This window comes from Gorilla gorilla, chromosome 10 (assembly GCF_029281585.2).
Source record: "Gorilla gorilla gorilla isolate KB3781 chromosome 10, NHGRI_mGorGor1-v2.1_pri, whole genome shotgun sequence".
Taxonomy (NCBI): Eukaryota; Metazoa; Chordata; class Mammalia; order Primates; family Hominidae; genus Gorilla; species Gorilla gorilla.
Genome location: NC_073234.2, coordinates 70,140,478 through 70,210,780, shown reverse-complemented (window position 1 = coordinate 70,210,780; position 70,303 = coordinate 70,140,478). Strand labels below are relative to the sequence as shown.

The following is a 70,303-nucleotide window of genomic DNA, read 5'->3' as shown; positions in this document are numbered from 1 at the left end:
ATGGCTATGACAGACCCTCGCCGGTCTCCTGAAGCTTTCTTTCCTACTGACTTGCCCCTTGCCAGTCCCAGCTCCCAGCAACCTTGCCCTCTGCTTCAAGGAAGATGAAAAGTTTCTTATGTGGGAGGAATGTTTGCACTTTCTAGACTCCCTCTGCAGAGCACCTCTCCCCGGCAGCCTCTCCTTCTACAGCCGTGGGAGAGAGCCTTGCTTTTGAGTAAAGCTAATGCCTCGTCACAGCACTGAGTCACCTCTCGTCCCTATTTCTCAGGGAGCTTATTCCATTTCTAGTCCTCTCATATTTTAAATATGAAGCCAGAATACAGCCATGGAACTGCTTCTCCCTCAGAGCCTCCAGTAGAAAGTCACCCCACCAACACCTTGACTTTGCACTTCTAGCCTTCTCAACTGAGAGAACAAATGTCTGTTGTTTTAAGCCAGGGAGCCCTAGGAACCGAATACGCCAACTTTCAAGGGTGTCATCCCACTGACCTCCAAGCAGGCCTGGATCTGTCTGTGTGTTGTCTCAGTTCTGAAAGCTCCCATGAGCCTGCAGACAAACTGTAGGGTCTTCCTGAATTGTGCCTGAGGAGAAGACAGAGACTCAGAGGATTGCCCAGATATCGCCCCTCACTCCTTCTAAACTCTGCTGGGCTCTCCCACTCCCCCCAGGAAGTCTTCCCTGCAAAATCCTGCCCTGCAACTTGTCCCCTACCTTTTCAAGTGCCACCTGCCCCTGTGAACTTGCATGGATTGCTCTGTTCTTTGCACAAGAGCAGAAACGTCTGCCTGAGGTGCAGCTGAGTGCTGCTGCTCCTAGTGGCTGGGATTTCTCTGACACACAGCTCCCCCTATCTGCCAGGGAGCGGTCTCACTGACATCTGGGCAAGCAACTGGAAGAAGCTTCAGCCCCAGTTCCAAAGGTTCACAGTGACTGGCAGCTGGTGTTGAGACAGACCCACCTTCTGCAGGTGAACTGTGGTGCTGGCCTCGATTGTCCTTTTATAGACATTACCTATTGTGAGGGGCGTGACTTTCACCCTCCTGCCCCACCAGTGTGGCAGTGCATTTTTTATTCTTTATATTTTATTGATTTTATGTATTGGTGAATTGAAGATATGATTCTTCCTGCCCAGCCAGTTTAGCGGTGAGTTATTTAGCCTTTGAAGCTATTTGTTTCTCTGTGTTTCATGAAATGAAATGCAGATGGAATTAAACATATGCTTCTTTGGGGGAGTGGGTTTAGCACCAAAGGCTCTCCAGAAGGAGCTGCTCAGGCCAAGGAGGGCTCCCCTGCTGAAGAGGGGAAGGAGGAGTCCCCAGAAGCAGCCGCCCTACCTATAAAATTCACTGCAGCCGTCCTCAGGGAGACCTGTGGGCTGTTTAGGAAGACAAAGCTCTGTGAAGTAACTGCCCCGCAAGCTAAGTTTGGCCTGTGTGGACCTGTGAAGCCAAAGAGGGGCGGTGCTGACCAGGAGAGGAGCCACTGGGAGTCCTGCTGAAGGCCTCCTGGCAGCCACGGCCTCCCCACTGTCCCCAGCAGCAGCAGTGCATCTTCAGGCAGCTCTGACTGCTGGACCCTGCAGACTCAGACCCCCACCCCTCTGCAGCAGGAAGTTTACTGCTTCTGGGAACCCACAGGATGTGAGAGAAAACAACTCCATGGGGCTGGGAGCCTTGGGTTTGAAAGTTGGACCTGGCACCCACTGGCTTCACTTTCTTGAGAGTAGAGTGGAAGGCAAACCCACCCAACCTCCCACACACCATGACAAGCGCCCGTGGGTAATAAATGGAAAAGTGCTTTGTAAAATGCTCCCGCTATGTGAAGGATTTATGCTATAAGTCCTTAGAATGACTCATCTGAGCTCTTAACCTACTTTCTTAGCCCTTAAATGTTTGCTTTTCAACAGGGATTCCTGAGCCCTGGCTTGTTCTTGAATTTGCAGGAGCCACAGACCCTTCACCCCATGCCAACTGACCAGAGGCCTGATGCTCCTGCCCTCTTCTCTCCCTGCCACTCCAACCAGAAGACCTCTGGCCAGTTGCCATCCAGGGACCTGGCATGACCTCCCCAGCCTTCGAGGCAGTGATCTGGATGCCCAGAGAGTCAAACACAGAGAACCAGGGACTGGCACCCCAGCTGTGGGTTCTCAGAGTGGGCTCATGTGAAGGAGTGAGAAACAAGGAGCACAGGAACCTCTCTCTGGCAGCCCACCCCTCTGTGCCCACGGAACCCGCTGCTGAGGGCCCAGCATGAGGACTGTGCGCAGCCTCCCCTGAGACCCTCACTCACCAGGTACTTGCAGATTTCCCCCAGGACCTACATGCATGTGGTCGCTGAGTGTGGCATGCTGCAATGGCTGGATGAGTGAGGACCAGCCAATCATGTCAGCCCACACTGCCAGAGCCTCTCCCCAGGCCTATGGGATGGAGAGAAGGGAGGCCTCAACCTCACTCCTGTGACTCTCCAGCCAAGGGGCTGAGTGGAAGCCCTTCTGTCATAAAGAGAGGGCAGATATGTTCAGAGCCACCCAGAGAACAATGTCAAAGAGGTGAATGTAGAGCCTACAGGCAAGGCAGGGCTCATGGAAATGGCCACAGGGAAGGGGCCCTGCTCTCAAGGAAAGGGGACACATATCAGGCCTGGCAGTGGCCAGACAAGTGACAGCCAGTGTCCCTGGAGCACTTCCATGTTATTTTCCTGAATGCTGAGCACCAATGGTATCAGAAGTGTGAAAAAAATTTGGGGGTGATGCCTCCAGGCTTATATTTTTTTAGTTGCTGCAGCATGTGGCCCACAGCAGAGGTGGCTGAGATCCTCACCTTCTCCTGCTCCTGCCAGGAAGCGCAAAGTGGAGATGAGAGGCAGTGGCTTCCCTGGCCTTGCCTGGCCTGGCTTCCCTCCTTCCACGTCTTGGTCTCCGTGTGCAAGGGGCCCCAGCTGTACTGTGCTTAGCTGATGCATAGACAACATGATGTGTGTATGTGAGGGGTTCTCACATACACACAAGAGACCAAGAGACCAAGAGCTAAGAAGCCTGTTGATGAAGGCACAGTGCTAGGAAATAAGGTCATCATTTCAGTTCTACCGTGGGCTATACCTGCAGCTTGTGACATTGTTTCCAAAGTGTTCAAGCAATTCTCCTGGCTCAGCCTCCTGAGTAGCTGGGATTATAGGCACCTGCCACCACACCTGGCTAATCTTTGTATTTTTAGTGGAGACAGGGTTTCGCCATGTTGGTCAGGCTGGTCTCGAACCCCTGACCTCAAGTGATCTGCCTCCCAAAGTGTTCGGATTACAGGTATGAGCCACAGCGCCCAGCCCTGCACACCTTTAGACCAAGTATTCATGTCATCTACCTGCCTGTCCATCCACACACTTGTGTACTTACCTTCCTGACACTGGCTTAATCTGCTATTTTATTTTCTTGGCTACCTACTACCTATGAGTAGGTTTCCTTGCCTTCCCTTGGCATGCATGTCTTCTGACCTAGACCTCTGAGGTACCAGGGAATTTCCAAAGTTGCTTCCACAACTTCTTCCCACCTTCCTGATGGTTTACTCACAGCTTCAGAAGAAGCTCTGTGCTCCAGAAACTGGTCCCCATCCTCACCCTGACACATAAGCCAGAGACTTCACAGACTAAGAACAGGTCCCTTCCTCTTGTCCTCTTGCACCCTCTAGAGAGCTCTTTCCCTCCATCACTGGGAAGGTGTATGTTGGACGGGGTGGGAGGTTGAGGTAAGTGAGTCCCTGCCCTCCTGATAGGAGAGAATCACTTAATGACCAAAGCTCATTCGCAGATGCCTGGGGACTTTTCTTGGGGATGAACCTTGGAACCTTCTCTTTCCAAAAGCCACAAGAACTGGAGGAGATGTGTACCTTGGTCCTAATGACTGTGAGGTACAACAACCCAGAAAGGGTCATCAGGATGCTGTGGGTTAAATCACGTCGCTACAAACTGCCTCCAAGGAGCTTCCAGGTGGCAGTGGAGAAACATATCACCTGCCAGGGTACAGATGCCTGAGATGGAAGCATTAGTTTGATCAGAGAACAAGGGCAGCAGTGGGTGGGAGTGCTCTATGGATTCTTCATTCTCCTAATTCTTCTCACTGGACAGCACCACTTATGGGCCTGGTGAGGTGGCTCATGCCTGTAATCATAACACTTTGGGAGGCTGAGGTGGGAGGATCACTTGAGCCAGGGAGGTCTATGCTACAGTGAGCCATGATTACGCCACTGCACTGCAGCCTGGGGGACAGAGTGAGACCCTGTCTCAGAAATAAAAAGGAGATTATGCAGAGGGTCTGAAACTAAAAAGTTTAGCTCTAGATGTAGACAATAGAGCATGGCAATTGGAAGACTGAATGTGCTGAGCCACCCTGTACACAAGTCCCTATAAAAATCAGAAGATGTCATGGCAGGTGTGCCCAAGGACATGTAGTTTTCTCCTCACAAAAAGAATGTCTTAAGTACGGTAAAGAGGTCAGTGCAGGGGTGAACACCACCAATTTAAGCATTGACATGTGTTGGGGTTTCTGATGGCTGCGAGAGATGCATCCATGACTGAAATTCCTCACTATTCCCAGAAAGCTAGTGTATAGAAGGAGAGAGATACAGCTGAGATTTGGATTGACATGTGGTAGGGAGAAGGTGGATGTATGCACGGGTACAGGAGGTCAGTGGGGAGGGGCTTGGGTTAGAGGTGAGGCAAGGGACAAGGGAGGCTTCTTGAGAAAGGGATGTCTGCACTGCATTTTGAAGAATGAGTGGGAATTTGGAGACTGAGTGTGAGAGGCACTGCAGGCAGTGAAGAACCTGCATAACATCCTCTGCCATATGCAGGGCAGAGACATCAAGCCACTCTTCTGCAGTATTGCCAGGCAGCTGCATCCACTGATTAATGATGTATGTGCCCAGGTCTCTAGGATCAGTTGGACACAATATGGGCTTAGCTTAGGATACTGGGTTAGGGCAAGGCACCATGGTGCGAGGCCTAGGTCACCAAGGGACAGAAGAAAGGAGACTTGGCTACTTGAAGCTGAGCATAGGACATGTCCCAAATGCATTACTTACTCCATGCAATGGACCACACACTCCTCCACTGACTCACCAGAATTTTCTGGAGGAGCCACTGGTACCCAAATAAGAAGCCAACTGACTGATATGAAGATAGTTCTGACTCGAAGGATCTTATTCTGCAGACTCCACTCGTGGAGTGAAGCGGGGAGAGAACAAGTGGCTCTACCCCCTTCCCAAACCATACAGAAGCCTTAGGATCCCAGGGTCCTCATAGCGAGAGAAACGTAAGACTCAGAAAGTTGAACTGACCAGACCTGTCCCACTCCTTCTCACATCTCGTCTTCCTTGCAGGTGACACAAGTTTAGAGCTGGGAAGGATCTGACATCCCTGAGACACAGGTTTATGGGACTCCAGCTCTGGCATCTATAACTCTCTCAACTTGCGAGCCTTGGATTTCAACTGTTTTTGTATTGGTCTCATCTCCTCTATGACTTTGGACACCTGCTGGTGGCAAGGCCAATGTCAGACTCACCTATCTTTCTGTTATGTTTAAAATTTACCATGTGTACTGTACTTGACTTAACTAAGTCTGAAGATAATATCTTTTTCCTTCCTCCAAACGATATAATCCATGGATCTTAGAATGCTTGAATTCTGATCACAGCCTCCCACATGATATACTAATGTTGCCCAGTATTTTAGCTCCACCTTTGTATTTAATCTGTAAATTTGCTCTTTATGTCATCATCTTCATGACTGTCATGATTTTGTACAGTTAATACTGGTTTAGATCTACCCATATGCTTACAAATTTCTTGGCTTATTTTTCTTTCTTCCAGCTCTTTCCTCCCTTTTAAATTTATTTTGTTTTTCCTTCCTTTGTGGTTCCTTCAGTGAGGGTCTCTTAGTAGTAAACATTTTTAGTCTTTGAAAATGTCTATTTGGCCTTATATATGTCTCTGCTTTCAGCAGTCTGTGATGTTTCTAGGCATACATTTCCTTGGTTTTAGTCTGTTTGAGGTTCACTGAGCAACTTTAATCTCTAAATTGATACCTTTCACCAAACTTGGAAAGTTTTTACTACTATTTCTAGAATTGTTGTTCAGCCCCACCATGCTCTTTCTCTTCTTTTAGGACTCTGATGACACAAATGTTACACCTTTTGTTATGGCCTCAGGTCACAAGATACTTTTGGTTTTGAATCATTTTTCTCTCTGTTCAGAGTGGATAATTTTTATTGATCTGTCTTCAAGTTCACTGATTCTTTCCTCTGGCATCTGCATTTTACTATAGAGCCTACCCAAGCTTATATTTTTCAGTTCTAAAGCTTTCCACGGTTTTTCTGTATGTCTTCTATTTCTTTGCTGAGACTATTTCTGTTATTTCAAGAGTGTTCACCGTGGCTTTTTGGAACACTTTGCACAGTAACCGCTTTAAAGTTTTTATTACATAATTCCAATCTCTTTCCCCTTGACTTCAGGGCATGTTCATCTTCTTCCCATGTGAGTTGAAATGTTCCTGGTCCTTTGCATGCTGAGTGATTATGGATTGAATCATAGACATTATGAATATGATATTATGTGACTGTGGGTCTTCCAAGAGTGTCCTGGTAATTTTAGCAGGCAATTCACCTATTTACCTTCAGGCTGCCAATCCTGTCAGCCGTCCGTGGGTTGTGATTCCAATGCCAGTTCTTGGTTCGAAGCCTCTGCTATTGTGCATTTGGGCCACCAGCCAGCCTGGGACCTGGATAGTAGTCCATCCTGTAGTTCAGTTCTCATTGTCTATGACGTGGTGGTCAGGGTCAGACCTGGGTATGTAATGAGCTCGGGAGTTCATAAACACCTTTATAGGATCACTTTCCTCCTCTCTGCAACCTCCCTGGTACTTTACAGTTCCTTGGGGCTCCCCTTCTTCAGTGGCCAGAAAGCTGGGGCTTCTGTTACTCCACAGTGCCAGGCACTTCTGTGACTGTCCCCACATCTGGTGCTAAGTGGCAGGCAGCAGAGAAGAAATAAAGCAATGGGAATTTTCCTCATCCTCTTGGGCCCACAGTGACTGCAAATGGAGAGGAAGGCTTCCCTCCCTCAGTTTTGTTTTCTACAGGTTCCCATGGGGCCTGCTTGGAGGCTGAGGCTTGAGAGACCGAGAGAAAAAGAAACGAGGGATTTCTTCACTTCCTTTGAGCATTGTGAAGTGTTTCCTGGCTCCTTGGGTGTTACCTAGAGGGATTCTCTCAGAGCTCTCTCTGTATCCCGGTGCATACACCTCAGTTTCTGGTTGTGTGGCTTGCAGGCTGTGGATCCCAGGAGATATTACAACCCATGCCCTGGAGGGTTATTGGGACCAGTGATGCCCTCCAACCCCTAGTAGGCGGAGTGTCAGCAAACTTTTTGTTTTTGGTCCCTAGAGATTTCTCTTACTCTCCTGCAAGCTCAGCTATGCATATATATAATATTTTATCTAGTATATCAAGGTGTTTAGAGTAAGAAGGTTGTTATCTTCCATATTGCTGAATTTGGAAGTCAGGAGCTATAGTCCAACTGAGAAGTACTAAGTGGCCATCACCTACACAGAGGCCACCTGGGGAAATGGTAAGAGCTGTACCACAGGGCCCCTCAGATGTGGGTGCTGGGTGCTGCTTTGCCATTCACCCAGTCATGTGGAGGGAGGCAGGGCACTGAGGCAAAGCTTACTGGTCTCATCATCTGTGAAACTTTCTTCTACTATTTTGGTTCACATGCCCTCTTTTCTGTCTGTTCCATTTTTGGAATTTACTTGGATTTATTCTCTATGTTTCTTAATTTCTCTTTCATATTTCCCATTTCTTTGTCTACTTTGGAAGAATTTCTGGGCTGATTCACTTTTAACAAATTCACCCTTTAGTTGTGGTTATTCTGCTATTCAACCCACCTATTGAATTTTCATTTAACTTTTTGTTTTTCTAATGCAGAAGGTACTCTATATTTTTCTCTTCTGGATGATGTTGTGGTATCTTGATAGTTATTTCATTATTCTGTGGCGATATTGCCTGACCAGTGCCTGTATTGATTTATTTATTGATTTATATATAACTTCAAATTTTGAATTTCTAAGCACTTTAGGAACTGAACTCAATATATTTTAAGAAAAAGTTTCTGGGGATTCAATAGTACTTTCTCTAAAGTTTTGTTCAGATTTTATTATTAACTCCATCCTTGGATGGTGGGTTTTCTTTTGGTTTTGCTTGCTTGAAACAGGGTCTGGATCTGTCACCCAGGCTGGACTGCAGTGGCAGGATCATGACTCACGGCGGCCTTAACCTCCCAGGCTTGTGATCCTCCCACCTCAGCCTCCCAGCTGGTACTACAGGCACATGTCACCATGCCTGGCTAATTTTGCATTTTTTTGTAGAGATGGGGATCACCATGTTGCACAGTCTGGTCTTGAACTCCTGGGCTCAAGCAATCCTGTGCCTCTGCCTCCAAAAGTGCTGGGATAATAGGTGTGAGCCACTGTGCCCGGCTGGATGCTGGGTGTTTTGTTTCTTGAATGTTTCCTTTCCTCTGTAGTGCTGGTTTTCCTAAATGTATATCGATCCTTGGTAGTGACTTCTGGCATTTTTATACTAGAATTTCTTGGCTGGCCCTGTGTGAAAGCAACACCCATGACTGCAGATGAATCTTTAGGATTCACAGTCAAATGGGTGAACATCTACCAGATCCACGATGAGGATATGCAGCTGATATGGGATGGTGAGTCTGGGCCTTGCACCTGGGTTCTGGGTGACACTAGGGGGTGGGGTGAGAGAGAATGGGGGATGAAGACATTTCTTAAGAACATGGTTCATCATTTTATTTTTACCATTATCAATGTCATATAGAAAAGTAGAAAATGGAGAAAAGTATTTGGAACGAATAAATTATACATTGTCCCACTAGTGAGATAAAAAGACTGCTAATATTTTGGGGATCTCTCCTTCCAGTCCATGCACATTTATAATGTGCTATAGGTGCTTACAGTGCAATGGTGTTCAAGACAGACACATCCCTGCTCTTCATAAACTTGCAGTTTTTTGTTTTTTATTGCACTGAACTCTTCTAACATTAATTTATATTTACAGAAGAAAATGCACAAATACAGTGTCTTTACAAAAAAGTAGAAATGTGACCAACAAGGGTAAAGTTGCACTCACCCCACTCCACCTCACTCCTCTGCCCTCCTCCCCTGCCTGTTTGCTGTAGAGTCCTGTGTTCTTTGTCTTTATATACATTCTATAAATACACATATACACATATAATTTTTATTTATTATTAGTATTTCAATAGTTTTGGGGGGAACAGGCTGTTTGGTTAGATGGATACATTCTTTAGTGGTGATTTCTGAGATTTTGGTGCACTCATCACCCAAGCAGTGTACACTGCATTGAATGTATAGTCTTTTATCCCTCACCACCCTCCCACCCCTTCCCAAGTCTCCAGAGTTCAGTGTATCTTTCTTATGCCTTTGCATCCTCATAGCTTAGCTCCCACTTATAAGTGAGAACATATGATGTTTGGTTTTCCATTCCTGAGTTACTTCACTTAGAATAATGGTCTCCAACTGCATCCAGGTTGCTGCAAATGCCATTATTTTGTTACTTTTTTATGGCTGAGTAGTATTTTATGTTGTGTGTGTGTGTATATATATATACACCACAATTCCTTTACTCACTCGTTGGTTGATGGACATTTAGGCTGGTTCCATATTTTTGCAATTGTGAATTGTGATGCTATAAACACATGTGTGCAAGTGTCTTTTTCATATAATGACTTCTTTTGGGAAGGCAGATACCCAGTAGTGGGATTGCTGTGTCAAATGGTAATTCTACTTTTAGTTCTTTAAGGAACCTCCATAAGATTTTCCAGCATGGTTGTACTAGTTTACATTTCCACCGGCAGTGTAAAAGTGTTGCCTTTTCACCACATCCACACCAACATCTATTGTTTTTTGATTTTTAAATTTTGGACATTCTTGCAGAAGTAAGGTGGTATCTGTGGTTTTGATTTGCATTTCCCTGATAGTGATATTGAGCATTTTCTCACATGTTTGATGGCCATTTGTATATCTTCTTTTGAGAATTGTCTATTCATGTCCTTAACCCTCTTTTTGATGGAATTGTTTTTTTCTTGCTGGTTTGAGTTCCTGGTAGATTCTACATATTAGTCCTTTGTTGGATGCGTAGTTTGCAAATATTTTCTTCCACTCTGTGGGTTGTTTACTCTGCTGATTATTTCTTTTTCTGTGCAGAAGCTTTTTTAGTTTAATTAAGTCTCATCTATTTATATTTGTTTTTGTTGTATTTGCTTTTAAGTTTTCGGTGATGAACCCTTTGCCTAGGCCAATGTCTGGAAGAATTTTTCTGTTAGCTTCTAGAATTGTTATGGTTTCAGGTCTTAGATATAAGTCTTTGATCCATCTTGAGTTGATTTTTGTGTAAGGTGAGAGATGAGGATCCAGTTTCATTCTTCTACATGTGGCTTGCCAATTATCTCAGCACCATTTATTGGTTAGGGTGTCCGTTCCCCACTTTATGTTGTTGTTTGCTTTGTTGAAGATCAGTTGGCTGTATTTGGCTTTACTTCTGGGTTTTATTCTGTTCCATTGGTCTATGCACCTGTTTTTATACTAATATCATGCTTTTTTGGTAACTATAGCCTTATAGTATAGTTTGATGTTGGGTAATGTGATATTTCCAGATTTATTGTTTTTGTTTAGTCTTGCTTTGACTATGTAGTTTGCATTGCAGAGATCTTTCACCTCTTTGATTAGGTATATTCCTAAGTTGTTTTTTTTTTAAGCTGTTGTAAAAGGGGTTGAGTTCTTGATTTGATTCTCAGCTTAGTCACTGTTGGTGTATAGCAGTGCTACTGATTTGTGTACATTGATCTTGTATTCTGAAACTTTACTGAATTCATTTATCAGATATAGGAGCTTTTTGGATGAGTCTTTAGGGTTTTCTAGGTATACGATCATATCATCAGCAAACAGCAACAGTTTGACTTCCTCTTTACCAATTGGGATGCCCTTTATTTCATTCTCTTGTCTCATTGCTCTGGCTAGGACTTCCAGTACTAAGCTGAATAGAAGTGGTAAAAGTGGGCATCCTTATATTGCTCCAGTTCTCAAAGGAAATGCTTTCCACTTTTCCCTGTTCAGTATGATGTTGGCTATGGGTCTGTCATAGATGGCTTCTATTACCTTAAGATTTGTCCCTTCCATGCTAATTTTGCTGAGGGTCTTAATAATAAAGAAATGCTGGATTTTTATCAAATGCTTTTTCTGTGTCTATTGAGATGATCACGATTTTTGCTTTTACTTCTGTTTATGTGGTGTATCACATTTATTAACTCATATATTTTTCAGGGGTGGGGGACAGAGTCTTGCTCTGTCACCCAGTCTGGAGTATAATGGCATGATCTTGGCTCACTGCAACCTCCACCTCCCGGGTTCAAAGGATATTCATACCTCAGCCTCACAAGTGGCAGGGATTGCAGGTGTGTGTCACCATGCCCAACTAATTTATTTGTATTTTTTAGTAGAGTCAGGGTTTTGCCATGTTGGCCAGGCTGGCCTCAAACTCCTGGCCTTAAGTGATCCAACCGCCATGGCTTCCCAATGTGCTAGATTACAGGTGTGAGCCACTGTGCCCGGCCTGACTTGTGTATGTTAAACCAACCCTGAATCCCTGGTATGGAGCCCACTTGATCATGGTGTATTATCTTTTTGATACGCTGTTGAATTTGGTTAGCTAGTATTTTGTTGAGGATTTTTGCATTGATGTTCATAAGGGATATTTATAAACATGTGTATGAAAAGTTTCAGACACTTGTTTGTTTCCCACTGAAATGTTGGTTCCAACAGATCTACTGCATTCCCAGTAGTGTTCCGTGGTATTGATATTCTAGAGTTTAGAAATCATTTCCCATGTAGATGAACGTTGAAGTTGTTCCCACGATGTTATTATTCAAGCAATACTAGCATGAACTTTTTTTTATTGTTATATTAAATTCTGGGGTACATGTGCAGGATGTGTAGGTTTGTTAAATAGGTAAACGTGTGCTATGGTGGTTTGCTGCACCTATCAACCCATCATCTAGGTATTAAGCCCAGCATGCATTAGTTATTTTTCCTGATGCTGTTCCTCCCACTGTCCCCAGAACGTTTTTAAATATGCCTCCTTATACACAATTGTGAAGGGTTCTCCGGGCTAGGTACCAAAAAGTAGACTTTCATCATGCATTCTAAACTTAACAGAGTGTGAAGTAAAACCACATTATAACCTTCTGTCCTGTCTTGACATTCATTCCAATCACTGTCCTTCCCAATTACAGGCTTTTGATGGCCATTATTTTAGTTCTATCTAGCCCAGAAATTAGAGGCTGTATTAGTTCGTTCTCACACGGCTATGAAGAGACTGGGTAATTTATTCAGGAAAGAGGTTTAATTGACTCACAGTTCTGCATGGCTGGGGAGGCAGGAAACTTACAATCACGATGGAAGGTGAAGAGGAAGCAAGGCGCCCTCTTTGCAAGGCAGCAGGTGGAAGAATTGCTAGCAAGAGCAGGGAAATCTCCCTTATAAAACCATGAGACCTCGTGAGAACTCACTATCATGAGGATGGCATGGAGGAAACCGCCCCCATGATCCAATTACCTCCACCTGATCTCTCCCTTGACACCTGGCATTAGGGGGATTACAATTCAAGATGAGATTTTGGGTGGGGACACAGCCAAACCATTATCAGAGGCTATGACTGCTATCATTTTATACAAACTGTTTAGACTTACATACATTCTTACATTTCTTTTTGCATGTCTGACCTTCCTTTGGGGCCCATCCACTTCTCTTCATTGCAGAGTCAGTTTTTAAAAGTTTCTTTAGTGCTCTTAAGTGAGCTCCCTTAGTTTTTGTTTGAAATGTTATTTACCGTCATTCTTGAAAGACCACTGTACTGGTGACTCAATTCTAGAGTGACAATTGTTTTCCCTTGGCACTTTGAAGATATTATATAGTATAGTTTTCTGGCTTTCTTTGTCGGTGTGAAGAAGCCTGGGGTCATTCTAATTTTTGTTCCTCTGTAGGTGATCTTTTTTCTCTAGGTGGTTTAAGATTTTCCTTTTTTTTCATTTATTTATTCACTTTTATTTTAAGTTCATTGGTACATGTGCAAGCTTGTTATCTAGGTAAACATGTGTCATGGGGGTTGGTTGTACAGATTATTTCATCACCCAGGTACTAAGCCTATTACTCAATAGTTATTCTTCCTGGTCCTCTTTCTCCTTCCACCCTCCACCACTTGATAGGCCCCAGTGTGTGTTGTTCCCCTCTATGTGTCCATGTGTTCTCATCATTTAGCTCCCACTTATAAGTGAGATCAAGCAGTATTTGGTTTTCTGTTCCTGTGTTAGTTTGCTAAATATAATCGACACTAGTTCCATCCATGTCCCTGAAAAATACATGATCTTGTTGTTTTTTTTATGGCTGCAAAGATTTTCAGTTGTGTTTTCAGTGCTCTACAGAAGTATAGAGAATGGTATCACAAACTCCCATGTGCCCATTCCCCAGCCACAGCAACTCACGCCACCCGTGTTTTTCTGTCTCCTTACTTACACTGTCTCCCTGCCAGGATTATTGTGAATCAGATCCCAGACTTCTTGTTGTTTCATCTATAACTACTTTGGTGCATATTTCTAAAATCATATTCTTTTAAAATTGAAACATTTTTAAAAATTGTAGTAGACAAATTATTGAGTAAAGTGCAAGCTAGGCATAAATTTCTAAGATAAAAGAGATCCCAAGATTGTGTAGAATAGAGAGGCCCTGAACAATTCATCCAGACACCAGAGATTGCCAGCTCACTCTCATTTACCCATCCTGACATCCAACCCTACCCATTTCAGAGGCTAAGCCATTTGTCCGAGGTCACAAAGAGAATGACTGGGAGAATCAGTAGAATTCCAATTCAGGGCTCTTCCCACAGCCCGTGTTCCGTACATTGTTCTTGAATCTTCCCAAAGTCCTGAGAAAGAAAAGAGGTAGGGAGTGGGAGTTGTGGCTATGGAGAAAGAGGAGTTGATATTTCCAATGTATATCAGAAGCAAACTTGAACTCACCTTTCACAGCCTTCCTTAGCACCAACAGCCAAACACAAATACCTGTGTTTTATACAGAATGCACTTCTGCCAACTCCCACTCTTGCTGTTTACACAAATTTGTTTCTTAATTATTGAAAACCTCCTGTGTGCCAGGTGATTCTCTAAGCCCTGGGGATGCTGCACTGAATTAAGCTGATGTCCCTGGCTTCATGCAACTTACATTCTAGCCAAGGAGAGGAAGCAAGCCCTCAACAAGGGCATACATGTCAGGGAAGCACCATGGAGAAAATAAAGCAAGGGGAGGGGCTGAGCGGTGTGTGAGGGTGAGGTGACACAGATGTCCTCTCCAATAAGGAGGCATTTCACCAGAGACCCGTGTTAAACTAAAGGACGCAAGAAGGTCAGAATTTACCTTAAACAGAGTTGATTTAAGCACAAACGTTGAGGACAGGCCTGTGTGGGAAGCCCAGATTCCACAGAATGGAAGTCTGTATTCCAAAGTGAAGTTTGGGATCCTTTATACAGAGGAAGCTTGGGAAAGCCTAGCAGAATTTCAACATCTTTCTGTGTAAGGTTTAATGCATCATTTAAATGATCTAATTAGTCCAGGTGGTCTTTTTCTTTGTGGAAAGGTAGATTAAACATTCCTCACTGAAGATTTAACAGTCTTGGCATCTCGGGTGTCATCTGGTCTTAGCAAGGTACATGACAATAAAGGAGTCAGTTAACCTGTAACAAAGATCTGGGTTCGGTAGTGGGCAAGGCCTGGTCTCTCGTCTCTCCTACTCATTCACAGAAGAAGAACAACGGGAAAGAGAGTTCTCCTTTAATCTGAGAAGCAGAATTGGAAACCGGTGGTGCGACTCAGTCTTGGGTCTTAATATCCTTCTGGGTGTAATAAACTTGGAGGGTGCTGAAACGGTATTTTCTTTGACACCTTGAAGGAAGGGAGAAAGGGAGCTCTATGGCTCTCTAAGGGAAGAGTCCTTGGCATGTTCAAGGATCAAGAAGCCAGTATGATGATCATGGAGGGAGCAGAAGGAAGAGCAGGAGATGAGATGAGAGAAGAGTAGTGGGGCCAGAATCCTCTTGGGTCTTCTAGGCACAGTCAAGATTGAGGGTTTTACTTTGAGTGGGATGGGAGCTCACTGAAGCACAGTTTTTAACTTCTCTAAGCAGGAAGAGAGGGGTGAACAGTGCTTGTGATAGGGTGTGAGGATAGTCAGTCCATTCTAGGACCAAGCAGAAATGGGTTACAAATTATTTGTTCCTGTTTTCCATGTAACAATTTCCTTCCTTTGATGTGGAGACAAAACAGAAAGAATGTTTGCTTTGGTAGATCATCTTCAGAGTCCCTCTGTGCTTAAGGAGGCGTATGCACATTGGAATGTCCTGACATGAGTGTCCAGGGCGCTGTTGTTGCCTTTTTTGTTGCAAACTCTTGTCCTTGAGGTGTTTGCCTTCTGATTTGAACCTAATCAGGGTATTGAATACTGTGGCTGCTACGAGATCATATTTTGCATAAGCTGCTTTTGAGAGAATGGTGAATGATTGATTCCTCAGAGAAAATGCCTAGCAGATCTCTGCAGATGGAGAATTCCTTATTTCCCATATGTGTCATTCCCAGTACTTTGTCTAGAGAATCAAGTATCGAACTAAACAATATTTCAGGGTCCTCTCTCTCCTCCTAGTCAGTGGTGAAATGGAAAAGCAGGGGCTCCAGAACCAGCCAGATCAGTTTCCATACCAGCTCTATGAGTCAGGACCCTGCAGACTTGGGCACGTGACTTCATCTCTAGGCCTTTCTTCGTCTGTGTCATGAGGGTAACAGCGCTGATCTTGAACACCGTTGTCATTATTGAATAAAAATGCACATAATGTGCTGAGCTTTGCTGGGCACATAGATGTCCCACAAGACAATTTCATTGCCTTGATTCGGGTGTCTAGGTGCGGGCGGGGGATGATATGGAGGGTGGCAGGTAGGGAGCGTCCTTATAGCTGTAGTCAGGGAAAACTGAAATAGTCAGTTGCTTCTCCGAGAGCAGCTGTGCCACCTCTGAAGCACCAGTAACTGGCAGGGCTGTCTGTCCCCTTTGGGCTGCAACCTGGCTTCAATTCTGACCCTGACATTGTGTGCTTCTGAAGCCTTCTCCTCTTGTTTTGACACCTGAAGTCCCCCTGTATATCCTAGACTTCTCAGTCTACCAGAGCATTCACCTTACTTTCTTCATCCCACCCTGCCTTTGATAATGATGCCTAAGTCCCCAAGACAAGAGGAAGTCTTCCCCAGAAAGGTACTATAGCAGCACTTATACCCATGTTTAATGTCCCAGAAACCTGGTATTCAAGTAATGCTTTCTCAAGGGTCTTATGTCTTTTCTGTTAGAGCTTCAGCCCCGTTCTTGTGTTCTGTTCTAAGTGAATGAAACGAACATGATGCTGTAGACACTGATGGGTTTGAAGGCCTAAAACGAACAAGTTTTGTTGAACAAAGATTCTTTCTCGTCTTTATCCTTTTCATGCTAAGGAATTTCCTGTCTCCATTTCTTCTGTTCCTACCCTACTCTGCACCCTCCTGATTCCCTAACGGGACCACTTTAACAGCCTCCCAACACCCTCTTCCTCTTCTCTATACGATTCTGCTCTTAGCAGCCAGATTCTCTTTAGAACATGCATGCTGGAACATGCCACTCCTTGCTTTAAACCCCTCAGCAGCTCCCTACTGCTCTTAGGGTCTCAGTCTGCTCCCATATTCTCACTCACCTGACTCAGAATGTCCTGACCTCTGAGGCCTCTCACCCTTAGCCTACACCACTTCCTGCCCCTGTGGGAACTGCAGTCACACTGGTACTTTCTATGACACAAAGAGACCCCCCACACACACCATGTGGAAGTCTTCTGCCCTTGCCCTGTGTGTTCGTAGGCTGGCTCTCAACTTCGGGTCTGAGCTGGAGCATCACCTTCTCAGAGAAACATCCCCTGATGGGCCTAAGGGCTCCTCCCCAGTCATTTGGTCTCAGAACTCCCCTCAACTTCCTCCCTTTTACTTAATTTGCATTTAACTGCTGATTTGTCTTTCCCCCACCAGAATGCTAACTTCTCAAGGGTGGGAATCTGTTTTTCTTGTCCTCCCCTGGATCCCCAGCCCCTAGCAGTGACTGGTAATAGTAAGTCCTCAATATATAGTTGCTGAATGAATTTATGATTACTTTTTATAACAGTGAAAGATTGCAAAGAATCTAATTATTCAGAAATAGGGTATTCACCAAAAAAATTATGATAGAATTAGTCAGATGTGGTGGCTCACACCTATAGTCCCAATGACTCAGGAGGCTGAGGTAGGAGTATCACCTGAGCCCAGAAGGTTGAGTCTGCAGTGAGATATGATCACGACATTATACTTTAGCCTGGTTGACTGATTGAGGCCCTGTTTTTTTTAAAAAAAAGTTATGGTAGAATCATGTGATTGCCTGTTATGCTGTATAGAGGAATATATTATGGAATGAAAAAAATTACTAGTCCTATTTTGTGAAAAAAAAATCTATCAACATTCGGTTGTTTTTTGTTGTTGTTTGTTTGTTTGTTTTTTTGGTTGCTGTTTTAAAAAAAGACTGCAAGGACAGCTACCAAATATTAGCAGTGTTATCTCTGGGGTGAGTGATTTTTCTTCTTTTCCTTAAAAAACATTGTGTATTAAGTATTTCCTACAGTGAAACAAGTATTGCTTTTATAGTGGAAACATGATTCTAAGCAGAGCTGTGCAATGCTGACCTGGCATGGGGTGGGAAGAAGGTGGTTAGGGAGGCAGTGCTTAGGGTCCAGAGTCTGAATTGGCCTCATTCTGGTTTCAGCTCTGGAAGGAGTGAAGAATGAGTCCCCGGAGCCCATCCAGTCCCTCATGGATGACATACTGAGGGCTCAGGAAGATGCCCCCTTGCAACCTGCCTCAGCTTCCAGGCTGAGTCACCTAAGCAGCTTCTTTCGGAAAGCCTCTTGTGCCACAGGCACACTCAGGAAGAAGTACACCTTCAATTGAACAAGAAATAATATGAATAAAAAATGTAAAGAATAAAAAATGCACTGCCACACTGGTGGGGCAGGAGGGTGAAAGTCGTGCCCCTCACAATAGGTAATGCCTATAAAAGGACAACTAAGGCCAGCACCAAATTTCACCTGCAGAAGGCGGGTCTGTCTCAACCCCAGCTGTCAGTCACTGTGAACCTTTAGAACTGGGGCTGAAGCTTCTTCCAGTTGCTTGCTCAGATGTCAGTGAGACCACTCCACAACAGATAAGGGGAGCTGTGTGTCAGGGAAGTCCCAGCCACTAGGACAAGCTGCACTCCAGGCAGACGTTTCTGTTCTTGTGCAAAGAACAGCGCAATCCATTCAAGTTCACAGGGGCAGGTGGCACTTGAAAATGTCAGGGTCCACTTGCAGGGCAGAAGTTAGCAGGGAAATCTTCCTGGGGGAGTGGGAGAGCCCAGCAGAGTTTAGCAGGAGGGAAGGGTGACATCGGGGCAATCCTCTGAGTCTCTCTTTCCTCCTCAGGAACTGTTCAGGAAGACCCTGCAGTCTCTCTGCAGGCTCATGGGAGCTTCCAGAACTGAAGCAACATACAGATCCAGGCCACTCTAAGCTCTGCCTGCATTTTCACAGGGCACATTCTTGTGTATATGTGTGTGTGTGTGTGTTTGGTGCATGTGTGTCTGTGTGTGTGTTCTCTTCTTAATAAAACCAGCAATCACTGGACTAGGTAGGGCCCACTCTAATCCACTGAGCTCCCCTTACCTTGGTAACATCTGAAAAGACCCTATTTTCAAACAAGGTCACATTCCGGGTTCTGAGTGGACATGAACTTTTTCATGTACATCTGGGAACAGAGCAGTCAAGGGTAGAAGAGATCAACCTGAGGATGAGGTTTGGATGCAGAGTTTTGAGAGAAGGGTGATCAGAGCTAGGGTCTAAGCAACATTGGTCTGCTCCCTTGGAGGAGAATTTTCCCTTTTTCCTTCTGCCCTTTAGCCAGTGCTGCGGCCACCTCCTCTCTCATAGCTGGCATTTAAAAGCCAAATGGATGCCACAACCTTCTAATGCATCTAGATATGCAGCTAAAATATTCAAAAAATTCCAGCAAGGTCAAAATAATCTCAGGCCTAGATTTGCCACCAGTGCCCTCTTCTGGGCAGCTTTATTTTATAGTAGTGTCACGAAACACTTGTTTGTCAATATATGTATTTGTGCACTAAGTGTCACCAGAAAATATATTTATGTCTGTTGGTTACAGCCTAAAAAGTTTAAGAAACCATGTTTAGATGTTTTCCCAGTCAGGAAAGGCCAAACTAAAAAGGGCTGTGTGTGTGTGTGTGTGTGTGTGTGTGTGTGTGTGTGTGTGTGTGTGTGTGTGAAAAAGAGAGATGGGGGCCCCCATTCCACTAAGAAGATGACAGAGGCTGTGCAGGTTTTTTCTCTGTGATCTCCCCTCCTCCTACAAATCATGCCCAGAGGAGGGATCTTGAGGACCTGCCCCTGCCTCCCCAGACCCATCTCCACACCCAGGCCATCCTGGGCAGAGGACAGCAGAGCTCACATCTCTGTGGAGAGCAGACTGGGCTCACTGCAGGCCTCTGTGTCATTGTTCATCTTCACTTCATAAGTCTCATTCTGAGACCTCTCCTGACACACCATGGCTATCTGGCTCTCCTGGGAAAAGCACTTACAACATTCAAGATAGAGAAAATCATCAGCAGCTGCCAACCCTCCTCCCCTTCCCTCAGCAAGTAAGGCATCACGCATGCACATATGCACACATGCACAAACACATGAACTTGTGTACACACACACAGGCACACACACACATGAACATGCATGCAATTTCTGTGGCCTCATTTTCTTGTGATGGCTGATGAAGCCATGACGCCATGGAAGTGTTAAGATTAGGGAGAGGGTTCCATGTGGGAGGATGTCTGGTGTGGATCCAAGGAGATCTGAGTCCTGACTCCAATTCACTTACCCTCTGGCCCAAGTCACTTAGCCCACCCCATGCCTCAGTTTCTCTTTCTATGAAATAGGAGTGACATATGCCCTGCCTGACTCAGAGGCCTGTTGTGAGTTACAAATAAAGCAACAGATAAGACGGCGCTTTGAGACTGGGAAAAGTCAGCTTTGACCTAAGGGTCCTGGGCTGTGCCATAAAGGGCAGGGTGGGCCTGTGAGGAGGCCCACCTGTGAGGGCCTGCCCTCCCACCCCTACCTGCAATAGCTGAGCCTTTGGGCATTAGTTTGGCACAGCTGAGATGTCTGTGGCATCCTATTTTGATGGTGCCCTTGATTCTGACACCAGCTCCCTGCAGTAAAGGCACAGAAAGAAAACCTCACCTAGGAGGGTTTGCTCTCCCAAGCAGAGGGCAGTGAGCCGGAGTCCCTACTGAGCCTGAATCCTTCCTGAACTCCAGACCTGCCTGTACCAGAACATGTCTTTCCCTATGGGGACACAGTCCTCTGCTCACTGGGTCCTGTCTTCTTCAGCTCTGAGCCATGAGCTCTTCCTTTTCCTGTTTGTGCTCAGCTCAGTGCCTCTCTCCATCTTTATCCTCAGACCCCAGAAGGCATTAAGGGAAGATCCCAGTCCATCTTCTTGGAGCTAAGAGCTGGATCAGTGCCCCTGGCTTTGAGGCAGGGTAGGGGCAGTTCTCTCTCAGGGAGGCCTGCAGATCGCCACCCGCCCCACGGTGGGAAGGAAAGATGACAGGTGGGAGCTCCAGGTGGATTGGGAGGGGAGGGAGATGGAGTGGGCTTTGGCAAGGCATGGGGGGATAAGCTTGAGATGCAGAGTTGCAGCGGGCAGGCAACAGCATTTCTGGAGACCACCAGGCACAGGACGTGCTGGCCTGTCCTCAGGACAAGCAATGCCAGGGCCTGAGCTGCCCTTACCCTTCAGGACGAGGCCCGGGAACTGGAATGTGGGCTATGCTTTTCTTCACCAAACTGAAGCTTGGCACCCTGAGTGTTGTTTGTACCAACTGCAGTAGGCAGACAGGGAACCAATGCTCCATGAGCACTGACTGTGTGCTGTGCACTGTACTGCGTGCTTTCTGTTTGTTTGTTTCATGGAGAGATGTATCTCTGGGGAGAGGGAAATCCCCTGAGAATCCCCCCTCTCCTCTAAAGCCCCCGCCACCCCAGGTTCTCTAAAAATCCCTCTCCCCTTATGTCACAGAGAATAAAGCTTCACAGGAAAATGCCCTTAGAAAGGGGGATTTAATTCACTCTGAGATGCTAAAGATGGCCACGGAGACCTCCTTAAGCAGAGGCTTTCAGGAGACCAACAGAGAAGAAGGCAGTGCAGGGACCCAGCGTGTCCTCAACTTTGGCTAAATAAACCTGTAATCGATTGAAACATGTCGCAGGCACTTTTTGGTTAACAACATCAACGGAGGCACAAGCACCAAAGTCCACCTGAAGAAGTTGGGTCTATCTACGAACCACTTGTGAGTCACTGTGAATATTCAGAACTGGGGGCTAAAGCTTATTCCAGTTGTCTGTCTGGATGTCAGTGAGGCCACTCCATAGTAGATTCTCCCACCTTTGGTTTAATGGGATGGACAACTTTGGATTAGGACTAAGGAGGTAGATTTGATCTTGGAAGATACCTTAGGCTTCTTGTCTCTTATCTCCCTAGGAAACTGTTGGCTGTCAGTATCTATACTAGGGGTAAGCCCAAGTGACAGAATAGTTCTGGAAGCATCTCCTTGAGTTTTCAGGAAAGGTTTCACTGACACAAGAAGAGAGTAGGGTGGCAGAGCAGCATCGGGTTTGGTTTTCAATTCCCTTTTCTATCTCCACACGTGTTGGGTGAAATTCACAGGGTTGCCACACTCCCATGGGTATATTTGGATTACGGATGAGAGCATAAGAAGGTGGGCTGTGGGATACATACAGTGGAGTGCTGCTGACTACAGCCCCCGTCGTGTAAGAAAGCACGTCAGATTGCCATAGAACAAGTTATGCTGTTGTTGGAATAACTGAAGTTCATTCTAATTTAGTTTTTAAAATCATTCTGAAACTTTGTCCCCCCTACCGCATAGTAGTTGAAGGGTACTCCATTTTCCCTTTTTCTGTCCTAACCAAGAAACAGAGCGTGCCTCAACTGTTCTGTGACCCCATCAGCTGCACAATTTGCCCTGCAGGCTGGAACCCAAGGTTACGCTTTGAACATTCCCAGACACCTACAAAGGTGTTTAGGTTGTTGCCCCAAACACTGCGAGGAACTGGCCAGGCCCTGAGCCAAATGCCTTAATCTCTCATCAACTCCATTCCCTGATCCTCGTGCTGCAGACCTCACTAGGTAGAGCACCTCTTTCCCTAACTGCCTATCTGGAGGAAATGGTGAAACCCAGTTTCTACCTAAGTTCTCATAATAAATGCTTTGATCTGATCACCCTGGCATCTAGTGCTTCTTTCTTTGGGATTCCAACTGTCCCATCTTGGGATGGCTTGGGGTACTCCCTTGTGGGTACTCCCCTGATGCCAGCAGTGGTACCCCAGATGCCACTGCTGAGGTGACTCCAGCTGTGAATTCACTGGAAAAGAACACAGGTATTCCTGACTAGTTCTTTATGCTCCTTCAAAGGTCAGAGCTCAATTTCCTTGCACCTGATTTCTCATCCACAAAATGGTATTTATAACACCTCTGTGGAACTGTCCTCCAATACCCTTCTTCCTTTTTAAAAAACCATGCATTTGGCTGCCTGGAATGGAGAACATGTTTTCCACCCTCCCTTGCAGCTAGGTGTGGCCACGTAACTAAGTTCTGACCAAGCAGTGGAAGGTAGAGTCCCATATGGCACTTTCAAGAAGTATTCTTAAAGAGCAAGGGCACATGCATTTCTGATCTGCCTGTCTTCTTCATGACTAGAATGAAACACGATGCCTGGGGCTAAACAGTGATCTTAAACCATCAGGAGGAAGTGATATATTAAAAGGTGGAGTGGCCAAAAGATAGAAAGAACCTAGATCACTTATGCTAGCAGAGCTATTCATCATTTTGCACAGTTTACCTTCAGACTTTGTTCATAAGGGGGCAAGGGAGTGTGAGTTTTCTATCACAGGCAAACCCAATCCTGAGGGATTGACTTAATCTATCAACATTGCTGTGAGGATTTAAGGAGATAATATAAAATCCTTAGCAGTTTTTCTGGCATGAAGTCAGAGGGCAACTTTTTTTTTTCTCAAAAGTAATGAAATATTAAGGCTATTGAAACTTGGTTCTGAGAACACTGAAAGATATGGAGACCATAGAACCTGTTTCCACATTGGCCAGAATGGACTGACATTACATCTTTGAAGTCGGTCATAATCAGAATGTTTTTCACTGCTTCTAAATTGTATGCACTATTGGATAAAACTGGAACAGTACATGGCCAGGCGCGGTGGCTCATGCCTGTAATCCCAGCACTCTGGGAGGCCGAGGCGGGCGGATCACGAGGTCAGGAGATCGAGACCATCCTGGCTAACATGGTGAAACCCCGTTTCTACTAAAAATACAAAAAAAAATGAGCCGGGCATGATGGCAAGTGCCTGTAGTCCCAGCTACTCGGGAGGCTGAGGCAAAAGAATGGTGTGAACCCAGGAGGCAGAGCTTGCAGTGAGCAGAGATCACGCCACTGCACTCCAGCCTGGGCAACAGAGAGAGACTCTGTCTCAAAAAAAACAAAAAAATAAAAAAAAACAAAAAACTATAACAGTACTGACTCCATGTTAGAGAAAAGCTTGTTTGCTTGAATACAGTTATTGCTTTTCCTGAGACTGTAGATTATTCATTAAAAACAGCCTCAGAAATACAGGACCTTCAGCAGACATAAAAGAAAAAACACTGACAAACAACTCTGGCAATGGGCTAAGTGGCTTGATAAGAATAGCCTGATGGTACCTGCAGAAGGTCATACAACATTGACCAAGAAAGCAGTGATTGCCTGCCTGCCTGCCTGCCTGAGACTTCACATGTTTCATAAGAATGCTCTGATCAGCCAGGTACAGTGGTTCAGACTGGTATTCCTAGCACTTCAGGAAGCTGAGGTAGGAGGATTGCTTGAGGCCAGGAGGATGAAACCAGCCTGTGCAAAAAAGCGAGACCCTGCCTATACACAAACAAAAATAATAATAATAATTAATAATAATAATAGCTAGGTATGGTGGTGCATGCCTGTCATCTTATCTACTCAGGAGGATCACTTGAGTCCAGGAGGTCAAGGCTGCACTGAGCCAAGATAACATCACTGTACTCCAGCCTGGGTGACAAAGTGAGACCCTGTATCTAAAAAGAGAGAGAGAGAAAAAGCTAAGGCTATTTTCAGGTTAGGTCAGGCTTAGTAACAAAAACTTTTTGTGAAATGCTTCGATCCTTGTTTGCCCTGCTCCTGATTTCCCTTAAAACCTCCCGGATCAGAGAGGTGGTCTTTGAAGATGAGTTCACAGCCTCCCTCGAGTTTTTGGCTTCCTGAATGTAGCTAACTTTCCCTTTCACCAACATTCGTCTCTAGACTTTTGGCTTTCAAGCAACAAGTGGCCTAGATCTGGGTTTGGTTACAAATTTTGGCAAGCCCAGCCAGAAGCCGTGTGCTCTGGGCTGTTTGCACCCTGTCAGCTCCCAACAGACAAAGCAATTGGTCACAGCTTCATACCAGGACTAACTCATCCCTATTGTTGGGAGGACTTCTTGGTTCCCAAGAGGTGGAGCAATTGATGGCGGCAGCAGGTCAGGGCTAACTCACTCACATTACCAGAGGTTAGCGGCAAATGCTCCGTGGCACTGGCTACTCATGGCAGAAGGGAACTGCAGAGACAGCCCCAAAGTCTGCCAAAGAGAGGCTGCCAAAACTCTTTCTACTTCAGGGAAACTTCCTCCTTTCCCCCATTCAACACTGACTGCCTACTTTTGCTTTTAGTTGGTGAAAGGAAACTAGCTTTATTTTTTTTATTTTTATTTTTTTTGAGATGGAGTCTCGCTCTGTCGCCCAGGCTGGTGTGCAGTGGCGCAATCTCGGCTCACTGCAAGCTCTGCCTACTGGGTTCATGCCATTCTCCTGCCTCAGCATCCTAGGAGAAGCTGGGACTACAGACGCCCACCACCATGCCCAGCTAATTTTTGTATTTTTAGTAGAGACGGGGTTTCACCTTGTTAGCCAGGATGGTCTCCATCTCCTGACCTCGTGATCCGCCCTCCTTGGCCTCCCAAAGTGCTGGGAAACTAGCTTTTTGGATGAGCTGATGAGCTGTACAACCAGGTAAGTCTACTGGGGTGCAAAGCAGTAGTCCACTTTCTTTACCATTTGAGCCTTTGGACCATTTGTGGTACCACTGGTAGAAGAAATGACTCACAGTGACTCCATACCAGTCTCTTCCTTTGTGAAAGCCTGGGTTGGAAAAGTGCTTCATTTGTTTTGGTTGTGTTTTGTTTGTGTCCACCATGGGAGGTTTTTTTCATCAATCCCCTCTCAGAGCCCGCTGTGGTTCATATTGGCTGACTGGTAAGCCTACAGTGATAACCCTATGACAAAAAAGATAATCTACTGCAATAAGGTGTGGCCAATGTACGTGATACATGAGGAAGATAGGTGGCCATTACATGGTTCTTTGAATTTAATGTTATACAGCTTGAACATTTCAATCTGAGATCAGGAAATTGGGACTGCATACCTTATATTCAAGCTTTTATGTTGGTACATAATTAGCATGTTTCCCAGAAAGGTTGCTGGCTGATGGTGCAAACAGGACCATATCAGGTAAAATCTCCTCACTCTCCATTACCTGAGGAGGAAAAGAAGGAGATAGGATAATCTTGTCAACTATAAACCCTCCACAGGCAAATGATGCTGAGGCTTTGCAGGTGCCTGTCCCATTGCAGCCTGCTCTGGTGCCTGTGCAGGCTCCCATGGAGGCCCCAGCTGCAGTACCAGCACAGTACCCTGAGTTGCCCCATCTCTGCCCCCTCCACCATAGGATTATCCAGATAATACAGACTTACAGGGTGTGGTGGCCCCTCCTCATTTTAAAAGTAGCCAAGAAATAGGCTCCCCTTTTAAGACCTGACAAGGCAACTAAATTTGACCACAGCGTACACCCTCATGCGGCAGAACAATTTCTGTTATGCAAATTCCCCGCTGGAGGATTAAATGCACAGGGCCATACTCCTGGGCTATTTTGGTTATTCACCATTTTCTATCTTTGACTAAGTTAATTGAAAAATATTCAAGTCCATCCTATAGGGATGATCCATAGGACATGACTGAAATATTCACCAGTATTTTTTCTATTCATCATTCCACAATAGCAGGTGTACAAGCATTATTAAATTTTATGATGAAAGGGGGTTATTTTTAGACAAGACTAATGATGGAGCCAGAAGGCTATACCAGGAAGACCCTGCTGGGTCCTCCAACATCCCAGAGGCAATTTCCTTAGTGAAATGCAAATGAAACCTAATAATGAGGTTATATCTTGACTGTAGGATTACTCCTAAGAAAGGGAGTACCTAAGCAGCAAAGCCTCAATAAAAAACATCCATGACCTCTGGTAGGAGGCCAGTGAAAACCCAGCCGCTTGGTTGGAACAAGTGTATCAGGCTTACAGAAAATATTCAGATATTGATCCAGAGGCTCTGGAACATGTTTGGGTCATAAATATAACTTTCATCAGCCAAAGTGCTTCTGACATTAACAGAAAATTAGAAAAGCAGGAAGGGACTGTTGGAATGAACCCTTCCCAGTTTACAGATATTGCTTACAAAGACTTCAATGCTAGAGAAACAAGAAAAGCTAGACAGGCAACCATTTTCGTGGAGACTGTTCAAAAAGGTGGAAGAATGAGGGGTGAAATAGAAAGGAATCCCTAGACAAGGACCAGTGTGCCTACAGTGGGGAAATCTGGACATGAGAAGTATGCCCCCCTAAGCTACAGAGAAAAGATGGTAATAAAAAAGACGAGGGAGAGGAAAAGGGAAATATACGCCAAAGAAGGAGATGGTGGAGCAGGATTGTGACTCTGATGAAGACTGATGGGGCACAGGGACTCCGCCTGATTTAACAGAGCAACAATAATTTCCCTACAGGAGCCCTGGGTACAAGCGACAGTGGGGAACAAAATGACTGGCTTATTGGTTGATACTGTAGCAATGTTTCCAGCCAAGGCTGGAGTCACTGGGAAGTTACAACAGAGACTCTTTCTTAAGCCCTAAGAATAAAAATTGAGGGATATAAGATTGAGGTATAGCTTTCTGTATATGCCACATTGCCCTATTCCATTGTTGGGCCAAGATTTATTATGTAAATTAAATGCCCAAGTCACTTTTGCTCCCGAGAAACAACATCTAAGAATCCAGGTATCACCCAAACATGTCCTATGCCTACAGGCACTGGTGATTCAGCCAGAGAAAAGAACTCAAGAACCATTCCTGCTGGAAGTCTACAACAGAGGGAGTAGCACTGTTTGGGAAGACAAGGGAACCTGAACTAGCAGTCAAAGCTCAGCCTGTGCACGTTGAATTTAAAAAAGCATTAATTCCACATAAAAACAACACTGCTTAAAAGGTAAAGAATTAGAAGTCATACAGGGGGATTACACAGGTTTCTAAAGCACAGACTTATTCGATCATGACAGTCTCAATACAATACCACTATCTTGCCAGTGAAGAAACCAAACTCCAATTAGTATCAATTTGTGCAAATTTGAGAGCTATTAATGACATCGTTCAAGATACCCACCCAATCGTGGCTAACCCATATACCCCACTTACAGCTACCCCAGGGGATTATGGCTGGTTCTCAGCATAGGAATTAAAGGATGCTTTTGTTCAGTGTCTACTAATTGAGGAGAAAGCCCAGTTGTTTTTGCACTTGAATGGCAAGATCTGGAGACTAGGGCAAACTTCCAAAACTGCTAGACTGTACTGCCCAAATATTTAAGTATTCCTTTACCATTTTTGAAAAAAATCGTACTAAAAGATTTGAGAAGCTTGCAATTAAACAGGGGAATGCTATTACATTGCATGGGTAATTTATTCATTGCTAGCCCCACTTATGAAGACTGTTTATACCAGTTTTTGATTGTTTTGAAACAAGGTCTCACTCTGCCACCCATGCTAGAGTGCAGTGGTATGATCATGGGTCACTGCAGCCTTGCCCTCCTAGGCTCAAGCGAGCTTCCCACCTTAGCCTCCCAAGTAGCTGGGATTGCATGTGTGTGCCACTGCACATGGCTAATTTTTAAAATTTATTTGTTGTAGAGATGGAGTCTCACAGTGTTGTCCAGGCTGGCCTTGAACTTTTGTGCTTAAGCGATCCTTCAACTGTGGCCTCCCAAAGTGTCTGGATTACAGGCGTGAGCCACCGCACCCAGCCAATACTAGTTTTAAACAGCCTAGTGGAATTGGATCATAAAGTATCTCTTTGCAAATATGCAAAGAGCAGGTAGTCTATTCAGGGGTTTGCCTGCAATAAGGTAGGCAGAGTCTGATGCCTGACAGGTAACAAGCAATAGCCACTATCGAGGCTCTCAAAAATCAGATAACTAAAAGGAGTCTTAGGTATAGTTGGCTTTTGTCACCTTTGATCCCTAATTTTGGTCTCCTAGTAAAGCACTTATCTGAGGCATTTAAAATGTCAGAGTCAGAACCTTTATATTAGACAGTGGAATGCCAACAGTCATTCAATAACATTAAAGAAAAACTAAGGAAATTCTTTATGGGCCCCCAAGATGTTTACCCTAAGATAGTTACGTTGAATTTCACCCTGACCATGTAAATTGATGGCTTATCTTCACAGGCATGGAACAAGAGACATAAGTCATCCCTCTTCTCACCTGAGACAAATGCATATCTGATTGCTCCCCCTGCCTGTTTATCTTATGTAAAAATGCAGGTTCATTGAACTAGATGAATGTTTAAGTGACTGTTCCCCTACCCTCTTACATGTGAAGGCTAATCAAAGACTCAAAAGAATGCAACTGCTTGCCTCTTATCTACCCATACCCTTTTAAAAATGTATCTTCCTCTTTCAATACCTGGCCTTTTCCCTTTAAATATTGGGATCCCAAGACCCTCTTTGGAAAAAGCATGAAACACAATGTTTCCTGTGGATCTACGTTCTTTCCTGGACATGTCCTCAACCTCAGCAAATAAACCTAAAATGATCAGGACTCACCTTGGTCGTTTTTCTTTAGTTTACATTTCCTAAGCTACAGACCTGTGCAGCACATGACTATACTGAATACTGTGGGCAACTTCAACATGATGGTATCTGTGTCTCCAAATGTCTCAACAAAGAAAAGGTACAGTAAACATATGGTTTGAAAGATAAAAGTGGTATGCCTCTAAAGGGCACTAAAGGGCACTATAGCATTATAGTATTTATATGTCTTTGTCCAGGGTTCCTGGCTCATAACTTCTATAGCCCTCATTATAGTCTTGTTATAGTGCTGGGACACTTTAGGCTCAGAAAACAGACTCTCTCTGTCTCTGACTTTCTCCTGCCCTCCTTTCACCTGCCCAAGGCAGGACTCTGCACATCATAAGATCCTCATTCCAGAGAGGGTCCTGCCCATCCTTAGGAGGTGGGAATGCTGCACAGAGAGGCCAAGAATCTGGATAAGCCTTGGTGGGTTTTCCCATCTCAGACAACTAGTGTTAGATCATCCCTTCTGGTCCAGTTGTATTTGTACATGGTTGTCAATCATGTCTACCCAATGATGTCTCCATTGAAGGCTCAAGAGGACAGGGCTCAGGGAGCTTCCAGAAAGCTGAACACGTGGAGGCTGACAAAACTCTTCCGTATGCCAGGAGGGTGGCACACCCCAACTCCACAGAAGCTCCTGGGTTAGGGACCCCTCCAGACTCACCCTATGTATCTCTTCATCTGGCTGTTTATTTGTATCATGCAAAATACCCTTTGTAATAAACCAGTAAACATAAGTGTTTCCCTGAGTTGTGTGAGCACTCTAGCAAATTAATCAAACACAAAGAAGAGGTCATAGGAACCCCAACTTGAAGCTGGTGGGTCAGATGTTCTACAGACCTGGACTTGCTATCTTGGGAAGGAGGGGACAGTCTTGGGAGACTGAGCCTACAACCTGTGGGATCTGATGCTATCTCCAGGTAGGCGGTGTCACAATTGAACTGGAGGACACCTAGCTAGTGTCCCCTCCAGAACTGCTTGCTTGCTTGGTGTGTGGGGAGAAATTCCCCTGTATGTGGTCATAGAAGTCTTCCATGTTGATGGTTGCTGTGGTGTGAGAGCAGAAGAAAAATACATTGGAGGTGGTTTTTCCACACACAGGCACTTACTATGAATGGAGCTTGCAGGACTGGAAGTTGCTCTGGGTGAGTCAGGGAGTGTGTATTGCGTGCAGGTGAAAGCCTAGGACATTACTGCACACTGTTGTGGACTTTATAAACAGTGGACACTTAGGCTACACTAAATTTGTTAAAATATTGTTCTTTCTTCAGTAAATTAACCTTAGGTTTCTGTGTCTCTTTCACTTTATAAACCTTTTAATTTTTTAAACTTTTTGACTCTTGTAATAACGCTTAGTTTAAAACACAACTGTACAGCTTTTCTTTATAAGCTTTTTTCTATTTAAAAAAATTTTTTTGTTTTTAAACTTTTCTGTTAAAAATTAAGACACAAACACACACATTAGCTCAGGCCTAAACAGGGTCAGGATCATCAATATCACTGTCTTCCACGTGTTGTCCCACTGGAAGGTCTTCAGGGGCAGTAACACATATGAAGCTGCCGCATCTTATGGTAACAATGCTTCCTTCTGGGATATTTCCTGAAGGATCTTGGCTGAATCTGCTTTTCAGTCAGCTTCGTTTTTGGAAAGCAGAGGCCGGGCATGGTGGCTCACACCTGTAATCCCCATACTTTGGGAGGACAAGGTAGAAGGATCACATATAGCCAGGAGTTCAAGACCAGTTTAGACAACAGAGCAAGAACCTGTCTCTACAAAAAGTAAAGATAAAAAAAATCAGTCGGGTGTGATAGTGTGCATCTGTTGTCCAGCTACTTGGGGGACTAAGGTGAGAGGATGGCATGAGCCCAGTTCAACACTTTAGTGAGCTATGATTATGCCGCTGCAGTCCAGCCCGGGCAACAGAGCGAGACTCTGTCTCAAAAACAAAACAAAACTAGAAAGAGTACACTCTAAAATAATAATAAAAGTATTGTAAACACATAAACCAGTAACAGTCATTTATGATCATTATCAAGTATTGTGTACTGTATGTAACTCTCCAAGCTATACTCTTATACACTGGCAACTCAGGTTTGCTTGTACCAGGACCACCACAAACATGTGAGTCATGCGTTGTGCTACCATGTTATGATAGTTACTATGCCACTAGGTCACAGAAATTGCTCAGCTCTGTTATAATCTATGGAACCACCTTCCTATATGCAGTCTGTTGTTGGCTGAAATATCGTTATGCAGCCCGTTATGCCAACTGTGCATTGGCATTTGTCCACTTGGTCTTCAGCCTAGCTTTGTACTTTGTCTTTGACATTTTGGCTTCCACTGCAATTTACTTCAGGCTTAGACTCCTTGAGGATCTCTCCAAACCTGCCATGGTCTGTTTCTTGCCACCAGTCCCTAGCTGCACATTCTTAGGGCAGCTGCCCCAGCTTAGTCTGATTTATGGGGCCCCTTATCTCATAACTTTTAGAATCTTGACCAAGTCAGGCTACCCGGCAGGAGGAAATGTCAAAGGCAGAGGCAAAAGTGGCCCTCTCACTTTATCTGTATCTCCAGGGTCTTCCTTTGCATGGTCTCCTTTCCTTCCACCCTCAAGTCCATTCCTCTCCTGTTTCTCTCCGCCCCTCCAGGTTTCCTCCTTTAACCGCATCACCTAGAGTCATCTTCACCGTGCAAAGTGGTTTTGTTCAAACTAATGTATTAACACTCAACTCAGTGCAGTTGCCCTTTGAATGATCACACCCAGGAGACTTTTTTCTAATTAGTGTTCACCTTGACTGTACTATATTTCAGTGTTGATCATTTTGTCCTTTGGCTCAGATAGCTGTAAACTGCCTTCTATTTCACTGATTCATCATTCTCTCATCTTCCTTTCCCATCTTCAAATGTGGACATTTCTTAAAGGTCATTCTCTGTTCCTCATTTTTTTTCAAAAACTTTTAATAAAATATACATAATAAAATGTACCTTAACCCTGTTCAAATGTACACTTCATTCATGTTGAACATACTCGCATTGTTGTGCGACCAGTCTCCAGAACTTTTCCTCTTGCAAAACTGAAATTCTTACACCCGTAAAACAACTCCCTATTTGCCCTTCCCCCAGCCCCTGACAATCACTCTTCTACTTTCTGTCTCTATGAATCTGACTACTCTAGCAACCTCATGTAAGTAGAATAATACAGTATTTGTCTTTTGACTGGCTTTTTCACTGAGTATAATGTGATGGTTAATTTTATGGTCAACTTGGCTGAGCCACTGTACCCATACATTTGGCCAACATTATTCTGGGTGTTTCTGTGAAGGTGTTTTTTGGATGAGATTAACAATTAAATCAATGGACTCTAAGTAAAGCAGATTACCCTCCGTAATGTGGGTGGACCTCATCCAATTAGGTGAAGACCTTACTAGAGCAAAGACTGACTTCCCCTGAACAAGGAGTTGTGCCAGCAGACTACCTTTGGCCTTGAATCATAACTCTTCCCTAGGTCTCCAGCCTGCCAGCCAATACAATCAGATTTTCACTCACCAGTCCTCCACAACTGCATGAGCTAATTCTTTAAGCCTCTTTTTCGCTCTGTGTAGACACACACACACACACACACACACCCTGCTGGTTGTTTCTCTGGAGAACCCTAATACAAATAATAGCCTCAGGGCTCATCCATGTCGTAGCATGTGTCAGAACTTCCTTCCAAGACTGAATCATATTCCATTGTATGTATATACCACACTTTATCCACTCATCTGTCAATAGACACTTGGGTTGCTTCTACCTTTTGGCTGTTGCGAATAATGCTGTTATAAACACAGGTGTGCAAAAATGTCTTCAAGACACTGCTTTTACTTCTGTTGTTTACAAACCCAGATGTGAAATTGTTGGATCATATGGTAATTCTATTTTTAATTTTTTTCCATAGCGGCTACACCATTTTACATTCCCACCAGCCATGTACAAAAGTTCTAATTTCTCTATATCCTTGCCATCATTTATTTTTTGTTTTGCTCCTTTTGGGTTGAGGTTTTTTCTTTCTTCTTTTTTTTTGAGACAGGGTCTTGCTCTGTCACCCAGGCTGGAGTGCAGTGGTGCAATTATAGCTCACTACAGCCTTGAACTCCTGGGCTCACACAATCCTCCTACCTCAGCCTCTTGGGTAGCTGGGACTACAGGTGTGTGCCACGATTCCCCCCTAATATTTTTTTAAATTTTTTGCAGAGATCTGCTCTCACTATGTTACACACGATGGTCTTGAACACCTGCCCTCAAGTTATCCTCTTGCTTCAGCTTCCCAAAGTGCTGGAATTGCAAGTATAAGCCACTGTGCCTGGCTGTGTGTGTGTGTGTGTGTGTGTGTGTGTGTGTGTAATAGTAGCCATCCCAGTGGATTGCAGTGGTACCTCATCGTGGCTTTGAGTTGCATTTTCCCAGTGACTGGGATGTCGAGCATCTTTTCATGTGCCTGTGGGCCATTTGCACATCTTTTTTGGAGAAATATCTATTTAAGTATTTTGCCCATTTTTTTAATCAGATTGTTTTCATGTTGCTGAGATATAGAAGTTCTTTATATATTCTGGTTATTAACCCCTTATCAGATAGATGATTTACAAATACTTGCTCCCATTCTGTAGGTTGCCTTTTCACTCTGTTGATCCTGTCCTTCAATGCACAGAAGTTGTAACTTTTGTTGTTGTCCAATTCATCTATTTTTATGTTATTTTACAAATCCCTCGACTCATCATCAATTTTTTTGTTGCCTGTGCTTTTTGGTGTCATAGCCAAGGAATCATTGCCAAATGCAATGTCATAAAGCTTTTCCCCTGTTTTCTTCTACCAGTTTTATAGTTTTATAGCTTTTAACTTTAATTTTTAATTTTAACTTCATTTTAACTTTAGAAAATCCATCTTAAGTTAATTTGGATATGTTGTATAAGACAAGGATCCTACTTCATTCTTTTATATGTGGATACCTCCTTCTTTTTGGAAACTTTTCCTTTCAGTAATCTTACTACCTCCATAGCTTTAGTTTAGATGTTTTTTGTTGTTGTTGTTGTTTCCCAGGGGTGATCAAATCCATATATCCAGCTTTTACCACCTTCCTGATTTCTAGTCCCCCCATTTTCAAACACCACTGAAAATTTAGTTTGACTAAGTACATCAACCTATTATGTGAAGAAACACCACGTCCCACCCCCACTACGGTGTGGCTTAATGAGCTAAAGTAATATATCAAGATAGACATAATAATCCAAGAAACTGGGGTTCAGAGAAGTAAATATTATTAGGGTGCATCTTGCACTGTTCCAGAGTGAGGCATATAGGGTTTTGGGGACAGAACAATCTAGTCTCTAATAATGTTTTCTCTTATAGCACAGGCACATTTCATGAGCCTTTCCCACTACCTAAGTGTTCCAGTTTGGATGTGGCTTGTTTGGCCTCACTAAGTCTCATGTTGAAATCTGATTTCCAGTGTTGGAGGTGGCGTCTGGTGGGCAATGTTTGGATCATGGGGGTACATCCCTCACGAAAGGCTTGCTGCCCTTATGGCAGAAGTGACTCAGTTCTCACTCTTAGTTCCCGAGAGAATTGCTTGTTGAAAACAAACTTGTACCTCCTACATGCTCTCCTTCTAGAAGAGGATCTAAGGAAATTTATAATAAAAGCAGAGGAACGCTGAAACCAAACCCAATTCATATCAGTAATAGCTACCATTTGTTAAGCTTCCACAATGACATGTAAGATGTTAAGCCCTTTATGTTACCAGGATTATCTCATTTATCTCATAAGAATTCTAGAACATAGGTCCTATTATTACCTTTATTTTATTCGTGAGAAAAGCAGAGACTCAGAAGGCTTAAGTCATAGGCCAAGGTCATCCAGCCAGTTGAATGGTGGAGTGGGGAATATCTGGATCCAGGCAGTCAGACTTTTTTTTTTTTGAGACGGAGTCTCGCTCTGTCACCCAGGCTGGAGTGCAGTGCCGTGATCTCGGCTCACTGCAAGCTCCGCCTGCCAGGTTCATGCCATTCTCCTGCCTCAGCCTCCCAAGTAGCTGGGACTACAGGCGCCCACCACCACGCCCGGCTAATTTTTTTTTTTTTTTTTTTTGTATTTTTAGTAGAGACGGGGTTTCACCGTGTTAGCCAGGATGGTCTCGATCTCCAGACCTCGTGATCTGCCCGCCAGGCAGTCAGACTTTATTAGAACATGCACTTAAAATTAGCAAGAAGGAATGAGAACAACAACAACAAAATTAAAAAATGCTTGCTGAAGAAAACTAAAACAATGTACAATATTTAGCCCTGAGATCACTAGCAGTGAAGGCAAAGAAGAATGCATAATGGGTTTCTATAGCTCTCACTGTCCGGTTATAGAAAATATTTCTACATTAGTACAAGCACTTTTCTTCCTAAGCCCTGAGTTTTGAGAGTTTATCAAGAAGGCCTCTGAGTTCATTCAATTAATGGCATCATCTAAGGCTGTTTAATAACAAATGCAGAGGTAGTCCACATAAGGAACTTTTGCCTTTACCTTTGAGACAAAGCCCAGGGCCTCACGTTAGGAGTACAGCTCTCTAAATATAAGCCTCCAGGACAGAAGCGAGGGGAGGATGGAGGGACACAATGCAGATTTACGGCCTGGTGGGTACGGCCTTTGTCCTCTCCATGTCTATTGTCACTCTTGAGGTCCAAGCCTCTACTGCACTGCCTGGTTTACTGCACAACCCAACTTGGCTGCTTGCTTGTGGTCTCTCCCCACCAAACCATCCTTCACACTGCTTCCAGCTTAATATTTCCAAGACACTGCATTTGCAAATCCACTCCTCTGTTTAAAAATGTTTCAGTGACTTGCAACTTGTCTATAGTGTGAAGTATAAATTTATTAGCTTGTTGTTTAAAGCCTTCTACAACCAGACCCCGACCGACCTTCACGTCCTATTGAGAGGTGACAGCCTGCTGGCAGCCCTCGAAGCCCTGGCTCGCTCTTGGCGCCTCCTCGGCCTTGGCACCCACTCTGGCCGCGCTTGAGGAGCCCCTCAGCCCGCAGCTGCACTGTAGGAGCCCCTTTCTGGGCTGGCCAAGGCCGGAGCCAGCTCCCTCAGCTTGCAGGGAGGTGTGGAGGGAGAGGCGCAGGCGGGAACCGGGGCTGCGCTCGGCGCTTGCGGGCCAGCGCGAGTTCCCGGTGGGCGTGGGCTCGGCGGGCCCCGCACTGGGAGCGGCCGGCCCGCCAGCCCCGGGCAGTGAGGGGTTTAGTACCTGGGCCAGCAGCTGCCGTGCTCCATTTCTCGCCGGGCCTTAGCTGCCTCCCCGCGGGGCAGGGCTCGGGACCTGCAGCCCACCATGACTGAGCAGCCCGCCATGACTGAGCCGCCCGCCGGTGCCCCAGCCATGGGCTCCTACGCGGCCGGAGCCTCCCCGACGAGCGCCGCCCCCTAATCCACGGTGCCCAGTCCCATCAACCCCCAAAGGGCTGAGGAGTGCCGGTGCACAGCGCGGGATTGGCAGGCAGCTCCACCTGCTGCCACCTGCTGCCCCCTGCCGCATCCACTTCGTGAAGCCAGCTGAGTTCCTAAGTCTAGTGGGGACTTGGAGAACCTTTAATGTTTAGCTAACTGATTGTAAATACACCAATCGGCACTCTGTATCTAGCTCAAGGTTTGTAAACACACCAATCAGCACCCTGTATCTAGCACAGGGTTTGTGAATGAACCAATCGGCACTCTGTATCTAGTTAATCTGGTGGGGACTTGGAGAACCTTTGTCTAGCTAAGGGATTGTGAATGCACCAATCGGCACTCTGTATCTAGCTCAAAGTTTGTAAATGCACCAATCAGCACTCTGTGTCTAGCTCACGGTTTGTAAATACACCAATCAACACTCTGTATCTAGCTAATCTAGTGGTGACCTGGAGAACTTTTGTGTCTAGCTCAGGGATTATAAACGCACCAATCAGCACCCTGTCAAAACGGATCAATCAGCTCTCTGTAAAACAGACCAATCAGCAGGATGTGGGTGGGGCCAGAGAAGAGAATAAACACAAGCTGCCCTAAGCCAGCAGCGGTAACTCACTGGGATTCTCTTACCACAGTATGGAAGCTTTGTTCTTTTTGTTTTTTAGGTCTGCACTGCCTTTACGAGCTGTAACACTCACTGCAAATGTCCACAGCTTCACTCCTGAAGCTAGTGAGAGCACGAACCCACCGAGGTGAACGAGCAACTCCAGTACATGCCGTCTTATAAAGCTGTAATACTCAGGCGAAGGTCTGCAGCTTCACTCCTGAGCCAGCAAGACCACAAACCCACCAGAAGGAAAAAACTCCGAACCCATCAGAACATCTGAGGGAACAAACTCCAGACACACCGCCTTTAAAAACTAACACCGCGAGGGTCTGCAGCTTCAGTCTTGCGTTAGCGAGACCAAGAACCCATCAATTCTGGACACACTATCAACTTTGTTTCTCCAAGGGTGCTTCTTAAACTGGATGATTCACACCCTAGGAGTGTGTGTGTAGGATGGGGTTTGAAGCAGTAGGGTAAAAAACCTAGCGTACGTTCTATTCCAGAGGTGTCAATTTACCAGACAACAGTTATTTTAAAACTTTTTTATGCAAAAACATGTCATAGGGTGGAATGCAACATTTTTATGGGCCTGTGGGCCATTGGTATACATCTTTGGAGAAATGGCTATTTAAGTACTCTGCCCATTAATTCTAAACTTAAAACTAAGACTTCAAAGACCCTCTAAGGATTTTGCTGGGCCACATCCCAAGATCCTGAAGAGTATTACTTACTCGCCCTCTCCAAACTGCCGAAGTCGGAAGCAGGTGACAAAAAAGCTGACCCTGGAATCACCTTTTGTAAATTTCCCACCTCCAAGCTTTTCGATAGTTTGTAACACTGGCTCCTCTCCCAAAAGCCTTTCCTTCAAGTCCCAGCAACTCTCCCTGACCCTGCTGGGAAGGCGCACCAATTACCTGTCATTCCAGGAAAGCTCATAGCATAAGATGATCCCATTGGTCATCTCCCAGAACCAGACTTTCTGAAAAGTCCTTAAGGACCAGCTAGTCCAATCCCTCACTGAATAAAGGAGAAGCAAAGTCTAGGGAGGTGAGGTGATTCGTTGTCCTCCTAATTAGCAGGTGAGCTCCTGGCAGGGCTGGGGTTTCATCTTCTGGGCTCTCTGCAAGGTCGTGTCCGGCACGGGCCAGGAACAATTTCATAAACTCGTCATCTAGACGGCCTTTGACTGACACCATCTCTCCGTGTGGAGGAGCCGCTGGGGTGCATGGGGCAGGTGTCGTCCGTTTTAGAGGTAAAATAACACAGCTGCAGACCTCCAGAGGCCGACTAGAGCCGGGGTCAGAAAACAGGTTTTCCCTCTCGGCGACAGCGCCCAGGGGACGGGCATTAGAACATCGGCTGATGTTTCATCTGGTCAGGGAACCATCCAGCGCTTAGTACACCTGGCGCTAATCGGCGGGGATTAATCTCACACCCCGCAGCTGGCGGAAAGCAGCGGGAGGAGGCACCTAGCCCTGGGGTTGAGATCCCAGTTCCCGCGTGCGCAAACCACGCCCCTGTAGATTCTGGCTGCTGCGTGTTCGCGCGCGTCCCGGAGTGCGCATGCGCAGCGGCGGGGGTTGTTCCGGCAGCCTTTCACGGAGGGGACCCGCCAGTTTCAAACTCAGTGGCGTTTGCCCTGATTCCCGGGGCGTGGCTTTCAGCGTAGCAATTCTGCCGGCGAAGAAGGTGAGCGCAGTGCTGTGTGGCAGCAGAGCTCCTTAGGACGAGGAGCAGCGGGACGAGGAAGGGCAGACTAGTGAAATCGCAAACTGGGCGTCTGTTCCGGCGCCGGACCCCTGCTTGCAAAGGTGGGTGGCCCGTCCGGAGCGGGAAAACATTCCGGAAGTGGAGGGCCGGGCCAGCGTGATTGACAAGCGGGAACCCCTGTGTGGGGACGGGTAGGCCTAGGAAGGTTGTGCCTGCGGTGGAACTGGGCGGTGCGCAGGAGTGGGCATTAACAGCAGCCGCGTGTCTGGGTCTTAGATTTGGCCCAGCTGTGTTGAGCTTTTCATGGATTATCTTACGTAGATAAGACACTGCAACAGTGAGTGAGCGCTTGTAACCCACCTGTCTCTTACAGAAACTGAGCCCCAGCGATGCTAACTTTAGCAAGGATACAGCTGGGATCCTAAACTTGGCAATCAGAGCGCAGAGCCGATAAAGTTAGCTGCATGAGTCTAGCTTCCCCCAGGGCGGGAATCGAGGCGGAGCAGGGTACAGTACGGAGGCCAGGGATGAGTGCAGTTGACCAGATTGTTGACGGAAGTGTCATAAAAGTGGACTTAAATGCTGATAAGCAGCTGGTTGGGTTCCACACAGGGTGCGAGCTCAGGATGCACGTTGGAGGGGACACAGGGCCAGAGCAAGGTGGGAATGCGGGTATTATGGGCCAGGCCATCCTCCAGCTGGTGGAGCACCGCAGCACTGCAGTGTGTGGCCCTGGCTTAACAGCAGTGCGGAAAAGCTTTTTTCTCTTGGGGCTGTGGTGATTTCCAGGTGTGTGAAGTTAAAACATTTTAGGGCCATACGGTAGATAGTACCTGCCACATAGTTGTCTTGGTCAGCCCCGGCTGCCATGACAAAATACCATAAACTGGGTGGCTTAGACACAGAAATGTGTTTTCTTACAGTCCCAGAGGCTTGGGATGTCCAAGATCAATGTGGGGAGGACACAACTGAGCCCACAACAATAGTCTGTACTCAGTAATGAGTATAATTGGGGACTGAAGAAAATGAACACGTTAAGAACTAATATGTTCCTGAAGTGCTTTCACAACTCTAACCTCGTTTTATGAGCGTGAGCTTTGCTGTCCTGGTGTGTGCCTTCGCACTGGGAGGTAATGGTTGTCCTCCACACAGCCAACCTGAAGAGGGCTGAACAAGTCACTGCAAATGTTTTTAATAGGGCTTAGTGAATCCGTTATACTCAGATTTATCTAAACCTCTATGATTTAGCCTGTGCTGCTTCTGGAATAATGAGATCCATAATTACCACTGATGGGGAAGTGAAATAATACTTTTACGTTTCTTCTGTATTGTTTAGTGTTGTCATTCTAGAGTTTGGTAACCAAGTCTGTCTTTTTTATCCCACTTACCCTGGTGGGAGGAAAAGTGAGGAGATAGAAAGTTTCAGGTGGCTTGGGGGTCTGGCAGATGTGGTTCAAATCCTGAGTTCAAGCACTTGCTGAGTGACCTTGGGCAAGTCATATAAGTTTACTGAGTCTCAGTTTCTTTCTCTATAAAATAGAGCTTATAAAAATACCACACAGGGTTTTTGTGGGGTTATCTGAAAACGGTTTGAAACCATTAAAGAACTGGCCATTTAACTAATAGGTATTCAAGTCATGGGACCTCCGTTACCCAGCCTTGGAAGAGAAGCCTTCACTTACAGCCCCGATGTCTGGCTGGCTACTCATTCGTTCATCAGATTTTTGTTGAATGCCTATGAGGTGTTGAAGCACCTAGTTCTGAGTCCTGGAGCCAGAGAAGAGCAAGACAGACAAGGTTCCTCTATTTATGGAACGTATATTCCAGTGAGGAAGAATAAATAGGTTCAGATGGTGCTAAGAGCTATGAATAAATTAAATACAGAGTAATGTGATTTTTAAAAAGTGACTTAGAGCAAGCTAGGGGGTGAGGAGTGGGGGTGGTGTTTGACCACTGTCCAGCGGCCAGACAGCCGGAGAGGCTTCTCTGAGGAGGTGAGCCAAAGCCTGGATATTGAGGAGGACTCCTTCTCCAGGCGAAGGGGAGCAGCAAGTGCAAGGCCCGAGCTGAGTAGATGAGGCTGGGAGCCTGACCAGTCTCAGGCTGACCAGTGCTCTGTCTTGAGAGGAGCTGCTGGTCAGCTTTTTGTCTTGGGATTCAGAATGAGGAGACATGAAGACTTTTTACTTGGCAGTGGGAGCTGAAGCTGAAAGGTCCAGGGGCTGATGAGGCCATGTGTAAGCGAAAGTTCGGGATAAACAGAAACCGAGTGCGCTGAGGGAGTGAGATTGTGGCTGTATCCGGCACCTGGCTGAGCAGGAGAGTGAACCCTGTGGGTGTGTGTTTGCTGGTGACATTCCTGGAGCTGTCTTGAAGTCCGAGCTGCCTTGCAACTCTAGTTTGCTTCTGTTTTTGGCTTTCCCAGATAGTTTCAATTCTTACTCTCAGTTTGTGAACCTCCCTTCAATGAACCTCCCTTTACTTATGCTGGATATCTCTTGCGACCGGATGAGCTTCACTAAAGCATAGTCATTTGGACCTGGATTTGAATCCCTGGTTTTCCACTTTTTAGCTGTGACTTTGAGCAATTATTTAATTTCTGTAAGCATCAGTATCCAGTAGCTGTATCCTTATAGTGTTGTACAGATTAAATGAGATAATAAAAGCAAAAGACCACTGTAGAGTGTTTAACACATAGGAGGTACTTAAAAATTTGTTAGGTACCTTTCTTCCCCTTTCCTTCATGTGTTAAAGCTTTTTCAGTACATACCCCTCTCTCAGGATTGAATTGTAAATCATGTTTTTTAATTACCCTTCTTGTAATAATTCCTCTACCTCTGTAGTCATGTTTTTCTTTTTTCATTTTTTCTTGTCCCCAGAATGTCTAACAAAACAGCCAAATATACCTCTGTAAAGACAGAGGGTAAAATAATGCTAGTTCTGTGAGTTCTCTCTTCTTGTGCAAATCCATAAACTGCCACCAATCTGTAGTCATTTTAATTGCCCCTAAAGCGAAGAGCATCGTGGCAACTACCTTTCCCCTTGTAGAGTGACACTATCACTAGTCTTATTGAGGCCAAAGTTATAAAGATGGGCTCTCGATCTACTAATATTAGTAAAATGGGTTTGGCACTTACTAACATTTGTGCTTAGAAGAGACAGACCTGGCAAAGAGCTTGGAGAAGTGAGTTCCAAAGAGAGAGGTGTGGGAACCAGGATGGAAGAGTCAGGCCTCCAGATAGCGTTTACCTCTCCTTTCTTCCTTGAATCACTGTCTCAGAGATAATTAGGTTCAGAAGAGGAGAAAAAAAAAGATGACGTCAACGTGGAGCAGAGTTTTTCTTAGACCTTAGCCTAGCAAGGAAAGAGAAATGCCTGGTCTCAGTACTGGGAAGCTGTTCCAGCCAGAGCCCCGTGGCTGTGAAGAGAGCTCTCCTGTCTGGAGTCAAACAGAAAGCTCATAGGTCTTGAGGCCAGAAAAGTTAGTAGGTGGCGGCTCTGGTCGGTGCTGGAAATGGAGGCCAGGATGAACTAAGAAGCAAACTAAAGATACTTGTAAGATAAGGACGTGTAGGCCGGGTGCGGTGGCTCACTCCTGTAATCCCAGCACTTCTGGAGGCCAAGGCGGGCGGATCACGAGGTCAGGAGATCGAGACCATCCTGGCTAACACGGTGAAACCCCGTCTCTACCAAAAAAAAAAAAAAAAAAAAAATTAGCCGGCCGTGGTGGCGGGCGCCTGTAGTCCCAGCTACTCGGGAGGCTGAGGCAGGAGAATGGTGTGAACCCGGGAGGCGAGCTTGCAGTGAGCCGAGATTGCGCCGCTGCACTCCAGCCTGGGCGACAGAGTGAGACTCTGTCTCGAAAAATAAAAAAGAGAAGGACGTGTATGTTAACTTGCGCTATCCAAACAAGCTGTGCTTATGGTCCTCTGCCTGTGCGTCATGATTTTCCAGGACTTCACAACGGGATAAAGTGAAGTAGCTTCGGCTTGTGAATGTGCATTGCAGAGACATGGGAGAAGAAAGCTGCAAAAGTCATTATAAGTAACACCCTTGATCTTAGGGGTGCTGGTCTTTGAGAAGAGAGCTCTAAGCCTTTTGTAGAGGCATTAGAAAGGTATCAGAGCCACGGTGAAATGCAGGGGAGATTGGGTTTAGGGGCTTTCCTGGTCTGCATTCTGCTACAGCCATTAAATGCCGCTAGATGGAGTGCGTGATTCTGGTATGGCCTCATGTGGACCTGCGAAGGATGGAGAGAACATGGTCTCTGCTTCCCAGAAAAAAGGAGAAATTTGGTAACAAGTGTGGAGACTGCTCTTAAATAATGCTCCAGATTTCAAGCCACTTCTTCCTGGACCATGAGAGAGCTCCCTAATGTTGTATTTATTTTTCCTAGGTCCATGGCTAATGAAACACAGAAGGTTGGTGCCATCCATTTTCCTTTTCCCTTCACACCCTATTCCATCCAGGAAGACTTCATGGCAGAGCTGTACCGGGTTTTGGAGGCTGGCAAGATTGGGATATTTGAGAGTCCAACTGGCACTGTGAGTATGAACAGTGAGAGATACTGAAAAGGACAACTTAACGGCAGCCGTGCTAGCTTTTCCTGTTTGCCCATCCAGAGATTTTCATAGTTTGAAGTTGGGCAGAGTAGTCTCTCTCAGTTTATCTTTCTGAGTAATAGTCACTTCCTCTATTAAAGTCTTTTTTTTTTTTTGAGACGGAGTCTCGCTGTGTCGCCCAGGCCGGAGTGCAGTGGGACGATCTCGGCTCACTGCAAGCTCCGCCTCCCGGGTTCACGCCATTCTCCTGCCTCAGCCTCCTGAGTTGCTGGGACTACAGGTGCCCGCCGCCACGCCCGGCTAATTTTTTGTAGTTTTAATAGAGACGGGGTTTCACCGTGTTAGCCAGGATGATCTCAGTCTCCTGACCTCGTGATCCGCCCGCTTCGGCCTCCCAAAGTGCTAGGATTACAGACATGAGCCACCGTGCCCGGCCTAAAGTCTTAAACATAGCTCTGTGGTCTGAGAAAAATTAGGCTAAAGTCATTGGTGCGTACCTATTACGTACGGTAGATGAAACGGCTTTCTTACCAACTCTTTTCCCTCCCATTCCCCATCCTTCAAATATAATTCTAAGTTTTAGTCTCTGCTGAGTGAACCAGTGTGTTATGATTATGTTTTGAACATAATTTTGTCTTGAACAATATGTCTTAATATTCTGTTTTTTCTAGTTAATAATTGCCCTTTTAAAGTTAGTTTAGTTTTTAATATACCTATGCCAGTTCCTCCCACATCATCCAGTGACCTCGCAATATGATTTTCCATACAGATAACTCCTGTCTTAGTCGGCCAGGACTGCCATAGTAAAATACCATAGACTGGGTGACTTAACAGGAATTTATTTTCTCACCATTCTGGAGGCTGGAAAGTTGAAGATCCAGATTCTGGCAGGGTTCTGGTTCTGGGGAGGGGGTCTCTTCCTGGCTTGCAGATGGCTGCGTTCTTACTGTGGAGCAAGAAAAGAGGAGGAAGAGAAAAACAAATCTTTGGTGTCTCTTTCTCTTTTATGAGGACAAGGGCTGCTCCCTTATGGCTGCTCTGTTATGACCTCCTTTACCCTTGAAGGCCAGATCTGTAGTACAGTCACATGGCGGAGTTAGGATTTCAACATATGTTTGTTTGTTAAGATGGGCAGTCTCACGATGTGGCCCAGGCTGGTCTCGAACTCAAGCGATCCTCCCCTCTCAGCCTCCCAAGCACCTGGTGGCTGGCAAGATCCAAGATTACTGGTGCACACCACCATACACAGCTTCTTTTGTTTTTGTTTTTTAAAAACATTTTTTTAACATGCATTTTGGTGGGGATACAATTCAGTTCACAGCAGTGACCAATCCCAATTTTACCTTGGAGCCCTCCTGGAATCCTCCATCCTTTCCCTGTCATTTGAATTAGTTGCTCCTCAGACTGACTTGACAGATTTCAGCATGAGTGTTAGTGGGGACAGACGGCTGCACCCACACCACATCAGGGTATATGTCTGTTTGGAGGCTTTCCTCAAACGTCTGGCAGCCCTGGACTGCCTGTGTATGCTGAAGAACAGGGCACAGAAAGGCTGAGTCTGCAGGGCAGGCTGGCTGTGGCTGCCAGGCTGGGCTCCTTTGTTGGGGGCCTCCAGTTGCCAGCACATCTGTGGGATTTTCCCTAGAGTCTTCGGTCTCTCCAGAGCAGGTGCCTCTGAGCTCTGGCCCAGCAGGTACAGACGCTGAAGCCCAATAGCCGGTCTTCCGGGAGGTGGTCTGGGGAAGGTGATCCAGGTGGAGAGTCCCCCTCAGTGCCTGCTTTCAGCCTGGCCCTCCTCCCCCTCCCTCTTGCCTCCTCAATCTGCTGGTTGCCTCCAGGGCTCTCCTAGCTCAGCTTCCACTTAGAGCCCACTTCCTGTCTTCTGTAAGGAGCAGGAGCAGGGATTGCAACCTGGGAATCTAATTGTTCTTAAAAAGAATTTCAACCCGTCCCTTTGTTTTCAGTGGCCTGCTGTGTTCCTACCACTTCCTGAGTCTTTCTGAGAATGAGTGGGGGAGATCTCTGGGGACACTTGGGCTTGAGTGTCTCTGCCGAATCACTTCCATGTCTCTGCCTTCTTTCCCTCTCTCCTAAAACATATTACTCCTTCCACTTTCTTTGTTTTTGTGGGTGTAAGCCTCCATATTACTTTGGTTAATTTTAGTGTGCTTTGGAACACAGATGAGTGCATGTTCATTCTGCCTTGTTTAATTTTAGAGACAGGGTGTTGCTCTGTTGCCCAGGGCCGAGTGCAGTGTTAAGATCATGGTTCACTGCAGCCTCGACCTTCTGGCATCAAGTGATCTTCCCCTGTCAGCCTCCTGAGCAGCTGGGACTACAGGTGTGCGCCATCACACCTAGCTAATTTTTTAATTTGTAGAAATGAGATCTCACTATGCTGCTCAGGCCGGTGGTCTTAAACCCCTAGGCTCAAGCAATCCTCCCTCCTTGGCCTCCCATAGTGCTGAGATTACAGGCATGAGCCACTGTACCTGACCCCTTTCACCTTGTTTAGCCTGACAACCCATCTTCTCCCTCTCAGGTCTTTCCATCTCAGTCTTCTGCACTCCAGGCTTCTGCGTCTTCCTCCTATGCTCAGCCTTTAATTGTCGATGTTTCTGGTTCTGTAGCTTCATCTTCTTGTGTGCACTCTCTGTGAATGTACCCTGTGCCTTTATTACCTTTGACATTCTTCTGTCTTCTAAATCATCTCCTGAATAGAGTGTTTTCTCCTGTCCTGGGTGTCCCGCAGCCCATAGGAGCAGCCATGCTGTGGGACACCCTGAGTGGGGTTTGTGTTACCTGTTGTGCCTACCATGCCCTTCCCCGCCTTGGATGCACAGGTGCCCCACCTTAGCTGCCCGAGATGCTGTTTATCCTTGATAGTCACCTTTGAAGCCTTATACAGGTCTATCAAGTTGAGTCACCATTACCACTTGGTGTGTGCTGTGCCTTGTGTAACACTGCAGTTCTGGGAGTCCTCCAACCTGGAATGCATGCTTTGCAGGGATCTATGATGCCCTCGAATTGTATGTTACATGTGAACCTGTGAGCATTTTCTAGGGGCTCTGCACCTTTGTGTTCTCAGCTCTGAGCCCCATGCTTGCTGCAACCAGCAGGTGTTCAGAGTGAATGAATTTGCTTATCTTGGCATAAATCATGTAACTGTTGATGATACCCCAGGAAGGTGAGCCTTTGGTTATAAATCCTTTTAACATTTTCCAGTCTAAAAGTTTTGTGGTCTTATTACAGGATGTAGAAAACAGTGGGCCTCAGTTATTCTTTTGCTGTTGTGCCGGAGTATACCACGGTTGTTTTTGAAAGATAACTTTGACCATACCCTTAGGAACTTCCTCAGCTCACTTTCAAATGGAGGGCACTGGCTTTCTAACCATTGTGTCTCCCAGCCCAGTGACAGCTGAAGCTGACTGCTTCCGATATCACAGGCAGCACAGAAGAGCCGCCCTCCAGGTGTTGCTGGGAAATGCTGCCTGGAACTCTTTGCCATTTACTTTCTATCAAAAGCTGAGGGAAATGGTACATACGGGGCTTTCCTAAAAATATGGGATCCATCCATTTGTCAGCAAGGTCATTCTATCCTATCCCAGGGCCTTTCAAGATTTTGATGAAAACTAATAGATCCCATATTCCAGAATAATGCTATTAATAATTTTATTATTATTACTTAATGATAGCAAAAAGTTAGCTAACTCCAACCACTCACTTGTTATTTGCCAGGTAATCCTCTAATCCAGAGGATTTGGCCTTTTGTGTGTGTTAATGTCCTGCTTGCACCAGCTCTATGAGGAAGGTGCTGCTGTTGTCATTTCCATTTCCGCACTCGTGGAAACAAGCGTAGTGAGGCCAGCCTGAGCCACAGAGCTGCAGGTGGGGGAGGCAGCTGGAACCCTGGCACCTGGCTGTGGAGTTTGAGGCTCTGACTCCTGCGCCGTGCTGCTGCCCCAACCCTAGTCATACGAGGTGTTTCACCCCGCCCTGGATACTCTGAGATCCCCTCTGGGTTCAGCAGGCTCAGAGAGCTGACTGCCTGGAGCAGAAGGCATGGGGTCCTCCAGAGACTCCCCTGAGCTGAGTTCCCCTGTGGACACCAGGGCCGCCTCCTTGTGGTGCTCCCTGAAGGGTCCTCTCTGGAAGAACTGTATTGGTTCCCTGGGGCTGCTAGAGGAAAGCTTCACAAACTGGGGCTTAAACAACAGAAACTGACATCCCACAGCGCTGGAGGCTGGAGTCCGAGATCAAGGTGTCAGCATGCTTGGTCCCTTCTGAGGGTCGCGAGGGAAAGATCTCTTCAGGCCCCTTTGATTGGCTTATAGGTGGCGTGTTCTCCTTGGGTGTCATCACATCGCCTGCCTTCTGTGCATGTCTGCATCCACGTGTCCCCTTTCCAATAAGGATATTAGACCTTTAGGCTGGGTCCCGTCCTAGTAGTCTCATCTTAACTAATTACATTTGTGACAGTCCTATTTCCAGATAAGGCCACATTCTGAGATGCTGGGGGTTAGGATTTCAACACAGGAATTTGGAGGAATACAATTCAATCAGGCTTATGGAAAATTCTGGTCTTAAGTCAAGAGTAGTGTTCTCCAGTCTGTATGTGGAGGCGCACACCTATGGTCCCAGCCACTTGGGAGGCTGAGGCCAGAGAATTGTGTGAGCCCAGGAGTTCCATACCAGCCTGGGCAACATAGCAAGACCTCCTTCCAAAAACAGACAAAAAGAGTGGTGTTCCAGAGTGATTAGTTTGCTTTAAAAAACAAACAAAAAAAAAACACAAACCGTAAGCACTGGCACTCGTGACTGATCATCCCGTATCCACGCACGAGCTGCACGAAGGCCGCGCGGTCACTCTGGCGCCCCGTTGGCGAGTACCTGGGATTTCTTGCTCAGCATTTTGGGGCCTTAATTCTTTTAGGGGACTTTTTGTCTAATGTCTCCCCTTCTTCTAATTATGTGCGATATTTACATAGAATCTGATAATCTGATAAACTGCTTCAAATTTGTTTTCAGAACAGTGAGCTGGATAATTAAAGAAGCTTTTTCCTGCTTCTTGGGCCCAGTTTCCATTTCTTCCTTTTTTTCTGTTTTTCCTGGCTATTCTAGTGCTAATTTCCTTCCTTTCCTTTCCTAGGCTGGTCTTAGAGCATCCTCTCATATGTACAGCCAGACCTTCTTTCAAGCTTTTATTAAAATGGGGAAAGGTCATTTGGGAGGCTTTGTTGTTTTCCTGTTTCTAAAGATCATTTTTCTTCCTGCAGGGGAAGTCCTTAAGTCTTATTTGTGGGGCCCTCTCCTGGCTCCGTGACTTTGAACAGAAGAAGCGTGAAGAAGAGGCACGACTCCTTGAAACTGGAACTGGCTCCTTACATGATGAGAAAGATGAATCCCTGTGTCTATCTTCCTGCGAAGGGGCTGCAGGCACCCCGAGGCCTGCTGGAGAACCGGCCTGGGTTACTCAGTTTGTGCAGAAGAAAGAAGAGAGGGACCTGGTGGACCGACTAAAGGTGAGACCTGGGGTATCCAGAAGTGGGAGTTCTGGAGGAAACAGGGCTTCAGCGATTGTTCTGGGGCGATTCCGAGACTCAGGTAGTGCATGTTCCCCTGCCGTTGCCGTGCCTCTCAGCTCTTCCATCAGCTCCTTGGGTCGATGGTGCTGCCGCTGTGCTGTCTTTTTTGAGCTGGAGGTCAGCAGGCCTTCTCCACACAAGGAACTGTTGGTGCCCATTTATTACTCACGTGGGAAAGGACCTGATCATTGCCATTGGCAGCATGGTTCAATGGCTGCAAATGGATCTGATGGAGAGCGTGTGGCTTTGGGAGGAGTGTGCCGCCTTCCGCAGTGAGCAGCGAGGCTGGGACCTGCAGGGATGAGGTCCCGGGAGGGGATGCGGCAGCCCTTGAGTGCTGGCCGGGGAAGGAGAGATGCCCCCAGTGAGGAGGCGCCGGGCTGAGTGGCCCAGACTCCTTAGGAGAGGCCTGGTTTTGGACTTCCTGGTGATTTTCCTTCATGTCTGCCTCCTGTAGGCGGAGCAGGCCAGGAGGAAGCAGCGAGAAGAACGCCTGCAGCAGCTGCAGCACAGGGTGCAGCTCAAGTATGCAGCCAAGCGCCTGGTGAGCCTCATTTCTTGGGGGTCAGGATTATGTCCAGGCAGGGTCGCCCTGCTTGGAGGCTCATGGGTGCGTGGTCAGGGCCTTGGTCTCCCCTCCATGACCCTCACTGGCTATGTGCTCCCATACAGAAGCTGGGCTGTGAGTGGTTGAGGCGTGGATCCTAGGAGTCGACCTCTCTCCAGCCAGGCCTATGTGAATGGGCGTGGTGTGCTTTGTCTCTGGCATGTGGGGTGGTGGGTACTGGTGCTGAGACTTCTTCCTCCCTCACCACCTCCACTACCCCTGTCCAGAGGCAGGAAGAAGAAGAAAGAGAGAATCTCCTCCGCCTCAGCAGGGAGATGCTAGAGACAGGCCCGGAGGCTGAGCGGCTGGAGCAGCTGGAGTCTGGGGAGGAGGAGCTGGTCCTCGCCGAATACGAGAGTGATGAGGAGAAAAAGGTGGCGAGCAGGTGAGACAGAGGCAGTAGCACTACCCTGCCCCAGGCCAGGGGACACCCTTGAAGACAGCTCTTTCCCTCATTCCACAGATGCCATGAAGCACCTGGCAAGAGGCATGGTGGCCTCTGCCCTCTGCTCTGAGCCGGGTCCTTCCTAGGGTCCATGAGTTCCAGTGGCAGTGAGGACAGTCACCGGCCTGGCCTGTGTCCTCTCAGCTGTCCTCACGGCAGCTCAGGCAGGGCAGGAACATTTGTGTCTGCGCCTTATACACAAGGAGGCTGCAGCCCCACAAGGAGAGACTCCTTGGCTGAGGCCACAAGCCTCGGCAGTGGAGAGCTGGGCTAGAACTCAGCCGGCCTGGCTCTAGATCTCAGGCTCTGAGGCAGCTGACTGCACTGGGTAACCTGTGAGGTGCCAACCGTCAAGGCGTCCTTAGCCTGAGCTTTCCTTCTCCCATAAAGCCTCTGTTGGTCCAGACTCAAGGTTTCCACTTGATGAGCCATGAGCTGCTGGGTGACTTAGCCCTGAGCAGACCACCCAGGCCATTTCGGGCCCACAGGATCCCTGGTGACAGCCCCGTTCCCATTCACACTGGAACCTCACCACCATCCCTGAGTGTCTGCTCTGAGTATGGCACTGTCCAGATGCTGTGGACATAGAAGGGAAGAAGACATGGAGGGGACAGTTAATAGACATGAAAACAAATAGCACCTATGTGAAGTCAGCATGTTTGCCTACAAGGAAAACAAAATGGTGATGTGAATGGGGTGGGGGGCTGCACCTGATGATGAGTCCCATGTATCCTATGACATCCTGCCCACCACATCTGTCGGAGGGTAACTGCAAGACCAGAGACCCTCCGTGGATATTCCTGAAGGTTCATCCCCGGCCTTCACGGTCTGTGTGCAGGGCGCCTTCTGACGCCACCTCCAGCCGCCATCCACCAGACGCCAGCTTCCCCGCTGCCCTGAACTTCCTCCAGCACACCAAGCCTTCCTCTGTCCTGTCTGAGGATTTGCTCATGCAACATGCTGTGGCCAAACACCCTGCCCTCCTCCCTTGGCAGATGTCTTCCTCTCCTTTAAGACCTGGCTCAGGTGTCGTCCTGGTGGCCTCGGGTGTCAACTGCTCTGTTTTGCTCACGTACCTGCTTGTGCTTCTGTTGTTGCCTCCTCTCCCTGGCTGGGCTCGAGCTGCTTCAGGGCAGGAACCACGTCTTTATAGTTTGATGTTCCCAGAGCTGACCCAGTGTTTGGCATAGGGGTGTGCTCAATAAAATCGAGTTGACATGAATGAGCAGATGCTGCCTCGTTGCAGTCTGGTAGTGTAATTCCAGGCTGCGCATGTGGACTTCGACTGCTGCCCCTGCCCGGGGCAGAGACCACCATGCTGCTTTATGCCTCGCTGGTGAGAGGGGGTCGTAAACAGTTTGTGCTCCATGAACCGTTCCTGCCCACCTCCAAGGTCGTGTTTCTGCTCCCTCTCTTCTCCCTTAGAGCCCATGGGGACAAGGCAGAGAACTTGAGTGGAGATGAAGGTGGTGAATATTAGAGGAACAAAGTGCTCCTTCAGGTCTGGGCAAGAGCCATGGATCCTGTAGGTCAGCTTCCGGGGCTTCCCATGCCCTCACGTTTCAGGAGATAATGTGAGCCTCAGAGGACCTGAGTTCTGAATAGAAAATTTTTGCTCTTCGTTTCTTCACACAGCCAGCCTCTCAGTGAGCTCCTGCTGGCTTTGTCCAGCATGCGACATAAGATTGAATCCAAGCCTTTTAAGATAGAGCCGCCTGCTCTTTAGTGACCATGAAGCCAAGCCTGTAATAATTACTCTTCTGATAGCCCGACAATTGTGTTCTGCTTTGTTAGAAAGGAATTTCGAGGTGAACAAAAATGTTTTCTTTTTATGTGATGTTGCCACAGGTAGCGTGTGCCTGTCAGATGGTTTTGTGTTTTCTGAGGAGCATAGACTAGTAGAGCTAGCTCAGCTTCAGGCTATGGGATGCAGGGCTGGCTTCCCTGCCAACGCCTGGCGCTGATGGATTCTTCCTGCATTGCTGGAAAGGGCAGACTGAGGCGCTGACACAAGAAGGGTTGTAGCTGGTCATAAGTGACAGCATCCTCTGTTCACTCGATTGGTCAGTTGTAGCTTCATCCAGGAGATGTTCATGGGGTTCCTGCTGCATACCAAGCTCTATGAGGCCACGGGGACTCAGCAGAAACAAGGCTGACCTGGGTCCTCCCTTGTGGACATGACAGTCTGGGGAGATAGACCAAGAGGAAGCAATTTTGAGTGAGATGGGTGTGAAGGGGCCATGAATCTGTGTCAGAGCAGCCAGACCTACCAGGGAAGGTCAAAGAAGGCTTCCTGGAGGAGGTGATGTTTCTGCTGCTATCTCAGAGTTGACTGGGAGCTGGTGAGGGGAGACAACATTCCAGGCACAGAACCTCCGAAGTCCCGAGATGATGAAGAGCAAATATCCCCCCTGGGGCCTCAGAGGGGTCCAGCTTGCTGGAGGGAGGGCAGAGAGGAGAGCAGCCTGCCATGAGTCCCGAGGCTTCCAACTCAAGACTTGGGTTTGGGGTGCTGAGCCCCTGTCTCCTTTTTACATTTCCCTACCCACAGACCTGAGCGGCCATGGGAGGTTGGGGTTGGCATTTGCCTGGGGGAGTTTCTGAGCAAGCAGCACCTGCTGCCTTGGTGGAACCCATTGCTGGGAATGGCCAGGGCTCAGCACCAGTGCTCAGCAGATGCTCAGTGCGTTTTGCTGAGTTTGCTGAGGGAAGACTGTTTTCTGTTCTCTCTCACACACACAGAATGGATGAGGATGAGGATGAGGATGACCTGGAGGAAGAACACATAACTAAGGTAACACGAGTGTCCTCAGCTGGTGCTGTGCTGGGGGCTATGGGCTGGGCTGTGCACCTTTGGGGAAGAGGCTGGAGTCACTCGGCTACTTCTCACCCTCCTCTCCACAAAGGAGGAGCTTCCAGCACTTAGACTCTGTTGCTTCTTGCACACAACCCTGGTCCTGAGTTGCTCCCTTGGCCAGCTGCAGTGGACCCTGGAGTCCTCTCCTGGGGTCAGGGCCTGGGGAGTCCTCTCCTGGGGAGACCTTTCCTGAGAGCAGGGACCTGAGGAGACCTCTCTTGAGTTTGGGACCTGGGGAGACATCTCCTGGGTTCGGGGCCTGGGGAGACCTCTCCTGGGGGCAGGGCCATGCTTGCCACCCCAGGGCATCGAGGAACAGCTGTTCTGGACTGAAGTCTGGGTGTTTTCTGTCCCTGCTGGGTGGTGCGGGTAGGACAGACATGAGTCCCCTGCCCTTTGGGTCTCTCATGGTGTGCTTCTCCCTTTGTCTGTGTTCCCATTTGCATGGAGGGGTATGGCTTGTGTATGGTCTGACATTTCCCATTTGGCTTCATTGATTTATGACTTGTTTTCTGTGGGAAGTAGGTATTTTCTTTGTATTTTCTTTTTTTCCTCCCTTCACTCTTGCCTTAGAGGAGTAGAGAGAGGGTATTCTGGTCAGCCTTCCTTTTTCCCTTTGGGGGATGTGTGTGACACACTCCCTCCCCTCCCACCGACAACCCACCCTCCCCAAGTGGGGACTCTTTGCCACGGGAGATGGTCACCCGTGTCCTAAGATTGGCCAACCCCCCAAAAGCGGTTGATTAGAGGCTGGATATGACTTGTGGAAGGAGCTGCCTTTGGGGCATTCCCTTGAACTTCTGGAGCTGTGGGTGACTTGGGAATCCCTGGGTCCCTCGATAGATGCCTGACATGGGACATCGCTGTCCTGCATCGGCTTTGTGCATTGGGAGCCACTCCCTTTCCCTCAGCCTCTCAGGCCCTGGCGTGCCTTGATGTTAGAGAATGCTGTGGGATGTTTTGGTTCCCTCTTTGAAGCGCCTTTCTTTCTCTCTGCTAGATTTATTACTGTAGTCGGACACACTCCCAGCTGGCCCAGTTTGTGCATGAGGTGAAGAAGAGCCCCTTTGGCAAGGATGTTCGGCTGGTCTCCCTTGGCTCCCGGCAGGTAAACAGTAGCCAGTATTTCCACCAGGGGCCATCCTGCTCCTTTCCCCACAACTTTGTCCTGCTCGTCCAGGCCTGGGAGACGCTGGGTCTGTGACAGGCTGAACCGTGTGAGGAGCAGCCCCCTCCCTGGCCTGGCCGGCCCATCACTGGAAGGCAAAGGAGAGGTGGCGGGGCAGGTCCACATGTGTTGGTAGGATGTCATTTAGCTGGCACCATCTCTTTGCCTCTTTCTTTCTCCTTTGTTGCAGAACCTTTGTGTAAATGAAGATGTGAAAAGCCTAGGTTCTGTGCAGCTTATCAACGACCGCTGCGTGGACATGCAGAGAAGCAGGCACGGTAGCCACTGGGACCATGGTGTAGCCGCAGGTGGTCTGGAGAGAGTGAGGCAGGGGTGGCAGTGACTGAAGACCATTCAGTGTCTTTCATAGAAAGAATGGCAGAGGAGACCCCAGTTCCTTCCTGAGTCCCCTCTCCTTGGGAAAAATGTTCCTACTCTCTGGGTCAGTGTCTGGTCCGAATCCTTGGCTTGGAGATGATTTTACGGGCTCTTTCTGGAGAACAAAAGTAAAACCTTACAGTGTTCTGATGAGACCACATTAGGCAGTACTTGGGAGGGTCTTATAGACCCCACCCCGTGGAAGTGGGTCTCAACATTACACAACCCCCTCTTGGGCCCGTGGACAGTTGCTGTCCTCTCTGTTTTCTCTCTTTGTGCGTGTGCCACCCTCAGAGAAGAAGAAAGGAGCTGAGGAGGAGAAGCCAAAGAGGAGGAGGCAGGAAAAGCAGGCAGCCTGCCCCTTCTACAACCACGAGCAGATGGGCCTTCTCCGGGATGAGGCCCTGGCAGAGGTGAAGGACATTGAGCAACTGCTGGCCCTTGGGAAGGAGGCCCGGGCCTGTCCCTATTACGGGAGCCGCCTTGCCATCCCTGCAGCCCAGGTGAGGGCCCTGCAGGGCCAGAAAGCTGCTGTTGGCTCTCACTGTGGTCTAGGCCATGAAGGGGGTCCTCATCACACTGTAGTTTGGGGGATGGCACCTTAACCCATTCTCTCCTGATGCATTGAGTTGGAGGAGGCGCGTGGGATCCCTTGGGGTCTCCAGGCAGCAGGGCCAGTTGGCATTACTGGGGATGGTATTTAGGAGCCAGGAAAGCCAGTGCATTCCTAGTGAAACCACAGGGAGACGGCGGGGGATGCCAGGAGCTGAGAAGAGTGCTCTGCATACATCTATTTACAAATGGCTTTCCAAGTGATGCTCCTAACTTCCATGCCTATGATGTGATGGAGGATGTCAGTGATGGAACCATTCAGTTTTCCAGTTTTTCCTTGTTGTAATATCAGTACTCTTAACTGGAAAGCTTTCCTAACTTAACACCTACCTGCAGCACGTGAGAATACTGTCTTCTCTGCCTCTACTTCTCTTGATTTTTAAACAGAAGGAAGAACTGCTAATGTAGCAGGTGAAAAGTAGTATCTCACTGTTATTTGGTGGGTGCAGTTTCACTATTTCCTTGCTACTTCTTTAATTTGAGTGACTTTGGAAACGGGATATCACATGTGGAAAATTCTGTATAATCCAGAAAAAAATGTAAGGTTTTAAAAGATTCAGGGAGCTAAGTAACCGTTTTGCACAGCAGCTAAATGCTCACCAGCATACCTGCTGAGCTGTGTGGGCGCTGGCAGAGAAACTGAGGAAAGCTGCCAGGCCCCATGGTGTCCCAGGCCTTCCCTCCGGTCTGTTTGCCTTTAGAGCAAGATTAGTGCTATAGGCATTTATACACAAATACCATAATATGGCCCAAAATCTTTACGATTTTTGAATTTTTAAAGTACTTTGACCATATTTTGCTTTTATGTTAATAGTATTCCAGTGAAATTCTGTGCATGGGGACACTGGAGCCCAGAAAAGTTAAGTGACTCATATTTTCTCACCAAGCGTGGGTGATGGAGCCATTCAGTTTTCCGATATTTTATTTTTTATATGAGTATTCCTTTAACTGGAAACTTTCCTAACAACAAACACCTAAAGATCTGCAGAGTTGCTTTTATTTTTGTTACCCCAGCTCCATGCCTTAACCCTCACTTTGAAATAGGATGTATCAACCCTCTTTTGCAGATGAGGAAAGCAAGGGTCAGAGAGGTTAGACAACTCTTCCAGAGTCACACAGCTGGGAAGTAGCAGCTCCAGGAGCAGAAGCTGGGGCCGCTTCCTGGTGCACCGATGGTCTTCAGGTGTTTTGTGGAAACTCGGGGGCCTCCGGGGCGACCTTGAGGACATGGACAAGACTAAGCAGGGGTTCCCTTCACCCACCCCTGCCCTTAGTTTACTCAGGAGTCAGACCAGCCCTAGTTTCCTGTGTTTCATGTATTGGCTTTCCATGTGAAACTCGAGGAGAGCTTGTCCGTTGCTACAAGCTGTTTTTCGAATGTCTCTACACAGTCCAGGCAGGAAATAGAAGCACTCACATCAGGAGCTCAGTGTCAGGCAGGCAAGGCTCCTGCAGGGGAGCCCCGCCCTGCTCAGGTGGCCTCATCTCCCCTCCCAGCTGGTGGTGCTGCCCTATCAGATGCTGCTGCATGCGGCCACTCGGCAGGCCGCGGGCATCCGGCTGCAGGACCAGGTGGTGATTATCGACGAGGCGCACAACCTGATCGACACCATCACGGGCATGCACAGCGTGGAGGTCAGCGGCTCCCAGGTGCGTGGGCCTCCCCTCCCCGGGCCAGGGCCTGCCGTGAGGTAAAGGGACTTGGATGGTTCCTCCAGACACCTGGGCCAAGAATTCCTCCGGAGGTGGGGCTTGCTAGAGGGTGCACGAGTCAAGGCGGTGACCTCATCAGAGGCTGACCATGGCTTTCCAGTGCATCCCAGAACTCTGGGGACCCCGCTATGACAGAGTGCCTCATTTCCCTGCACCTCATCTGCCCCCATGCTCCTGAGTCCCTCCAGCCCTGGATGCCAGCAGCCAGTTCTGTAAGCCAGGGAGATGGCATGTGTGAGGCAGAAGTCCCCTCAGGATTGGATTTTGTCATTACTGAAGTTGTCTGGAGGGGACTGAATTGAGGAATGCTCAAGATCAGTGCAGGCTCCTCCTGCTGCCCTAACATGCGCCATGCATGGCACCAGGTGTCTCTGGTCTTCATGCTGACTCTGCCATGGGCGTGGTGTTCTTGTTTTACATTGGAAACTTGGAGATTCAGAGATGGTCAAGCTCTGTCCTGAGGTCATGCAGCTAGCTCATGAGTGTGGAGCTGGGGTGTGCCCACTGGTTTCTGACTGTGAAACCCCCACGACATCCCACCAGCTCTACTGACCTGTGCCTGGGCTGAATTGAGGCTCGGATGTGATGGTGACCTTGAACCATTACTCTTTGTAGACTCCAGGTCTTTTCCCAACCCGGTGGAAACTAGCAGGGAGATTCCATACTTGAGGAATTCAGCCTCTTGCTTTTTCTCTGACCCACAGTGGACACTGGAGGAAAACTTCCCTTCCTTCCCTTTTCTCTTAGCTCCCACCAGCCTAAGGGCTGTGGAAACCCGTACCTTTTGTCTGCACCCAGCCCCCTCCTCCCTTTGGTGGCTTCCTGTGTGTCCAGGGCCAGCATCTTCTAGGTGAATCTAAGATGTCAGTACCTTAGCCCTTGGCTGCTTGCCCAGAGCCTGGTTTGTGTTCTTTCCCCAGCTCTGCCAGGCCCATTCCCAGCTGCTGCAGTACATGGAGCAATACGGGTGAGATGTGACCCTCTGAGGTAGTGGGACAGTCCCTTGGTGGCCCCCTGCATGGGCCTCTGAGAGGCAGCACTTTGGTTCCCACCTCTGGCCCGGGCTGTGGCGGGGTGGAGCTGCATGCCATTCATGTCCTAGGCACATCATGGTGTGTGCTGCACACAGACCTGGAAGGCTGGGGACTGACCGCTGGCTCTGAGGCCTGGGGCCGTGGCCAGCCTGCTCTCTGGGAAAGGATTTGTAGCTTGTGACCCAGTTTGAGAGGCACCGGGCAGCAAGGCTTCCACTGGGGTGGGCGGGGCGAGTCGCCATCAGGGCACCACAACTTAATGTCCGTTGGCTTCTTCTCAGGAAGCGTTTGAAGGCCAAGAACCTGATGTATCTGAAGCAGATCCTGTATTTGCTGGAGAAATTCGTGGCTGTGCTAGGGGGTGAGAGCCTCATCCCCCCTGCTGACCCCAGGCCTGCAAAACCCGCAGGGCTGCTTTTTCCTTGGATGCCCATCAGGACGCCTCAGTTCTCTGTGTTTTTAAGAAGGGTCAGCCGGATGCGGTGGCTCATGCCTGTAATCCCAGCCCTTGGGAGGCCGAGGCAGGTGGTTCACCTGAGGTCAGGAGTTTTGAGACCAGCCTGGCCAACATGATGAAATCCCATCTCTACTAAAAATACAAAAAAATGAGCTGGGAGTGTTGCCGTGGCCTGTAGTCCCAGCTGCTCCAGAGGCTGAGACAAGAGAATTGCTTGCTCAAACCCGGGAGGCAGAGGTTGCAGTGAGCCGAGATTGTGCCACTGCAGTCCAATCTGGGCGACAAAGTGAGAGTCAGTCTCAAAAAAAAAAAAAAAAAAAAAGGGTCTTGGTCATTGATTTAGAAAATTCTTGTTCTTTGTAGCTTAGTTGAGTTGTCTGACTTGAGCTTTTTTTAGACCCGTGGGTTCTTTGCCCATGTTCTGAGGACTTTTTATTTCAGGCCCTGCTCTGGGGGGATATTAAGGATACAGCATCACATGGACACACGGTGTTTCCGTGATAGGCATAGTTCTGTGGGGTGTTCGAAGCACTTGCATATGTGGTTTTGTGTGCCCTGTGAGAACGCAGTGCTGGTATTTGAATCCTTGTTGATAGACGCATAAACTAGAGCTCGGAGCAAGGGCTGCTCCCAGCACGGGAGCCTGGGATCTTCTGACTCCAGCTCCCACGCCTCTTTGCATGACCCTGTCACGTCCCCTTCTTTTATGATGGGGCACCCTCTTGGAAGGCGTCTGTGGAAGTGGAAGCTGCAGAAAGCCTGTGGGAGCTCCTGGCGGGAGCTGGTCTCGTGTTGCTGCTCTGAGCCGCCAGCTCTGCTTTGCCTCAGGCTCACCAGTGGCTGGGCAGCTCCTCTGTGCTGCGGTGCCCTGCATACCTTGGTCTGGCTGCTGTGTCCCGGCCTCCTGGAGAAGGGGTGAAAAACATGAACTTACAGGGCTTTGGGTTCCACGTGCAAGCACGTGAGTCAGACATGGGAGGCTCCTGGACCCACCTGCCCTCTCAGTGGGTCCGTTGCATGCTATAAACAGTGAAAAGCAAAACAAAGCCATTCAAATACAGATGCTCTTCTTACTTGATGTGCAGTGTGGAGGGAGAGAAGATAGGGAAGGGTTGGGGGGCCTGAGAACCACCACTGTGACCTATTTCCATTCTCTTTTTTAGGGAACATTAAGCAAAATCCCAATACACAGAGTCTGTCACAGACAGGTAAGAGAGTTGCCCTCAGAGGGCCCAGAGCTGATCTGAGCCACTTCCGAACTTAACCCTGGGACTGAAACCTGAGGCTTAGGGTGAAGCTCCCAAGGCCCTTCATGTGTTTGTTCTCAGGGACGGAGCTGAAGACCATCAACGACTTTCTCTTCCAGAGCCAGATCGACAACATCAACTTGTTCAAGGTAGAGGTTTCCACCTTTCCACATTCCACATCCAATTTCCTTCCTGTCACCACCTGTGGGTAAAGTACTATGTTAAGACTATAGAAGGAAGAAAAAGCAAAACAGATGTGTAATTAACCCTTAACGCAACAAGCCTGTGAGACAAAAGTCATCTTTTAGAGTGAAGGCCACAGGGATGAGGGATGGGTGAGAAAGGGACCTTTCTTGGTGCCCCATAGAACAGATAGAGACTCCAGGTCCTTGCTCTCTCACTCCATCTTCTGGCACAGTCTCCCTCAGGCTTATGGACAGGAATAGGACGTTGATTTGTTCTCTGCAACCCCTGTCACGTCTTGCCACTTGGGCCTTGGGTCTGGTTGCAGCCTCAGACCTCTGCTCATTCCAGGTCTGTGTACCCAGCGCTCCCCAGATGAAACACGGCCACTGCCGCCTGAACCCCAAGCTCGTAACTCAAATCAGCAACAGTGACTGCCCCCGGGTACAGGGTTCTGCCTCTGTTCTAGGCGGCATGCCATGTGCTGTGCTCTGAGCTAGGATATCCTTTTGCCCCGGCCAGGAAAGCAAACAGGCCCATGGAGGTGACTTCAGGAGGGTGGCGAGCACAGGCTTCCCACAAGTGAGCCAATAGCAAGTGGCAGAGACAGCGTCCAAACCTGGCTGCACTGACTTGGGGCCCCACATTCTTCCCATCCTGCCTGCCTTTTTTTTCTTAAAACCAGCTTTTCCCCTGAATTACACATTTGGGTCACTGTCACTGCCGCCATCCCTGCCAGACAGGCTGGATCCAGGTCATCCTTGATGCCTTTCTCCCCTTGTCTCCCACATGCCTGTGACAGCTGCCAGGCCTGACAGCGTCAGACAGTCCTGCCGTCCCCGCGCTTCTCCCACAGCTGGGACATGGGTGCAGGCGCTCCTTCTCTCGCCTTCCCTTTGCCCTCCTTGCTTTCCTTCTCCCCTCTTCTTCCCATGGGTCTCGGGTCTCATCACTCACCGTTGAGGGAATCCTCATCGAAGGACGTCGCTCTTTTTAGAAACCGGTTTAAAGGCTCCAAACTCCTCATCTCTGCATCCCAAGCTAAGATCTGGCACCAAACCACACACATTGGATGCACCGACTGAGTGGCACTGCCCCAGCCCCTGAGCAGGTCCCAGCCATCATCTCCTCTGTGGCTTTGCTCATAGAAGTTCCTTTTTTTTAACTCTCTGTCACCTGGAAGGAAAGCCAAGGGGACCTAGATTTTACTGAGCACTCTTAGACTTGAGAGAGACATTTGGAAAGAGGGTCTCCCCCCTGAGGAGGACACTGCGTTGTGGGCAGGGGCAGTAGAGGAGGGGGTGGCCTCGGAGAGGGGATGACAAGGTTGGTGGCAAGGAGGCTCCAGGTGCCTCAGAAGGTAGCACTGCGTTGTGCTGCCTGGGTGGTAGAAGTGGTGTTTTTTGTTTTAAGATTACAGCTTGCTCAGTTTGCACACATGCCTACAGCTGGGCTTGGTTTTTGCAGGTGCAGCGATACTGTGAGAAGAGCATGATCAGCAGAAAGGTAACTGCTCCCATCTTGTCCTGAACAAGACCCAGCTGCGCCCCAACCCCCTGCCCTTGCCATGCTTTCCTCCCCTGCCCTCAGGGAACTCCAGAGTCCCCTTCGTCTCCACCCTCCTTGGTGCAGTGGGCCTTGCTGGGGTGGTGGGATGTGTGCTGCAGGTGTCTTGGGCCTGGCAGAGCCTCCGATCCACCCAGCCTCTCTCTCATGGCTGTTCCTTGTTCCTCTCCACTGCTCTCTCTCATCCCACCCAGCTCTTTGGATTCACTGAACGGTACGGAGCAGTGTTCTCATCCCGGGAGCAGCCCAAACTGGCTGGGTTTCAGCAATTCCTGCAGAGCCTGCAGCCCAGGACGACTGAAGGTGAGGCAGGAGGGTGAGCAGGCAGAGCCGGCTGCACGCATGGGCAAGGACTTCTGTTCCTCATGTGTGGACCTGACCAGAGGGAGGCCTCCTCCCCGTTCTGCCCTGTGCAGCTCTTGCAGCCCCTGCAGACGAGAGTCAGGCCAGCACCCCCCGACCAGCATCCCCACTGATGCACATCGAAGGCTTCCTGGCAGCTCTCACTACGGCCAACCAGGACGGCAGGGTCATCCTGAGCCGCCAAGGTAATCAGGTGGTTCTTGGCCAGGTTCAGTTCCCAGGAAGGAGGCAAGCTGAGCCCGGGAGCCGCAGCGTGAAAGGATTCTTTCCTTCCATCCTGGGAACTTCCTGGGTTAGGAGGAAGCAGTGCAGTGGGCACTGGCCTGCTGTGACCTGGGCAAGCAGTGAAGGTGGATGGGAGGAGATCGAGGGGCTGGGATGGGGGTCCCGTGACCAGGGTAAGCAGTGGAGGTGGATGGGAGGAGATCAAGGAGCTGGGATGGGGGTCCTCTAGGGCAGGGGTCCTAGGGAAACTTGTATTGTGGGGTAGGTGGGCTTTGGTTTGGGTCATGATTTTGTCATCTATGAGCCTTGTGATTTGGACTATTTTCTTTCTCAACTTTAGTTTCCTCATATGAAAATGGAGAGGATAGGCCCGGCGCGGTGGCTCACGCCTGTAATCCCAGCACTTTGGGAGGCTGAGGGGGGCGGATCGTGAGGTCAGGAGATCGAGACCATCCTGGCTAACACAGTGAAACCCCGTCTCTACTAAAAATACAAAAATTTAGCAGGATGATGTGATGGGTGCCTGTAGTCCCAGCTACTCGGGAGGCTGAGGCAGGAAAATTGCTTGAACCCAGGAGGTGGAGGTTGCAGGGAGCCGAGATTGAGCCACTGCACTCCAGCCTGCGCAACAGATCGAGACTCCATCTCAAAAAAAAAAAAAAAGATGGAGAGGATAGTATGGTCCACCTCTGTGGGATGGTTGTCCTAGAGATTAAATGGTGTTTAATTTAAAGAGAAAGCACTAGCACTTGTGCCTCAGACCTGGACTCAACTGGGGACCCCCTTTGCTGGGACGATAGAAGTGTCTGTTGGGCTTGCACTCATCTCCCCACCAATCTGTTTTTCCAGGCAGCCTCAGTCAGAGCACCCTGAAGTTTTTGCTCCTGAATCCAGCTGTGCACTTTGCCCAAGTGGTGAAGGAATGCCGGGCAGTGGTCATTGCCGGGGGGACCATGCAGCCGGTAAGGACACCTTTCCCAGCCCCTCGTGCCCCAGGTGTTGGGATGAGATGGGAGCTTGGGAGAGATGCTTTATCAGTCCTGTTCTCTCCTGGGGCTGCAAGCCAGAAAGGGTCAGCTCGAGCAGGCCCAGTGGTGTCCACTGGGTGACACTGCTTTTCTCTCACTGCTGTGCCTTTTAGGCTGCAGGAGCAGTGGAGACTCCTCTGCTGCTCCATTCTGTAGCCCCAGGATCACATGTCTCCCAGAGAAAGCTGTTCTGTGGTTTCAAACTCAAGGAAAAAAATCATGATTCCACTTTTTAAAGGTTCATTTTGATGTATATGAATATAATAGTCTTTGTAGGCATAATTTTTACTTATGTGCATAGCTGTTTTAAAAACAAAAGTGCGGCTCCCTCCATGTGCTGTCACTGGAACTTGCTCTTTTCACTCAGCAGCCAGAGGGTCATAAACCCTGTCTCCTTGTCAGCAAGCATGCACGTATTTCAGTATCGCAGCTGTGCTGGATTCCAGTTACACAGATATAGCATTTCATGTAGCTGCTTCTCTTTTGTTAGGTGTGCAAGCTATTTGCAGTTTTCTGTTTTGAGCATGACTGTGATGAATATAACCGCATTTCTGCACAGTGGTGACTCCTACCTAGCAAAGGGCCTCCTGGACAAAAAGCTGCTGGGAATCCTGAAGCAGTGCTTCCCAGCCCCAGCTGCCTTAGCTTTTGATTTTTATATTTTTGTATGGATAGATTCATAGTTTTATTCATTTGGCATATTAAAGTTGTTTACAGTCATTGTTTCTGACGTTCACATTGTGAGAGCCCCTTCCTCCTAGCTCAGGTCCTCCCCGTGGCCCAGTCAGTCTCGCCTCCAGTGCAGCAGAATGTCATGGGATCACCATGGGTGTCCTTGCCACACACTGGATTAATTCATTTCTCCAAGCCGCTCTGGTTTTTTGTAATTGGGAATGACATTTAGAAGTCAAGCTGTGGGTGCTAGGGTGTTTGTCGTGCTCCTGGGGCGTTTTAGTAGACAAATCTAGGAAATGTTTTCAGAATGAATCCATATTGGTATTTCTTTCTTTCTTTTTTTTTTTTTTTTTTTTTTTTTTTGAGACAGAGTCTCGCTGTGTCTCCCAGGCTGGAGCGCAGTGAACCCGATCACGGCTCTCTGCAACCTCTGCCTCCGGGGTTCAAGCGATTCTCATGCCTCAACCTCCTGAGTAGCTGTGATTACAGGCATGTGCCACCACACCCAGCTAATTTTTGTATTTTAGTAGAGATGGGGTTTTACCATGTTGGCCAGGCTGGTCTTGAACTCAGGTGATCCACCAGCCTTGGCATCCCAAAGAGCTGGGATTACAGACATGAGCCACCACGCCTGGCCCATATTGGTGTTTCTAAGTAAAAATCAAAGGATTTGTTTACTTGACCTTTTATTGTACTTCATTTTCTCTTAAGCCTGAACATGTGTGCTACATTAACATACTTATCTGCTCTATCCTATAATATACTTAAAAGTTTTGAAATCATAGTACCAATATTACTTCTAACAATAGATCTGATTGAAATTGCCTTTCCTCTTTGCCCTTAGAGTGTAACCCACTAAGGATGCCTGGTCACTAGGCTCTAAAGTCACGTGGAACCAGGCTTCTCTCCGTGTGCTTCTGTTGTCAGTTTCATAGATAGCTAGGCTGTTTTTGTTTCATTTTCTTTTCAATTTTAGAGTTTGCTTTCTTCTTTTCTGACTTGTAGTTTTTAAATATGTAAATATTTGTATGGCTCAAAAGTCAAAGTAATGTAAAAAGATCTATTCAGGAAAGCCTCACTCTCATCCCTTTCCAGCCCATTCCCCACCCCCATAGGGAATCCGTTTTACTAGCTTATCCTTTCAGTCTTTCTTTTTCCCCTAAATAAGCAAAAACGTGTCTTCATTTTTCCCTTTCCTGTTTTATTTACACAGAAGGCATCTTAGTCAGTTGTCTGGCCATCGCTCCTCTAGTGGGCTGCGTGGTTCTCTGTTGGACAGATGTAGGGAGCTTATCCAACCAGTACCCTCTGGATAGTCAGGCGCATGATTACAGGGAAAGGTCCGGGGGCACATGCTGTTTGGTATTTGTGGGCTGTATCTTCTCACTGGACTCCTAAATATGGGATTCCTGGGTTAAAAAGTATAAATAGGTTTAATTTGTTAACTACTGTGAAATTTCATGAGAATTGTACCATTCTGTATCCCACCAGTACTGTCTAGGAATGCCTGTTTCTCCAGAGTGGTTACTTTTGGATTTTTGCCAGTCTAACAGGTGAAAGCCTGGAGATTCTTATTCAGTAGTTTGGGCTGGGGCCTGGCCACGTGTATTTTTGAAAACTTTCGCTGGTGATTTTGCTGCGTGGCCAGGGTTGATAATGACTGTGCCAGATTTGCTGGATTTCCTTTGCTGTTCCTGCACATAGTTTAAACGAGACTGCCAGCACTGGGTATCAGTCACCATTTTTCTTTTTGTTAGTTTGCCGTCAGCCTTTTCTTTGACCTCTTCTTTCAGTTTGTGTGTACTTGCTGTCTCTTAGGCCAGACTTCTCCCTTCCTTTCTGCTGGGCCTCTGAGGGGTCATGGGGCTGTGACGCTGTGGCCTTGGTCTACAGGTGTCTGACTTCCGGCAGCAGCTGCTGGCCTGTGCCGGGGTGGAAGCTGAGCGCGTGGTGGAGTTTTCCTGTGGTGAGAAGCTGTGCCCAGGGTGGGGCAGGCTAGAGGTCAGGTTCTGGCCCCCGTTTTCTGTGGGTAATACCTCATACTGCGACCAGGCACAGGGGCGGAGGAGACCCCGGGATGGGAGCCTCAACCTTCGTGCGCTCGCCCAGGCTCTCCTGCTTTGCTCCCTGCTGCCTGCTGCCCAGTGTGACTGGCGATGGTGGGCAGGTGAGCGCTGTCAGTCGCTGTTCCTGTGCTGGATGATGGGGCAGGGAAATGCCCTCTCTGCAGTGTCTTGCAGCACACCTGCATCTCCAGTTTTCGGCCCCTCCCTGGCTCTTACTAGGTCACGTGATCCCTCCAGACAACATCCTGCCCCTTGTCATCTGCAGCGGGATCTCCAACCAGCCACTGGAATTCACGTTCCAAAAAAGAGAGCTGCCTCAGATGGTCAGTCCCAGCCAGCTCGCCGCACCACAGCCTGGCCTCAGGCAGCAAAGGGTTTTCTGGGGCAGGGGCGCTCTGGCCCACCCCGAGTGTTTTCAGGTGTTGGGGAAATTGCACAGGGACACCCGCTTAGAGCCACACAGAATGAGCGGCGTCGATCTAGATGCTTATGGAGGAAGGTCTGAGCTTCCCCGCCCCTCACGCCTTAGGCTGCAAAATATGTATTCATAAAACCTCCAGGCATCCTCTGAGGACGCCTCACGCAGGAGAAAGCTGCTAGTTCCCTTTGGCTCTCTTGCCCTTTGGTTATATCTGCCCCTGCCGGGGGCAGGGATGTGGGGCTTGGGGGCATCTCCGGTGGTGTGCCTGGGGTGTGCAGCCCCTGATTGTCATTGTGGTGCCCATCAGGACCCTGGACAGAAGAAGGGAGGACTCAGTGCCAGGGCAATAGGGAGGCCCCCCAGGGACGCTAGTGCTGTGACATGTGTCGGAAAGGCGCAGTCAGCAGCAGCCGCTGGGTGTGTTTGGTGGGAGGTGGCACCTACCACCCCGTGGTTCCCACCCAGGGGAGCCAAGTCCTCTTCCTAGGCTGTAGTTCTGCCGAGGGTCTCTCCTCAGTTTTGAGTCTCAAGGTGAAGACACGGTTTGTGGGTGGCTGAGGGGTTGCTCCATGGGGGCTCCCTCCCTCCCTTCCTTCCTTCCTTCCTTAGATGGACGAGGTGGGTCGCATCCTCTGTAACCTGTGCGGTGTGGTTCCTGGAGGGGTGGTCTGTTTCTTCCCCTCCTACGAGTACCTGCGCCAGGTCCATGCCCACTGGGAGAAGGGTAGCCTGCTGGGCCGTCTGGCTGCCAGGAAGAAGGTGAGTGGCCTGTCAGCAGCCTTCCCACTTGTGAGGACAGTGCCACTGAGTCCTCCTGGGAGCTCTTGTGCTCATCGGGTCAGGACAGGCTTCTGGCTCCTCATCCCCACTGCTCCCAGTCCCTTACTACAGAGGATTTCCCCAAAGTCCCTGGCTGTGAGGTTCTCCAGTCCCCTGGCCAGAAAACACAAGGCCACGAGCAGACCCGAGACCTGGCACCCTGAACCTGTCTCTGGGAAATGTCCTCTGTCTTTCTCAGATATTCCAGGAACCAAAGAGCGCACACCAGGTGGAGCAGGTGCTGCTGGCATATTCCAGGTGCATCCAGGTGCGGGCGTCATGCTGAGCTTGGGTCTGAGACCGTGTGGGGGTGGCAGCTGGAAACGTTGTGGGTGTCATCCAAGTTTTGGCTCAGCAACTCAGCATCTGGGTTTCTCCTACAGGCCTGTGGCCAGGAGAGAGGCCAGGTGACAGGGGCCCTGCTCCTCTCTGTGGTTGGAGGAAAGATGAGTGAAGGGATCAACTTCTCTGACAACCTAGGCCGGTAAGTAGTGGTTCTGCTCATCTCCTGGGCCGTGATACATGGCCCGCCCTCACTCCAGCAGCTGGGCCCCTGCCTGCTGTCTGCTGCCAGCTGCCATTAGAGCCCACAGCTGGGCTGCGACTGCTCAGACCAGCCAGCTGGAGGGAGGGGCTCAGCAGCTCTGGGTTTGGCCCTGGGAAAGCAGTTGGATTTTAGGCTGGCCATTGCTGTATCAGGACCCAATCAATTGGCCTAGACGGGATCTCTCAGCCGAACAAGCCCTCTCCAGGTGGTAGGTACAGAGTGGAGAGAGGCTGAGTTTTGATCACAGTCGGAGAGGGCTGAGGGAAGGGGTAGAACGGAGCAGCTGGTGACGTGGGTGATGACCCGCGAGGTCCTGACGTCCACCCGCTGGGCTCTTGTCTCCCCTCCAGGTGTGTGGTGATGGTGGGCATGCCCTTCCCCAACATCAGGTCTGCAGAGCTGCAGGAGAAGATGGCCTACTTGGATCAAACCCTCGTGAGTGACCCCAGTGTCACAGAGGGGGTGACAGGAGAGTAGGCAGTGGGTGGGAGTGGCATCACCCCCAGGGCTGATACAGCCAGGCCTTCCCCGCTGCGCTGGTGTCTCCTGCCCCCTCCGGAAGCTTGGATGCCCCTCCACACCCTCTTGATCTTCCCTGTGATGTCACCTGGACCCCTGCTGCTGGCATTGGCCACGAAGCCTCCTGGTCTGGCTCCAAAGCCTGGCAGGGTCTTTTCCCCGGGGGAGCTGCAGGCAGGGAACAGTCCTGATGGGTCATCCCCTTCACTCCCAGCCCAGAGCCCCCGGCCAGGCACCCCCAGGGAAGGCTCTGGTGGAGAACCTGTGCATGAAGGCCGTCAACCAGTCCATAGGTGAGCCTGGCTGCCTCCAGCTGGGTGGACAGATGGGGGCTGGAGAAGGGGAGAACAGGAAAGAGGGATTGCCTGCCCTGTTTCCTGTATAAGTCTGAGGAAGGGGAGGGGGTCGCCATGGGAATGTGCTGTAGGGGAGGCAGGTGTTGCTCGGAGCCCCAGCCTCTGTTCCTATGCAGGCAGGGCCATCAGGCACCAGAAGGATTTTGCCAGCATAGTGCTCCTGGACCAGCGATACGCCCGGCCCCCTGTCCTGGCCAAGCTGCCGGCCTGGATCCGAGCCCGTGTGGAGGTCAAAGCTACCTTTGGCCCCGCCGTTGCTGCTGTGCAGAAGGTCAGTCCTACCTTTTTCTTTCTGAGAGCCTCCCTACCCCGAGATCACATTTCTCACTGCCTTCTGTCTGCCCAGTTTCACCGGGAGAAGTTGGCCTCTTCCTGATGGGCAACCACACCACCACCTGGCACCGTGCCCTTCCTTTGTCCTGCCTGCTGGAGACAGTGTTTGTCATGGGCGTGGTCTGCAGGGATCCTGTTACAAAGGTGAAACCTAGGAGGAGAGTGTGGAGTCCAGAGCGCTGCCAGGACGCAGGCACAGGCGTTAGCTCCCGTAGGAGAAAATGTGGGAATCCTGAATGAACAGTGGGTCCTGGCTGTCCTTGGGGCGTTCCAGGGCAGCTCCCCTCCTGGAATAGAATCTTTCTTTCCATCCTGCATGGCTGAGAGCCAGGCTTCCTGCCTGGTCTCCGCAGGAGGCTGTGGCAGCTGTGGCATCCACTGTGGCATCTCCGTCCTGCCCACCTTCTTAAGAGGCGAGATGGAGCAGGCCTATCTGCCTCTGCTCTTTCTAGCCAAGGTTATAGCTGCCCTGGACTGCTCACTCTCTGGTCTCAATTTAAAATGATCCCATGGCCACAGGGCTCCTGCCCAGGGGCTTGTCACCTTCCCCTCCTCCTTCCTGAGTCACTCCTTCAGTAGAAGGCCCTGTTCCCTATCCTGCCCCACAGCCCTGCCTGGATTTGTATCCTTGGCTTCGTGCCAGTTCCTCCAAGTCTATGGCACCTCCCTCCCTCTCAACCACTTGAGCAAACTCCAAGACGCTTTCTACCCCGACACCAGCAATTATGCCAAGGGCCATTAGGCTCTCAACATGACTATAGAGACCCCGTGTCATCACGGAGACCTTTGTTCCTGTGGGAAAATATCCCTCCCACCTGCAACAGCTGCCCCTGCTGACTGCGCCTGTCTTCTCCCTCTGACCCCAGAGAAAGGGGCCGTGGTCAGCTGGGATCTTCTGCCACCGTCAGGGACAAACGGGGGCAGGAGGAAAGTCACTGATGCCCAGATGTTTGCATCCTGCACAGCTACAGGTCCTTAATTAAAAGTGTACTGTTGGTTTCTGCTCAGTTTTTTATTGATATGTGCTGATGTTTTCTCTGAAAGCCTCTTTAGGGAATCGAGGAGCGCACTGGTGCAGGGGCTGGGTGGAGCCATCCTCCGATGGAGCACAGGCAGACGGAAGCCCCCACCCCAGCTGCGTAGCCTTAAGCCAGCCTCCCGCTCCCCGAAGGTGGTCTCCACACAGACCTGGGACAGTTCCATACCCACCCCTTCCAGGGCAGCAGGGCTGAGGATCCCATTCTGGCTGTCCACGGCCGGGCCATGGCTGGAGTCTGGGTTTAGGGGAGGAAGGCATGGCGGCGCCCGCTAGGATTTCCAGTTGTCCTCTTCTTCCTCTGCCTGTGGCTGCTGGGGGTTAGCAGAGACGGTTTGTTGTCTGACATACG

At 48.2% G+C, this 70,303-nt stretch overlaps 1 protein-coding gene and 1 long non-coding RNA gene across 16 annotated transcripts; one reads left to right on the top strand and one right to left on the bottom strand.

Moving 5' to 3' along the window:
* Window positions 1-11,754: 11,754 nt before the first annotated feature.
* Window positions 11,755-38,972, bottom strand: LOC101136570 (uncharacterized). The gene is made up of 3 exons (XR_008670355.2): window positions 38,354-38,972; window positions 25,834-25,944; window positions 11,755-14,063 (listed from the first exon to the last, which is right to left on the bottom strand). It is a non-coding gene; the product is annotated as an uncharacterized lncRNA (long non-coding RNA).
* A 27-nt stretch (window positions 38,973-38,999) lies between these two features.
* On the top strand, window positions 39,000-69,922 carry DDX11 (DEAD/H-box helicase 11). Of its 15 annotated transcripts, none has more exons than XM_055357956.2 (27): window positions 39,000-39,128; window positions 43,546-43,693; window positions 48,988-49,233; window positions 49,754-49,840; window positions 50,131-50,288; window positions 53,091-53,142; window positions 54,206-54,313; window positions 54,564-54,651; window positions 55,046-55,254; window positions 56,861-57,013; window positions 57,997-58,043; window positions 58,392-58,471; window positions 59,731-59,775; window positions 59,896-59,963; window positions 61,465-61,503; window positions 61,758-61,866; window positions 61,980-62,111; window positions 63,001-63,113; window positions 65,748-65,820; window positions 66,140-66,243; window positions 66,951-67,100; window positions 67,360-67,428; window positions 67,544-67,644; window positions 68,058-68,142; window positions 68,441-68,519; window positions 68,699-68,853; window positions 68,929-69,922. In XM_055357956.2, exons 2-27 carry the CDS (start codon window positions 43,550-43,552, stop codon window positions 68,956-68,958), a joined length of 2,724 nt encoding a protein of 907 aa, XP_055213931.1. In that variant the 5' UTR covers window positions 39,000-39,128; window positions 43,546-43,549; the 3' UTR covers window positions 68,959-69,922. The 15 variants fall into 15 exon arrangements, 13 of the variants coding, with proteins under 13 accessions (XP_055213931.1, XP_030856791.2, XP_055213926.1 ...); XM_031000931.3 differs by having other exon boundaries at window positions 39,022-39,250; XM_055357951.2 differs by having other exon boundaries at window positions 39,027-39,128; window positions 68,446-68,519.
* Window positions 69,923-70,303: the final 381 nt, after the last annotated feature.

Excerpts from the sequence above, each read along its gene's own strand:
- DDX11 (XM_055357946.2), top strand. The coding sequence starts at position 43,550 with ATGGCTAATGAAACACAGAAGGTTGGTGCCATCCATTTTCCTTTTCCC. Across the intron at positions 54,314-54,563 it reads TCTCCCTTGGCTCCCGGCAG|AACCTTTGTGTAAATGAAGA; the intron begins GTAAACAGTAGC and ends CCTTTGTTGCAG. Across the intron at positions 61,504-61,757 it reads AGAGCATGATCAGCAGAAAG|CTCTTTGGATTCACTGAACG; the intron begins GTAACTGCTCCC and ends CATCCCACCCAG.